The following is a 52,108-nucleotide window of genomic DNA, read 5'->3' on the forward strand; positions in this document are numbered from 1 at the left end:
TGGCTAGATTCAGGAAGAGACTGGCACATCGCAAGCGCTGATCAAATGACATTTATTCTGCGCGCGAACATATGAAGATAACAAGAGGAGATGAACAAGTGAAGAAATAAACGCAAAACGAAGAGGAATGCACATTTTTATTCCTTACTTTTTTCTTTTAATGCTAAAGCATTTCTAGGCTATGTCGGCGGGGTCGTGTCCCTAAAACGTGCAAGCAAAACGTGTCCGCTGTAGCTGTAGCTGTGACGTTCTCAGAAGAGGTAGCATCAATCGAGTGGTTGTGTTCAAAAGAGGATGATGTGAGGATGCTGCGCAAAACAAACTGTGTCGATAGGATGATTGATTGGTTACTTAATTAAAGCCCAAAATGTCTAAAAACGTCGAAATAGCGCGGACGACGATAAAGTGAGTGGACGGGAAAACAGCCGTGGACGGCAAAATAGTGAGAAAATAGGCGAAAGAGGGAAAATAAAGTTTGAAATGCATTGAAATGTATTTGATGAGTGATAATTAATCGAATAAAAAGTTTAATTGACATAGATTAACTAGTTAATTAGTTATCAGCGAACAACTTTGGGTGGTTGAATAGGCTAGAAGGGGATATAGTAAGTGGCCTGGAAAGCAACCATGGCGCCAAATTTGAGAAACCAAAATGGTTGATTGAGATAAAAGCAGGTATATTCAGAGTAAATAAATCTATTTTTAATTAAAGCATAAGATAATTACTCTCATCAAGTAGTTAAGTTGATTAAAAAACTATAACAAATGATAGAGAGGCAAATAGAGGCGATGAGTGCCGAGGAGGCGTCAATGCTTTCGCATTGTCCCAATGCGGGTCGCCGCATTTTTTTCTAATTTTTTTTTCCTCATTCCCGTCCCGGTTTTTGTTGTTTCTTCACCTCCGCGCTCGTTCTTCACTGCATAACACCAGAAACAGCACAGGCATGGCAGGAATGATGTCAGCATGGCAAAGCCACGCCTGCCTCAGGCTGCAACAATAGTGAATATCGGATCACGCCACTCAATGTCGCCTAGAGGACAGTAGAGTCGTGCTCGTGACATATTTTGCAGCTGCGCTGTTTCTTTTCCTAGGTCACGACTACTGCTTTTGTTCGTTGGTGTGGTAGATCGAAATTCGGCGCATCTTTTAATCCGTGCTGCAAGTTACTTTATTTTCAGTGCTTTAATTCTATTCTCAAATATTGTACGCGTCTACACTTCCTGTTTAAAATGTGGAAATTCGAATTTTTTTATTTATTTGCTTGCGAGCTAACTTCTCTAAAGAATAAATTCCCAAGGTTTAACTCTCGGCACCGCTTTTATTTAAACGAAAAAAGGAAGCTGCATTACCACGAAATTTTGTGACGACCTTTGCTTTAATATTTCCAGTCGTAGCAAAGCAGCTGAACAAAGTCGAGTTTTTCTGTGTTTTTTTTTTAATGAACTATGCCACGATCAGGAAATTAATTCGTTTTTCTTTTTTGTGACCTACAGGAGAAGTGAAGGAATAACAATACTTTATACACGGGGTCGCAACCCTGCATACAGATAATGCAAAAAGGCAATGGGAACGTTTGAGGCTTCAGTACGGTTGGTCAAAGACTGTGGCCACCTTGTTAATAACGTTCAATTACGCTAACGTAGTAAGCGCTCCGAGTGCACTTGTGAATCAAATATTCCGGCTTACAAAGCCACACGACAGGCTAACAAGCATGCGAATGCAAATCGAGAATTGGAAAGCGACCAAATATGCACTAAGACATGACTGTATCTCTAGCTAAGGAGATTAAAGTATTATTGAAAATAAAAGTGAAGACAACATTATCGATATAGAAATTGTTGTATGGGCCATGGAAGCATAGTTCGTTTTTACGTTCTGGGGCAGTGCTGTTGTTGCCTTTAAAGAACAAGCTTGTGAAGGGAAAGTGAACTCTAGACATCGGCAAGAGTTGACGTAGCACTTGTGTTTCGCCAGATCGGATGGCCTCATGCACCGCAGGAGTAGAGAGAGCTAGCATTAATCCACAGAATTTTCTTTTCGCCAGAAACTGAAAATAATGCGTGGTTCGTGATGCGATCAGACTCAATGTTCGCTCCCACTTTTGAGGAGCTGGTTCTTTGGATGTAACGTGGCTTTTCTTTCAAGTACATCTGAATCACTACTAATATTTATAATGAGGGTTTCCTCGGTAACTAAGGTTTCTATAACTGCTTCTGAACAAAGCGAAATAAGCGCATAAGTAACGTATTTGTCTAATAGTGTATTAAACGTTGTAATGGAGGTTACGTACTCATACTAATATAGAATCAACCAATCAATACAGCAAAGTATGCAGTCGGGTACAACTCAAGAACGCAGCGGTGAATGCTTCTCAGAGAAGTTCCTCCAGCTAATGGCGTCGACCGGTTCTCATGTCATCGCGGTTAATTCTCTAGATGAAATCGCAGCTGACCGGCAAGTGCCTTTGTGAAATGGGATTAACCGCGATGTCATAAAAATCTGTCGAGAAAATTGGCTTGGGGGCCTCCTTCGAGGGGTATTTGTCGCTGCATCCTTGAATTGTATCCAACTCTTTAGACACTGTGCTTACATAACGTAAGGGGGCGCACGCGGACGCCGGAGCGGACTGGGCGTGAAAAGTAGGGTTAGCGCCCATGGGAATACATGGAAACCAAAGTTTTCGATATATAGCATCTTTATTCATGTCAAATAATATACAGAAAGAATCAGTCCTACCAAAACCTCAGTGGGCTTCAGTGCCACGCCTGGCAGACAGCGAACAATTTCATGACAAAAATATATCAAAAGTAGCAAAGTGCAGACGCTGTAACAAACCAGGCAAAACACCGCGTTAAATGCGCGTGAGGGTGATTATCGGCGGGGGGTACGCAACGGGAGTTCAGATCAGAACATTTCTTCTATATCGTTTCGAAACTTCATTGTGGCGTTTAGTAAGAACTTAGTTTAGTTAGTTTAGTTTATGGGGTTTAACGTCCCAAAGCGACTAAGGCTATGAGAGACGCCGTAGTGGAGGGCTCCGGAAATTTCGACCACCTGGGGTTATTTAACGTGCACTGACATCGCACAGTACACGGGCCTCTAGAATTTCGCCTCCAAAGAAATTCAGCCGCCGCGGCCGGGATCGAACCCACTCCTAATTTTGGTGGCATGTTTTCTTTTCTATAATGGTGAGAAAGACTAAACTACGCATGAATCACCATGTCGTACTCGTCTACGACCGCTAAACAATTTATAATCGAATTTTTCTGTCATGCTGTTTCGGTCTCAACAGCCGAAAGATGGCTATGACATCGAAGAGTCGTTATACGTCACGTGAGGCATGGAAAAACCACGATATAACCGCTGCTTCATCGTTTTAATTCACTACAGTGCTGAAGCCAGCCTTCCTCAAGAGCCGGATTGACAACGAGTGTAGAAGCACCAATTATATTTCAGTTTTTCATGCCTCATGTGATCTGTAACCACACACTTTGACGTCACAGTCATCGTTCGGCCGTTGAAACCGAAAGAGCACAAGAAAGAAATTCGATTATAATTTATTTAGCGGTCGCAGCAGAATACCACTTTGTAATCGATGTATAATAATGCTTCACGCATCACTACAAACAAGAAAACATGCACCCAAAAGTTAGGTGTCCATACTCTTTAACCGCTGCATCATTGCTCAAAAAGTACCATCACCACCGAGCAACTTATGAATGTAGATAATGACCGATAACGCATATATCGGCATTAACCCATTAACGGCACCGCGTCATATACCCTTGAGGCGGAGCTGAAATGTACCCTTCACTTTTTGCATGAGCCCGAAACAGGCATACAAAGATGCCGACAAATGACTGCTAAATATACTTTAAACCACTAGTCCGTGCACATAACTCGAAACGCCATAATGTATCAAATACAAAAGAATAGATTCTTGCGCCCGCAGCTATATGCAGTTTGACCAGTTCTTGCTCATGCAGCTCTCTGTATCAGATGAGGCTCTATTTATTTATTTGTATCTTCGGACATGGCCGGCGGTGCTGCTTGCAAATGAAGTAAACAACTAGACAGTAACTGATTCCTACAGGGGAGTTGTCTTGAGTTTTCTAAGGGGCAAGAACGGCGTCTAGTTTGTTGCTCACTGGGAAGGAAAACCCCGCTAAACTGGTAACGAAAATACGATTGCAGACACAAAGGAACGATTAGACCGATGAAGCACGTTTCGTCGGTCTAGTTGTCCGTATGTGTCTTCCTCTTTCGAACGGATCTGGCGCGGTTTTCCTGAGCTATGAGTATTCTGATACTTTGTTTATATTAGCACAAGGACTACACAAAGGACGCTGTAGCCTTGTAGTCCTATTTACGCGTTGCCCAACGGAAATATGTGATGTATAAGGTGCATGCGGGGTGACTGATCGCCAGTACAATTTTTCATGGACGCAGAATGTTTCTTCGCTTCTTGGAAAGGGATGACTGCGCTAAAAGCAGAATAGGGTGCTTCGTTTACTTATGTCAAGCGCACCTGTGTTTGTCCATTATTGGACTCAGAACGAGACAACTTATCACTAAGGTGCGGTGAATACTTTTCCAGCTCATTTTTCCACGCAAGCAGGCTGATAGCGTATTGAGATGTCGTTTCAACTCAGCGTTGCTGCTATTGGAAGCCGCAGATTCATTTGTTTCCCTTTAAAGTGAACACTTTGCCGTTACTGTTTATAAATGAGAGTTCAAGCTTGACAATGCCTGCCGTATAGCACAGAAGCACGGTAGCTCTTCTTATTGGAGCTGACGCCATGGCGATTCTGCAAATAACCTTGTCGTGTCATAGGACACGAGGAGCCGACGTTGTATTGCGTAAAATATATATCTTTTTTTTTCGCAAGTAAACTTCTGGGGACACTTTCCTATTTTGTTTGCGCGCACGCGTCAGAATTGTATTGTGCAACAAAAGTCCGAAGTTAGTGATGCAGTACCTTAGCTCGAGCTCAACCTTCATTTTCCTGTCAAAGGTATGAGAAATGGAAAGTGTTTATTATTTGAATTCATAAGGAGTTTTAGTGAAATCGTGTTCTCTTTGTAGGGAGAAGAGTAAATTCAAAATGGCCGGTGGTTTAGCATTGCTAAGCACGAAATATTGTGCGAAAGCACAGTTTTTTGCACGTGGACACCACCACCACGTACCTAAAGCGCGATTGAAGTGTCCACTGACCCAGGCTGCCAGTTATGCGCGTCTCCAACTTTTTCATCGGCAATGCCAGTTTACCCAATGTGCACCGGTGGCCTATGCTCCTCTGCCATGTTTCTGCAGTAATGTTGTCAACGCCAACGCGTTTTGCTCCAGTGCCGTGTTTCTGCCACAGCATTGTCCATGCCAACGCATGCAGCGCACATCTCTCCGTCAATACCGCCACACAGCTAAAAGCGTGAATATGAGTTTGATACAGTACTAACAGTTGATAAGGAGACGATGGGCAATGCACAGCGAAGCTTATCTGTTCGCGCTGCCGCGGGTTCATATCTCAGTCGTAAATATTTATTTGATTTTTTTATTTGCAGCGGGCTCATATCCCAGTCGTGGATGTTCATTCGATTTATTTATTTATTTATTTCACTTGGCACAAACCCACAAACATGGCAAGATCTTGCTCGAGGTTTACCCCTCGGAATAGTACTTTCGCACTAATCCGTTACGGAGATTAAATCTCTATTAAGCCTGTAATCTTCAATTCGAGAACAGCAAAACCTGCAGATCATGTATTCAAGTTTTTTGTTCTTCGAAACAGCAAGAATCTCCGGTGCTGCTAATAAGTACAATATTTTGTCAAGTTTTGTAGCAGAAGGCGTTCATGACCAAGGCCTTTCACAACTTTGTATGCCGAAATTGTGTACCACTTCTGCTTGAGCTTTAAGGCGACGAAACTGACCCGTGAATTTACATTGTACCTGCCTTGTCAAGAGCAAAGAATACAGCCTTTTGGTCGAAAGGTGTGCGCGTTTGTATACGATAAACTTGCGCCAACAGCACGCTGGCATCGAAATATTGTGCTAAGACGTTTGCAGTGAGGCATAAATATGCCGGCAATATCCGACAAGTGAGTTCATCTGTTTTCTTTTACCTCGGAGCTGTGCTTCAATTACGTGAACGTTTTACGTGAATGATAATACGAGTGGCTTGAAGAGGTGATTAAGAAGGAATTCATGGAAGTCATTTCAATGAACTCAGTGAGGCCTAACTGCGATCACATTTCTGATTTCGCTGCTGGAAATTTGCTTATATTTAAACCACGAGGACATAATTTATTTTTAGTGTAAGGGTGAGGCGCTCTACATGCACCGTCCACACTGTGAGCGGTAAATTTTCTCGGATATAGCGCCTCGCACGCAATTCACGCTTCACTACTCGAAACTGCAACGCATACCGGACCACTGAGTGAAGGGAACTGCGGCTTGGATTTCGGAAAGAGGAGTTTCTCGTCTAAGCCATGTCTTGTAATAGGTGCAAGGGCTATTATAGCCATATTTCGGCTGAAGAGATTCTATATAATGATTTATAGATGAGATGGACACGATTTACAGCTGGATGACACTTTACATCTACTGATTAGGTTATCAGTACCAGTCGAACATATAATGTTACATCGATTGATGCGGATAGCCTTCCCTGTTTTTCGTCATTTGCATTGACACAGAATGTCACTTCCGAACGCTGAGTATAGGTGCCGCAAGTAAATCCGCAAGTTGTTCTAATACCATCAACGATGCTGCATTAGTAGGTGCAGGGACATGAAAGTGGATCGACGCCATTTGTTGGAGAGCCTCCTTTGAGGGGCGTATGCCGTTTCTTTCCTACCGTCTATTCTACTACCAGCTTGTTATGTCTTCGCCATCGCTTCGTCATGTGAATTTCAAGATCATGCAACAGGCCACGTGTACCATATGTATCAGCAGCGCGAACACAAATCAGGAAGGAGGAGAAGATAGTACAAAGCGCTGATTTCTTTTTTCAATATCTTTTTTTAATACTTAATATCGCTGTTTATCTATTCGTGTAATCCCGCCCATTATGGAACATCTTTAAAAAAGGTGGCCTTTCTCGGCTGGTCTAACTCTGCAAGCTGATCTTGATTGGCGGTTTCATGTTTCACACTTAATTAGCATAAAACATACAGCGTTGATCGGACAATACGTATTGCGCTAGAAGGCCCCAAAGTGAAAACTGGCGGATTCCCCGGAGGGGAGGCTCTAAAACCGAGCACATTTAAGAATGGTACAAATTCAGCAAATATTGGGGAAACACTATTACATTTATTACATTTTCACTCTAGAAATAGAAAACAGCCAAATGCAGCGGAGTAAGCTCTGCAATTCGATTACATTTGGAAAATTACAGCAGAAAGGCAATTTCCAAATGCAGTAAAGTAAGAGGTCTTTATTTTCATCGTTAGGCATCTATCAGTTTATTTGTAAAATGACATTTGACATGACACTTAAATGAACGTAAACAACATGAAGATGTGTTTCAAAAGGTAAACTGTTTCAGAGTGACCCGCCAGCAAATATAGTGCCAACGGTCAATAGTTTCGATGAGAAAGCAGGTCGCCGATAAGACACTCCCGTACGAACCTGAGGCTAATGCACCGCATGGTTCGGTGCTAACAACGCCGTCTCGCCACGTTCTAGACGCGGGGAGCAAGCACCGAGTTCTCGGCCTACTTGCTCTTATGAAAATGACTCCTGCACCCGCTTTTAATGTAGCTGCACTCAAGTGTCCGCGGTTTGGGAGGAAAGAGGAAGCAGAGCAAAGTGTACCGGCTTCTAGCGTGAAACGAGACGGACGTTTTGGCCTTGCAGGAGACTAAAGTTGATGGGGAGGAAGAGACTGGTAACATGGGGCTGCTTTTCACGCCTAGGTTCTACGGGATAGTGAGCCATGCAATAGGCACTTCGGCGGTTGGCTACTTTCTGTTAAAGTGGCGGGCTCGGTTGTGCAGATCTATTCGTCACGTTCGCCAGGACGGCTTGTTGTTGTTGCATACAGTGATGTTGGAGTTTGGTTTAGTTTGGTTTATGGGGTTTAACGTCTCAAAGCGACTAAGGCTATGAGGGAGGCCGTAGTGGAGGGCTCCGGAAATTTCGACCACCCGGGGATCTTTGACGTGCACTGACATCGCACAGTACACGGGCCTCTAGAATTTCTCCTCCAAAGAAATACAACCGCCGCGGCCGGGATCGAACCCGCGTCTTTCGGGTCAGCAGCCGAGCACCATAACCACTGAGCCACCGCGGCGGCAGTGATGTTGGAGTGGCGCATCATCTGCTTGTACGCACCAAATGAGGTTGGTGAGGGAGTATTTTTTTTTTTTGAGGACATAACAAATGTCTTAGCGGGGGACAACGTGTTTGTGATGCGCCAATTTGTGTCCAGCATATTCGCATTTTCAGAGATAACAACGCTGAAGTGTTTCCCACGTAATTGAGAAGTGGGGTTTAGAGGATGTTGCTGAATGTCCGCTAGGTTTCAGTGGTGTGCGGTACATGCACTTTCATGCAAGCCATGTACCCCTTTTAGTGATCCCAATATTTCTGAAACCAAAGTTGCTCTCTCTCTCTTATATAAACAGAACAGACGAGTCTTCGCCGAACCACGCAAATCGTTAAGCAAATCTCAACAAGGAGGTAATTCCAGACAGACACATTCTTTAACCCGTACTATCGCGGGAATAAGTAGCAGCTCCCCCTCGATCGCTGCCAATTCGCGTGCGGGTGCCACCTGACAAGAATATTGGAGGAGGAGGAGGGGGGGGGAGGGGGCTGATACTTTTTCCTGCGATAATACGTGTATTCAGAATGGCTCCTCGAAGAGTTCAGCACCGTCTCTACTCAATGAGGGGACCTAATAAAAACAAACACGGCAGAGAATGCAGAGTGGAGCGCGCGCGCAGGTCAAAGCAGGTCAAAGGGCGAGTTGATGCTCTTGTCGAGGGGGAGAGGGGAGGTTTTATTAATGCGAAAGCATTACATTGCTATGTCGCGTCATCAAAACTTAAAGATGAATGTGCAAAAGTTTGACTGTGTTAGATAGTGCGTGATGACATCTTGCTGTGGGAAAAAAATTGGTTCATGAGTTGTAATTAGTTACACGCTAAAATTGCACTTAAACGTGAAAATAGCCATCAGAACAGCAGCGAACGTCGATATAGTATGTGGACGTTTTGCCAGATGCTACGCTTCTTTTGAATTGTGTGCGCGCCACCACCAGAGCCGAGAGTCGGTGGATACTGAAGATCTGACATAGAATACAACTCTAAATGTACAAGGGAGTCAACTGTAGAGAAGTACAAAGATCTCTAATTGCTTAATTAAGGTGGATGTAAAGAAATGTGTACGATTTGTCGTGTCATGCAAAGGAAAATAAGAGTTTAATGCCACGTATTTCCGCCCATTGATCGCCTGTCAATCTGTTTCACATGCAGTCTGCACGTGCGGATAGTTCTGTCTAACCACAAAACAACTCGGCTCTGGAAGAGAGTCCAGATCATAACTGCATTACAGACACAACTGCTCTCATCGCGGTAAAAGTAGGACAAATCTACGACTATATCTAAGTACGATGTTTCATTTCTCTTTTACACAACAACACAAATCGGCGCCCCCTCGGATTGCCCCCTATCGCATTTGAACGAGCGCTGAAAGTCGGTAGCATTCATGGCCAGGTTGCACATCAGCCTGCCGCTGGTCTTGCCGCAGTGGTGGCTGCAGTAGCTGACGTAGAACGTCTGCGTGGCCGTCAGCGCTTCCAGCGACTTGAGCCGCAGCGGCATCTTGGACGGGTCCTGCGCCGAGCTTGTACGCATGGCGACCAGCGCCACGTCCAGAGCGAACAGATCGCCCAGCAGTCGGCGGTCCCTGGCAGTCTTGGCTTGGTCCAGCCTGAACGTAGGTAAGGAATTGGCACACTTTCTAAATAATATCTTTTTTTAACGTCTTTATTTCTGCATTTAGTAGGCCGATACCTTGCGGCATTTCGTGCCTCGTGCCATTCCTCGTTTCACTCTGGAATGATCTTCCTGATGCAATTGCATCGTTACCTAACCCTGCGTCATTCCGTGAACATGTGTTAAACTTATACTGCTAGCGCTAAGTACATATATTATTTTGTACAACGTACATGTGTTACCATGTTAGTCTTATTTTTCTGTGTATATGTATGTATGCACCTGCAAGTATTGCGCTGTGTAGGTACGATTTAGTTTTATGTTAGTTCTTGTGAATTATGTTCTGTTTTGATACTTATATACCCAGTGTTTGCCTCTTGTTGCTGAAATCCTTTTTGATACTGTAACCCCCCTCACACAATGCCCGTTCGGGCCTGTGAGGTTCAATAAATAAATAAATAAACTAAGGTGCTTCATGGAGGTTGGGGTGGGGGAGTGGTTAAGGGTGGGGGTGAGGATGGGGGTATATCTTTATGTGTAACAATCGCTCAACTGGAAAGCCGTGGCGGTGCCTGAGTACGCTGTGAATGTTTTACCTGACCCGAAAGAAGCGGGTTCGATCCCGGCCGCGGCGACCGCATTTCGATGAAGGCGAAATTCCGGAGGCCCGTGTACTGTGCGATTGTCAGTGCACGTTAAAGAACCCCAGGTGGTCGAAATTTCCGGAGCCCTCCACTACGACGTCTCTCATAGCCTTAGTCGCTTTGGGACGTTAAGCCCCATAAACCAAACCAGACCAGAGCCCTTTCACTGAGAGCTTTCGTGTTTCACCAAGAGCTTTCATCAGGGCCCTGACAGACGCGTCTGCATGTTGTTAAAATACTTTGAGATCACTGCAGTGACCAGCTTGGGAGCAATGCGACAGCAAAACGTCCACATACTATATCGACGTCCGTGGCTGTTCTGACGTCCACGTGCTATATCGACGTCCATGGATATTTTGAAGTTTAAGGGTAATTTTAGCGTGTAATTAATTACAACTCATGAACCAATTTTTTTCCCACAGCAAGATGTCATCACGCACTATGTAACAGTCAAACTTTTGCACATTAATCTTTAAGTTTTGATGACGCGACATAGCAATGTAATGCTTTCGCATTAATAAAAATTCAGGGGGCACTTTGACTGTCTAAAGTGGGTAGAGGCGGAAGCGTTTTCCGCACCACCTTCGCTGTTTCTGTGGCACTGGTGGCGTCACATGTAATTGAGTACTAATTAATAAGTGATGACAAATCACTAATTAATGGTTAATTACTGATTAATGCCTGAATGCTAATTAACTGCTAATTAATGACGATTAAGCTTCGCCTTTGGAGTGGAACGCGACAGCGCGTTGTAGCGCTGCCAGGGAGTCCACGGAACGCCACCACCCGTTCGGTGCGATGCCTTGCCCTTTGAACACAACGCTTTTTGAGGAAAGGAAATGGCGCAGTAATTCTCTGTCATCTCGGTGGACACCTGAACCGCACCGTAGAGGAAGGGAGGAAGTGGGAGTGAAAGAAGATAAAGAGGAGCCGTAATGAAGAAAATGAAAATTGTATTTGAGGAAAGGAAATTACGCAGTAACTGTGTCACAAAATTCAGGGGGGGGGGCACTTTTTTGACCTAAAGTGTGGTCACTGATGTGTGGTTAAGATGTTAAGCTTCGCCCCTAAGAGTGGAACGCGACAGCGTGCTGCAACGCTGCCAAGGAGTCCATAGAACGCCATCGCCCATTCGGTTCTACGCCTCGCTCGTCCGTAAATTGGTTTTTGAGGAAAGGAAATGTATCTGTCTCTCATTTGTCGGTGGACACCTAAACCTCGCCGGAAGGGAATGGAGGAGGATGAGAGTGAGTGAAGACACCGTATTCACTAGACGCGCCTTTGTTCATTCCAAACCATCGAGCTGGCATGGCGGAGTGGATAGCATGCTCGTCTCTCACGCCGAAGACCGGGGTTCGATTCCTGAGCTCGACCAATTTCTTAATCGGTTTTATTTATTTATATGGCCTGACTAGTAAAGCTAATTAGGCTAATAATTGGGTAATTAAGCAATTAACTACGCTCAGTCCCACTTACTTGGAGCTCACTATACGATCCCTTCAATTGGTTGCATGGTTACTAGCCAAAGTACAATTGGCCCCGTTTGAAATTCCCGCACTGTGACGTCACGACCGTTTCCACCAATTGAAAAGCGTGACATTTTCTGTCGACAACTGCTGCTTACAACGATGAGACATTAAAGGCTTCTGCCTTAAAACCTTCCCTGTCCCCCCCCCCCCTCGACAAGAGCATCAACTCGCCCTTTGACAGGCTTCCAACTCTTAACCAGCGTACAGCTCCTGGGCACGTCACCTACAGTATGCTTCGTAGCCTCTGCGACTCTTAAGCCTCTCGGACTGCTAATGCATATAACCCACGTTTGGGAGACAGGGAATCTGTCTGGAAACAATGTCAATCGTGTACCTAAGCGTAATCGTCCGCTTTAAATAGCTCACTTCCGCTCGTGGTTGCATTGTATGTGTAGCAATTTGCTACCTTTTTTTTTCGCTTGCATAATGTGTTATCCCCCCCCCCCCCCCCCTGTAATGCAACTTGTGGCGCTGTGGGCATTACTATGAATAAATAAAAAAAAATTCTATTCTCGTCAATACGCTTTAGTCGCAGCCTTTCTCACTTAAGCTTCCCCGCAACTAATTATACATTGTATTGTATTGCATTGCATTGTATTGTATTGTATTGTATTGTATTGTATTGTATTATATTGTATTGGGTTCTGTGGCGCATAAGCAACTCGGACCATCGTGCGCCAAACACATGGTATGATTTCTCTCAAAAATTGAGTGTCCTCAGCGACAGTCCTTGTCCGGAAAAGGACTCCGAGGAGCCCAACAAATCAATTAAATACCTCAGCCTTCTACTCAGGCCTGAGAAAATGAATGCGGTGCATCACGAAATGCGTCAAAGCACAGGGCAAAAATTGTTAAATTTATATTTTTTGCGATATTATATAATACCAACTAATATTCATCCATAATCATTATTTCATCTTAACCAGCTATCGGCTATAGTAAAGGTGCATAACATGTTTTCCAGAAGTTAACTTAATACTTCCGCCATACTGTCGTACACTCGCCTATGTGCTCGAACTCACTCTCTCTCTGTGCTTGATGTTGCAGTTATTTCCATTGTATCACTTGCTACGCTATCCTCACCCTCACACCAAGACTTTGTTGATTTGAATTATCAGTGGATGTAGCTGTAGAGTTAGAGACATTGGAAGATCGAAATGTGTAATTTAAATCGCGTTAAGTCTATTATGCTGCTTTCTCGTATGAACAACTAATTTGAAATGTTCAACAAGATACACGCCTTGCTGTTCCTGCGTTCGTCATCCTTCATATTTTTTTCCTGTAGATTTCTATGAATGGGGGTCTAAGTTCTTTAAAAAATTGGCGGGGGCTTAGCTTTGGTTAAGCCTGGCAGGTTGCGAAAGCAAAAGCGCAGCGCTTCCAACTGAAGGAACGCAGTGCGCCGCGTCTACACTGTTAGCAAAAAAACACCCAAAAGGGAGTAAATGTCTTGTCCTCTAACGCACACCCAAAAGGAGTTTTTTTACTCCATATTATGATGTTTTTTATTTACTCCCTTATATAAGGGAGTTATTTTGGAGTGAAAAGGGAGTAAATTTTTTACTACCCACAGAGATGGAGCCCAAAAATGGCGCAATGTTTATTTATCCTCGTTCAGGCTCATTCTTACAGCAGTGACAGCGGCGGAAACGGGCAGTAGCTCTGCGGGCCGCCGGCAACCCAAATTGGGAAACTTCGCTGCCCTAATGTGACCCCGCGTCAATCATTCTTTCCGCCGTCTGCTGGCCCAGCGGCGGCGTACGCGGCAGGAGTCATCTGCTTGTCTCCTTTTGCTGTACGAGCTCGTTTCGTTGGCCATGTTCGTAGATAAAGGGATGTAACATTATAATCACTAGTTCAAAACTGAAAAGGAGACGCTGGGTAGTTTTCACGGTCATGCCCCACGCTATATTTGACCCAAAACCAGAGCAGAAAAGATGAAAATACACCTGATGGTAGTTTGGAATGGCAGTGTTTCCTTTCGTATTCACTTGGATTTTAAACATAGCTGAGGAGAAATGTGGCCTCATGAGCTCAATCAAGAGATCAGCGTTGACGCTATGTTCTATCACAGTTCCATGTTCATGCAACACATAACCTGCTGCAACACATTGCGAGAACCACACTGAAAAAAGCCTGTGAGAATTAGGCCTAAGCGGGGGCTGTAACGGGGTGGCGACACAAACAAAGTAAAGTTAGGTATTGTTAGATTGTTAGAGCACTGGAGGCTTCACAGGAGCAATTCAATTATGTAACGTACTGTAGCGGAAAGCGGCGACAAGTCGATATCTTGTACCGCAGCAGGCGCCCGTAAAGGAGCAGAAGTCAGCAGAGATCCAGCGACGATGGCAAACCAAGCGGTCGTCACTCACCGCCATTATCCGACAACTGACCAGAAGCAGACGAGACGCTAGGCGGCGGGGCGGATTGCACAAGATGGTTTTTTACTCCATTTCGGCACTGGTGGAGTATTTGGCACAATTAACTCCCTTTCTAGACTGGAGTAAATGCTGGTAAATCCTCATTTTTACTCCCTTATTCCCCATGGGAGTGAAATGGAGGACAGTCCACCTTTTTACTCCCTACTCATGGAGTAAATGTTTTCAGAAATGGAGTAAAAAGGGTGGCCACCACCATTTTTACTCCATTTTAGGTATATTTTTGTTTATAGTGTACAGGTCACGCGTGGCTACTGGCCGCCGCTTCGCGACGACTCAAAGCGCCTTCGGAAATTTTTTTATATTTTGTTTTTGATGTTGTTGCGACTGAGAGAAATAAAATATAATCTACAGCTGGTATGACGTCACAGCGGCAGTAACGCCACAGGTGCGCGGCGCGGCGTAACTGCAGCCGGGCTATCTGAAGGAGCGAGTTGGTCGCCCATATTCACTCCGCTAAAGGTCAAACGCAACTGCGGCCGAGTTACGCGAAGGCTTGAAAGTGCGAGTAGTATTGCTTTCGCAATAAAAGAGCGCGTGTTATCGAAGAGGCAAGCCTGCAAGCCGGCTGGTCCTGCTTGCTCGTGAGCCACCACCAGGTGGCGTTGCGTCCCGTCCTGTCCAGCTCGCGGCCGCGCAGGTCCACGGTGCGCACCAGATGCCGAGCCAGCTGGAAGCCCAGCCCCGCGTAAGTCATGGCGGCCGACCCTCCGCGCAAGTACGACGGTGGAAACAGGGCGGACAGGCCGAGCCAAAGCTCGTTCAGGGCGTAGACATAGTGTACGCTGCCCGAACGCCACCGGTACCTGCATTGAGGGTATACGAGTGGACTCATTAGCTCGCAAGCGTCTTACAAAGAGCTTAAAGCGGATGCTTGGGCGGGTTGGTACGACATTTTCCTGAGAAACAGCGCGAACTTGGACGAGGACTGAAGGAAGACACATAGACGGGCGCTGACTTGAAACTGAAATTTTTATAGCAATAAAAACTTCAGTCGCAAGTCAGCGCCCGTCTATGTGTCTTCCTTCAGTCCTCGTCCAAGTTCGGGCTGTTATTTACAAACAACACTGTAGTTTTCAATCAACTCCTGACCACGAAAGCAGTAGTGGTGGCACCAAATTGCTGTAACGTTTTCAGTCGAGTTCTCCTTCATTATTAATTGACCCTTGAAGACCCCTGAGTAACGGGACATTACACAAAAAGGGGAGGGGGGGGATGGATTATATCTCAAGAACACAATAGGTCACAATCAGTGCCATATACATATACTGGCAGGATACAAAACGAAAATGTACGTCAACCCATCACAGTGGGCGCCCAAACATATATAGAACGGCAGTAAGGATAAAAAGCAAAAACAAGTATAATCAACATCAGGTTTTTAAGTATAACAGCAGTAATTGGCGGAACTTACATGGATCGCGTTCGAGTAAAATGCATTCGGGTAATGAATTCCATTCTTCGATGGCAACAGGCAGAAATGACTTGTCAAATGCGTTACAGGAGCCGTCCATCACACCTCTGGAGATAAGTTTCATTCTAGAACTCCAGGAAAAGCATCATTGGTTGCTACCTCTAAGAGGAGCTGACACCTCGGAGATGCGTGAAATTCGCACCCAGTTCGTTCTGAAATGCCCACACAGCTTAAGGGAAGTGTAAATGCGTCCTATAGTTACACCATGTTACTGATAAGCTGTCTACCTGTAGAGTTAGCGATACCATGTTACTGATAAGCTGTCTAGCTGTCAAGTTAGCGATACAACAGTGGTGGCAAACGCTGTTGGCTCTAGCACGTACCGCGCACAGGGGTGCCCAGCCACTACATAATTCTACTAGAGCTACTACTAATTTTACTCTACTCCAAGATTAACAAATTCAGTCATGACTCACCTGGATGTCATGAGGCTACCGTAGTACGGACTTTCCAGCGCAGCCCTGAGGGCCTTCCTTGACTGCATCCAGGCCTCGAAGAAACTCTTCGCGTCATCAGAAAAGTTGGCGTAGAGCAAGTCGAGAGAACTCGCGTGCAAATACGGCTCGGGCGGCCATATCCGTTTCGACACCAGCGAGGCGATCTTGCTGTGGGCTTCGGTCTTGGTCGACTCTGCTAATCGCCAAGACGAATTCACTAATTCGACGAGCGCCGCCGACGCCCAGCTCAGCGCAGCGACCACTTTGGTCCTCTCGGTGGCGTCGAATGTCTCTTGAAACATGGGCGCCGATTGTACGATGCCGAACGACTCCTGGACTGCGACGAAGCACTGGACGTGCGTGGAGATGTCTCCCGTAACGGGCGACAGTACGTCGAAGTCCGTGTTCACGATCCACGCGTACGCGTACGCGAAAGTCCAGCCAACGACGTCCAAGAGCCTGTTGTCCGGAAGCGAATCCACAATGTTGCCGACTCGAGCAAATTGCTGCTCCTTCAAAATAAGCATTTGTGTCGCGGCGGAAACGTTTATAGCTGCGTTCAAGTACTTATCTAAGAGCGTCGCCCATCGGGCCGGGGACACTGCGGGTCCAAAGACCGTAGAGATGTCACTGAGCGGGACTAGATTGTCGAAACCATCGCCAGCATCATATGCGTCATCGAAAAGCAGGGCTTTTCTGAAAAACGTTTCGTCCTTATGCAGTTCCTTCACTTCCGCGTCGTTTAGGGTTAGTTTGCCGTCACCCAGAAAGAGGGACAAGTTCCTAACGACATCATTGTAGGTGGCGTCGTCAGCGCCTGCCAGGTGTTCCATGCGCAACGCGGGTATGTCGCCGATGTCCCCGATGATGATGACAGGGGTGTCGTGGCGCATGGACACAGTGACGTCAAACCAGAGGGCCACTCTCCAGTTAACGGCGAGGTCTAGGAGGACGTCGAGTACCCCGGAACGACCGGTGCCTTTCCCGGAAGTCGAGGCGGGACGCGGCCACGGAAGTCCACGCTCACGCATGAACTTCACGAAGTCCTCCGCATCCGTGGTGGTGCCCCGATCCACGTTGCATCTGGCGACAGCTGCGAAGGCCTTAGCTGCCGCTGAAGAGTTGTGGTTGGAGGGCAGGAAAGCCTATACGGAAGAAAATGAGAAAAATGAGCAACGCCGTTGGAAGCGCGACCACGTTCAGCAAGAACCCTGAAGCCTGTATCGGGTCTCAGCTGTCCATTCAACCAGGAGGAAGTTGGCGGCGGAAATGACGTTTGGGAATAAGCTATTTCTAAAACGTCATTTCCGCCGCCAACTTCCTCGTGGTTGAATGGACAGCTGGAAATAAGCTCTTTCTAGCCGCCGCGGTGGCTCAGTGGTTAAGGTGCTCGGCTGCTGACCCGAAAACACGGGTTCGATCCCGGTCGCGGCGGCTGAATTTCTTTGGAGGAGAAATTCTAGAGGCCCGTGTACTGTGCGGTGTCAGTGCACGTTAAAGAACCCCAGGTGGTCGAAATTTCCGGAGCCCTTCACTACGGCGTCTCTCATAGCCTTAGTCGCTTTGGGACGTTAAACCCCATAAACCAAACCAAACCAAGCTCTTTCTAGCCCACTTATAGCCGCATTATTAACCCTTTCACTGTCACGGACGTACCGGTACGTTTTCGCGCTTCCCCCCCACAGTGTCACTGACGTACCGGTACGTTCTCTATCGTGCGTTCAAAATTTCGCGCTTGAGCGCAAAGCTGACGCTCTTGGACTAGCTGCGCCATCTGTTGAATCTTTCTACAAGTTCGTATTTTCGCCCCTTACTGTTTTGGTACGTGTATTGAAGAGTACGGAGCGATTGCCATCCCACCCCTCCCTCTTTGCTGAGTGGCGTGGTCGCTCCGCGTTCGCCGGATCATGACGCGCGCGTGTGGTTATGGGTCCAAAGGTTGTTCTGCCATCTGCCGCTGTTTTGCAGGTTTTTATTTTTCTTCTGTCGGCGTGTGAGCTACGGCGCTTCAAGTTCAAGGGCGCGCGCCGTTGCCACTCCGAGAGTCGAGACTGACACATGACTCGATCGCTGCTTTCGCTCTCTCGTCGCACCCTCGCTTGCGGCTGGAAGCAGCAAAAGCAAAGCCCCTCAACTTTGTTTTAGCCTTTTTCCATCTCCCTCTCTCATCTTTATTACACAGCGTCCCATTTCTCTCCGTTTTGCGGGCCACTGAAAGCACACCCCCGCTGCGCGCGGTTACTTTCGGATATGGCTGACCGCGCGGGACCTTCCTCTGCGCATTGGAGCGGTGGCTCTTCAGATTCTAAATACGAGCCGAGCTCGGATTCGGACTCTGACAGCGTCTCATCCGAGGAAGAGGCGAGTTCCGCATCGTCAGATTCTGACGTTGAACCGGTGGGACCATCATCCCGGAAGTGTGCGACACTGGGGGTGCGTCACGGGCAGAAACACCCGACAGCGAAAGTATGAACGCATTAAGTATGAACGCATGGGTAGTTTTGAAGAAGCATTGCTTAAGTCGTGTTGTTCAAGACAGCGATGGTCCATATGTTGCAACCAAAAATTCCTTTGTTGAGTTCAGAAATCCCAATTTAGGAACTTTCGTCCTGCTGAATTTTAGAAAATCAGGGCATTTTGAGCCTAGTTGCTTCATGGAATGTGTTTTTTACACTAAGCATGCCATTTCGTTGAGATGAATGATGGTGGAAGTGCAGGAATTGGTTCATAAATACTTATCGCGCGTGTTTGCGTTTTTTTCTTCGCGCTCACCACTTAATTGAAGCAGGGGTGACGTGTGAAATAGTTAAGGCCATTACAGCCTAAAGCTATAGCTGTAAGCTTTTGTAGAGTCAGTGGAAAATTTTGCGGACGCGTAATATCCAGAGAAAGTAGACTTTCGGTTAACTCTGACCAAACCAAGCAAGAACCCCACCATAGCACCGCTAGAGATTGCCATTAGCCGCACACCTCCACGCTGTTGAGGAAAGAAGCTGTGGTAGCCGCGAAGGCGACCACAAGGAAACTCTGAGCACTGGCATCGACTGCGCTGTTTCCTTCCTTTCTTTTCTGCGTATGGAGGTGGCTTTGGGCGTTACCCTGGTCGTGATTTTATCATCTTCGGCCGAAAATATTGCTACGGACGCTGGGAGGACAACGAAGTGGTTTTGTAAAGAAGACGACGCTGAGGTGCGCGCTTGTGTGCTGAGAGACTACTCCAAGCCGTCGGTCCCTTGCGTAGCAGGTTACCTCTGCTGTTTCTACTGCTGCTGCTAGCCGCCACGTATCATTTGGTGTGAGGTGCTCGGGTCCCTTCATCGCCATCCTGGTCCCGGAGCTTCGGTGTCCTGCGCCTGCCGTGGACGTCGGCCGTGAGTGCCTGGTCCGCGCCGCCCGGCCTTGCCCCAGCCCGCCCGACCTGAACCGACCTCGCCGCTCACCCCAGCCCCGTCCCCCGCCCGGACCACAAGACACGACGACCGAAGACCCGACCGACCCGAGACCCCACCGACCCAAGACCGAAGACCCACACGTGAAGACACCGCCCCCCTGCCCCTGCCGTCCGGTGCGTCCAAGGACCTCGACCGTCAGCTCCTGGCACCCTCCGGCCCGGATGCTTCGTGGACCGGGACTCATCTTTCGATCATTTCATCCACTGTGGCGGCCAGCACTGCACCATCTTCTACATATTGTTCAACCCTCCACTCAAGTCCATCGCCATTCCGCGCGTCTGTTCGTCACCGATCGGGACGATCGCTCGGAGGACCCGGGTAGTGTGACGAAGACGAAGCTGGCAGTGGCGCGGGACGGAGCGCTCGCGCTAGGCCAGCGGCCATTAAGTCATCTCTCGTTCATGGTTCACCACGCCTCATTCTTCGGCTGGCCGCCACGTTACAATATGTTGAGCAGATAAGATTTCCCTCATTTCGCTTCTGACTCTTTAAAATTACCTGGGAAATCATCAGGATTCCTTTTACTCTCAGGCTGGTTATTAGATTGTAAATTCTCTGAAAGAGACAAAAATCAGCGAATGGAACATTGCTGTTGAAAAAGACCTTTGTTGTCTGTGGGCGTGGATTTCTCCTATGACGGCCGTTTGAGACATCTAAGATTTTTCTTTATGTGCCAGAATCGCAAATATTTTCTGAGGAGAATTCACTTCCTTTAGCAACCCTATTGGTTCAGTCGGAACAAAAACTTGGAGAGGGCATTCAGCTCCGACTTAAAGGTGCACTGAAGAGGAATCTGAACTCGTCTTTTTGCCGCGGAAACTCGACCTACACGTTCTGAGCATTCTTAGAAACGTCGATTTATTGCCCTGTGTGGCTGATTTTCCTAATTAAATCGAATTAACGTCCGGCTCCCGCCTTTTTTTTTTAATTCTCCCTCGTACGGTGGGCGGAGTCGACCAACGCGTGGAGTGCCTTGCAGCCAGCTCCGTGGAGGCTTTGCTTTCGCTTTATTTTGTTTTTTAGGTTTCCGTGAATAAATAGTTTCATTCGCAGATACTATAGCCGCAAAATAAGCCCGCAGAAATAAAAATACGCGCGGACTATTTGCTTCTACGGACTACTACGTATTACTCCGCCGATGGCTGAGCGGCAAGCCGCCGCGGGACTGGCTGAAAGGCACTCCACGCGTTGGTCGACTCCGCCCACCGTACGAGGGAGAATTAAAAAAAAAAGGCGGGAGCCGGACGTTAATTCGATTTAATTAGGGAAATCGGCCACACAGAGCAATAAATCGAAGTGTCTAAGAATGCTCGAAACGTGTAGATCGAGTTCCCGCGCCAAAAAGACGAGTTCAGATTCCTCTTCAGTGCACCTTTGAGGGTATGACGCGATATCATTAATGGGCTAGTGTCCATACATGCGGAATTGTTAATTCTCTACTTTACCACTACTCATACCCCTCCTGCAGAGCAGTGGTGCGGCGGTTAAGCGATGCGCCACTGCCCTGCGATGGCAGGTGCTGCCATGGCGGTGGGGCTTGTGTGACTCAGGTGCGAAAAACCTCTCGCGACCAGTCATTAATTTAAACTGCCACCTGCTATGGTGGTCAATTTGCTCACAATACAGTGTGTAGGTTGAAGACGCAGCAAGGTCACGTGACCCAGGTAGGCCACCTAGCTTGCTTCTCTGGGGATTTTAGTGTCAAAGCAGCACTTCACGAAGTCGAACCGGCTCACCTAGTTTGTGTGAAGCCTGACCTTGATGGTGCCTTTCGGCGAACCATAGATAAAAAAATTCAGGGGGCACTTTGGCTCTCTAAAGTGCTTCAAGGCGAAAGCGTTTCCTGGCCACTGTTTGTTTTTATTTACTTTTTTATTTTTCATATTTTGTTTTGTATTTATTTATTGCTCCTTTTCTTAATTTTATTGTTTTTTATTTTTATTTCCACATCTTATTTTAATTTTGTTTTTATTTCTGTTTGTTTTCTTATTTTTCTTATTTTTTATTTTCCTTTTCTTGACTTTACTCCTTTTATTTTATTTACGAAGCCCATGAATTCACTAGATGCGCCTTTTGAGCCTTTTAAGCAGTGACGCCGAAAGGCGGACGAATCTGCCGACGCGTCTGTCGACACTCCTGCCGACGCGTCTGCTAACGACAGTATGAGGCATTAAAGGCTTTCGCCTTAATAAATAAAATAAATACCACCACAACTGGGCTTCGAACCCGCGGCGACGCGAACAGATCTTCGCTGGCCACTGCCCAATGGGCATTTAAACTCCCTTGGACGTCCATAGGATGATTAGGATGTCCGCAGGACATCCAAGAGAGGTTCAGTGCTCATTGGGTGCACGAGAGAGCACTATGCTATCGCCGCAGCTGTTGTTGTTGCGAGTGGAGGAAGGATGAAAGGGAAAGCGCACGGGCCTGCCCACTGGCTCGGGCTGAACCACAATCGCTGCCACGTGCAGACAGAGGAGAATCGCTGCAGCCGATAGCGCCTTGTGCTAAAACTGCAGCACACTTGCGCTGTGCATTGCACATTGTAGTGTTCATCAACTAATACTACTGTCGGACTAATATACATATTCTCGCGCGCTGTGCATTGCATATCGTCGTCTTCATCAACTAATACTACTGGTTGGTTGGTTTGGTTTATGGGGTTTAACGTCCCAAAGCGACTCGGGCCGTGAGGGACGCCGTAGTGGAGGGCTCCGGAAATTTCGACCACCTGGGGTTCTTCAACGTGCACTGACATCGCACAGTACACGGGTCTCTACTGTCGATTTAATTCGTCTCCAGACGTGCCGACGACGCAGCAAAGCAAAACCATGAGACAACCAAACTAAACGCACGCTCTCGCACCTCTACTCGACTTAACTACATTAAAACCCTACCAATTTCTCGCTCACAACGCCGACGACGACAACGGATTTTCTAAAGAACAGGAGCCTTAGCGCAGTCGCATTAATAACAGCTAGAATCGCAGTATTCGAGGTTGATTACTCATTGCAGCCAACGCGGCCTTCGCAATGACGGATTCCCGTAGAAATTAGGTTCGAAGGTAAAGGTACCTATTTTCCCGAACCTAATCGTTCTTTCAACCTTAAAAGTGCACTGAAGAGGAATCTGAACTCGTCTTTTTGCCGCGGGAACTCGATCTACACGTTCTGAGCATTCTTAGAAACTTCAGCCCTGTGTGGCTGATTTTATTAATTAAATCGAATTAACGTCCGGCTGCCGCCTTTTTTTTTTTAATTCTCCTTCGTATGGTGGGCGAAGTCGACCAACGCGTGGAGTGCCTTTCAGCCAGCTCCGTGGAGGCTTTGCTTTCGCTTTATTTTGTTTTTTAGGTTTCCGTGAATAAATAGTTTCATTCGCAGATAATATAGCCGCAAAATAAGCCCAAAGAAATAAAAATACGGGCGGGCTATTTGCTTCTACGGATTGCTACGTATTACTCCGCCGATGGCAGAGCGGCAAGCCGCCACGGGACTGGCTGAAAGGCACTCCACGCGTTGGTCGACTCCGCCCACCGTACGAGGGAGAATTAAAAAAAAAAAAGCGGGAGCCGGACGTTAATTCGATTTAATTAGGAAATTTGGCCATACAGGGCAATAAATCGAAGTTTCTATGAATGCTCGGAACGTGCAGATTGAGTTCCCGCGGCAAAAAGACGAGTTCAGATTCCTCTTCAGTGCACCTTTAAAGGCGGAGCTGGGAGCAAAATGCCGAGTGCGATTGTGAACAGCAACTGCAAAAAAAGCATTTTGAAAGTGTACACTATGTACAGAATGCTTTTTATGCATTTTATAAAGAAATCTGAGCCCACACGAGAAACCAAGCTTCTAAACAATTACGAAGCCAAGGTTGTTCGAGTGGTTCCTCAAACCTGCGAGGCTCATTTATATACTACGTGAGTCCTTCACTACGGCTTCTGTCATAGCCTGAGTCGCTCTGGGGCGTTAAACACCCATGAACCAAACCTTCAGTTCGATTCCTTCGTTATGAGGAAAACCGGGCGCAGTAACTGCCCTCTTTAGTCTCAATCACCTAACCCAACGGACCTTCCCTATAAGCGTGACTTGAGTCGTTCAAGGACAATCCGAGAACTCTTGCTTCGAAGATGATGTACACTCTAAACACGAATGCCCATATGTGGGAGTGAAAATGTAGTAACCCCTCCTCTAGCGCTCTTCCTTTTATGAAAGGGTGTTCGCTAGACGACATCTTACTCCTTTTTTTACTCCGTTCTATTTAAAGTTTAGTCCCATGGTCTATCAAGCTATCTCAACTTGTTCTATGGAACGGACGAAAAACATGATTGAGTACATTAAGAACGACCGCCGCTCAGGGGCGCAAATCACAAAAGAGGCAGTGTTCAAAATTGCTCGGTACGGTCACGTACTGCACGCTGGGCTTTGTCTGTCTGCCTGTATACCCGCGACTTTGACTGTGATGTGCCTTTTGTTTACACTTCATTTGAGTTTTGTTTGTTTTTTTTACTGCTCCGATTTTCCCTTTAAATTGTTTTTTCTTCTTTGGAGCATTTCGATCTTTTTCATTTATTTTGAATTGGCGTTAAGCCTAACAAAGCGTTGCTGGTCCGGGCTCTCTCTCTCTTTATATTATGTTGTTTTTTTTCACATTTTCTGGAAGGAACCATAAAAAAATTACTGTTGGTTTAACTCCGGCTAAACCTAGTAAGACGCAATAGCTTCACATATTAAGCTTTTTAAATCTCTCTATTCAACACACTTCATTCCCGTCGTTATAACTTCGCAGCTCGACGAGCCGCTACGGAGGGGTACGTGTCTGTCGTTTTCCATCGCGCTGCATATGACCTGGGGGCGCTACGCGCTCCTTGTATTCGCAAGTTATTACGTCATCAGTTACGTGGATAACGTCATGTCACGCATGCGATGACGTCACATATCACGCGACCACCCTCTTTTGACCTTGATTCTGGGTACCATGGGGTAGCGCGCCACAGTAACACCATAAGCTCTTTATGGTTTGACCTCTGGCTCGCTTCAAGGTCAAAACTGAAAGCATCGCGATCTTGGCTTTATATGGCCTAGTGAAGCTATCGCTTCGAAAGGGTAAAAAATTGCCGAAGACACTTTGGAAATTCTAAAGTGTGCTTGGCGAAAGCCTTGTGGTCAAACGCTTCCCCGAACCGCTTGGCGCGGAATCCCTGGGCCGCTTCGGAGCCACTTTGGAAATTCTAAAGCGTGCTTGGCGAAAGCCTTGTGGTCAACCCACTGCCGCTTCCTCGAACCGCTTGGCGCGGAATCACTGGGCCGCTTCACTCGACTGCAACGAGACGTCTGGCGAAGGAGCGTCGGTACAGCTGCCACCGCCGACGCGCGCGCGCTCGTTCTACCGCTACTGTGTGACGTCACGGTTGCTATGCACAGCTGCGCCCTCCACCGGCGCGCCGGTTGCTAAGGAGGGGAGGAGGTTGCGCCGATGAGCGGAGGAGAGGCCACAGTTGGCACTTTTCCAGAGCACGGACGGACGCTGCGAGCATGAGCTTAAAAAGGTCACGTACCTGCGCGTCCCCGAGCTGGCTGACGACCTCTCGGCTGTAGGCCAGCGTGTGTTCCGTCGCACGACCGGCCTCTCTGCGTCCACAGACATGGGCGTAGAAGTCGACGCAGGGGTCGGCGGATGCGTTGAGGGAGGCCAGGATGGAGCTGGCATGGCGCACGCAGTCCTCGCTGTCGCACACGTCGGGGGCGGCGGCAGGGATGTGGAAAGAGCTGTACACGCGGCGGACGACCAGCACGGACACCGCGAGCAGCGCCAGGGCGAGCGCCACGAGGCCGGCGGAGAACAGCAGTCGCGAAGAGGGCCGGTCCTTGGTTTGGTGTTGCTTTGCAGACCTTAGGGCCGACGTCGCCGGTTCATTCTGACGAAATAGTGAGATTGTGTCACTCGGCCGTTTATGGCGATGGCCGTGAATTGAAGGAGCGTAAAATAAACGTAATGCAGCCGCTTTTCATAAGAAAAGGATCATTTGGCCGCGTGAGTGGCGGTATAAAAACTTTATCGGGTGCTCTGAGGTGGGTTTTAGGGGAGAGTGGAGGATTTAACCGCTCCCCAGTGGCCCGCGCTCTCTCAACCAAGCAGTCGGAGAGGTTCGCCTCCCAGCCCTCTCTCGTCGGCTAATTTATTCTCTTTATTCCCAGATTTTTCTGGCAGACTTATGCCATATGATATGCACCTGCACACATCTCACAAAACTTTACAGTACCCCGAAAAAGTCGGGTCTGTGGGTTTAAGAATCGCGGGGCTTAGGAGTGACCCCGTTTGCAGCCTTCTGAGGTGTCGTTCCTCAGTTCTATCCAGGCCCTTGGCGGGATCTGGGAACGTCTGCCTGCTGAGGCGCAGATATGCTGTGATTGGCCGCATGGGAAAATAAAGGTAAACGTGGGGGATACACTAAAGTACCATCTTAGGGGTACAACGCGAAAGCGTTTATGGGTAAATGTCCATATATATGCGGAAATTGTCATCCTCTGCTTAACATTCACAGATCGTGGAGAGTTCTCACACCACTCCTGGTGCAGTGGTGAAGTGGTTAAGCGGTGCTCCAGTTCCTCGGCAGGCGGCTGTTTCAAACAGAGCCACCGGTGAGGCTTGTGAGACCAAGCAGCCCCTCGCGACCAATGATTAATTTAACCTCTACCTGCCACGGTGGGCAGTTTTATTGCGAAAGCAATACTACCTGCACTTTCACGCCTTTGCCGTGCCGCGGCGGTGACCACCATTGACCTTCATTTGACCTTGATTGCATTAGATTGGATTAGATGGGATTAGATTGGATTAGATTATATTAGGTTGGATTGGATTGGATTAGATTAGAGTGGAATGGAGTGGATTGGATTAGATTGAATTGGATTGAAATAAATTGGAATGGATTGGATTGCATTGGATTGGATTGTATAACCGATGCATCACCACAAGTCTAACCACAAGCACCACCACCAGCTACACTACCAGCTGTACCATGGCGTAGGTACGGATATTGCTTTCGCAATTACCGGGCTTAACCAAGCTAAGCCACAGCGAATTTTCTCACAGGCTGGTGGCGAGGTTACCACCTGGCGTGTTGGGCAGGTCGTGACGACGTCACACGGTCACGTGACTGAGTGCGTATCAGGTTATTATAGTGCCTAGAATATACTGGCTAGTGCGACGACCGCCCGCGCTGCGCTATGGGAGAGGGTGGCGCCGTTTGCAATGAATGCCCACCGACGGCGACAGAGGGCGCTGCTTGTCGGGAGGGTGCTGCCGCAGCAGACGACGCGGCCAGCGCTCCTTTCTTGCTTCGGAAGGCAGCAGGCAAGCGGTTGGTCAACACGTGCGTGATTTAACCCGCTTGTGCACGTCTTTTCTGTTCAGCGAGGTACAGCGTTTGTTGTTCTGCGTAGGCCCTCGCACATGCGAGCCATTCCGTACTCCTAGCAGTTTCGTTCGGATTGCATCGGTGTTCTGTGCGAGCGTTGTGTGCGATTGTGTATCCGTGCGTGTGTGTTCACGGTGTCGTTCAGCATGTCGTTCACCGTGTCGTTTACACTGTTGTCAATTCATGGAGTGAGTCCCGGATTGTTGTTTTCCTTTGCCTGTCTATAAACGCCACAGAAAGATGTCGAAGCCAAAGCAGCAGGGCAAGGAAAAGACTTGCTTTGTGCCGCTGTGCAAAAGCGGTTACCGCTCGAACAAAGAGCGCGTTTCTATGTTTACTGCACCATCTACAGCTTGCAGAATGGGAGAAAAACATCAGAAGGAAAGACAGAAGATTAACGCCAACTGCTGTGGTTTGCGACAAACATTTTGAGAGCACATATCTTGTGTTTTTAACTGAAGCAGATTTTCTCAACTAAATGTAAATCATGACCTATAGCTTCACATGATGTCCCTCAGTCACTTCCTCATTCGTGAGGAAAAGGCTGAGGCTTTTATTTGATTGGTCGGGATCCTCGGCATCCTTGCCCAGCCAAGGATGGCCGCTGAGGCTACCTGACCTTTTTAAAGCTTTTACCATTAGTCATTCCTAAATCTCGTTTTCCCCAATATTACAAGGTAGCTAATTTTTGGCTTACACCACTGAGAGCTTCCACATTTTTATTAAATCTCACAGAAAACAGTTCCTATACCTTGTGTTTGGCGCATGATGGCCTTAGCTGCATATGTGCCATTAAACCCAACACAACAAAACACATTTTGAGAGACTCAAAAGAAAACATTCGACAGAAGTCTGTCTGGTTGGGAAATTTAATGTTAGTCGTGGCACATACAGCAAACACGAGAGAATGTTAATCGTTCCCTGGGGACTCTCCCCTCATCCTACGTCCATGGGCTGCGGCCATTGACCCGCAGGTCCTCCACACAGGGGCTTAAAAAGCCAAGCTGCGCTCGCCCGTAGTCACACCGTGAAGAAGCTAGGGGCCGAGCCGGTCCCGAAACGTCGTGTTTTTCCTGTATTTTACTTGGTTGGCGTCACTTACCTCCTCCTAACACATTTTGAGAGCACCTGTAACGAGCGCACGTTCAGTGTCACCGTAAACGGAGTGAGCTCCACCGCGATAAACCGCGTTTGAAACCCGACGCCGTACCTACAATTTTTACGGATTATCCGAAACACCTTCCAGCGAAGAGAAAAAATAGGAATTTGTGCGAGCAAGAGCCTCCAGCAAATTTAAGCGCCACAGGCGGGCCCCGTCGGAAGCCTCCGAGTTGTGTTTAGCTGTTGAGAGTGCCGAATCGGTGGACGCGGAAGGATCTGGTGCCGACAACGGAGCTCCTGTGATTGAAAAGTGCTCCACACATTTTGGTCGTGAAGCAGCCAGCAAACGCCGGTGGATCGCAAAATGATGGTGCACAGAGACCGTCATTTACCAAAAGTTGCTTAAACTGCAAAAGTTGCTTCAACAGCGCCGCTGCCAGTAAATTCTCCCAGTCACCATGCAATTCTGCCATTTCCCTGCGTTTGTTGTTCCTTGTAAATAAAAACGAGTGTTGCGCAACTTTTTTGCCTGCGTTGTTCACAGAGAGAACGCATAAATGCAAGCCAATATAACTGCAGCATTTCAAGTTGTTTTTGTATCAAAAAAGAGACCATTATGCAATCGTAGCTAGAATACAAATCCCGTGTTTCCTTTGTGAGCACGGATGTTTGAAGCTCAGTTGCGCGCCGAACTTCGTTCAAGCTTTCGCAAGATACAACCGTCAAATACTTTGCCTCTTGTCAAATACTCAAAACAAACCCTGAAACTTGTAGTCAGATGCATCCGTGACGGCTGAAAGCTTTGGTCTGTTACACCTTAGGCTTAGACAAACTTTATTATATCAGATAATCAGGAAGGCGGCCTCGCCATCCCGTCCTTGTCAGACGGCCGAGATCCCTTGGGACCGGGCGGCTTCGAAGGCATACCTGATGGTCTCTTTTTGTTCTTGGAGGTCCTGGCTGCGTAGCAAAACCTCCCATGACTCCTTGCAATTCACTAAAGGTGTGGATTGAGCGCACGCCCACATCATATGGCTTAATGAAAGCAAAAAATTGAGCAGGCCCCTTGCAGCAGTTGCAGAGCGAGCGCGGTAGGAGCGCTCCCCGCACGCACCCACCCGCTCTGCAGCGCTCCTCGCGGCGGCCGCCGGCATTCATTGCTCCCGGTGCCACCCGAGAGGCCGCGGTCGACACACTAGCCAGTATATTCTAGGCACTATAAGGTTATTTTTCGCTCATGCCGCCCTGCCGCCGATGGTGCCGCCGAGGGTTTTCCGTTGAATAGGAAATTTGACACTGTCACGGTAAAAGATCCAAATATTTCGCGTATCCTTCCCTTATATTGAACAGTTGTTTCTGAGCTACAACCCGCTATTAACGACTAAATGGTCCTTGGGTAATGCTGTTTTGTATAGTTCAAATAGACCACATTGTCAAGAGGCTGGGTTGCACGTACGCGTACTCCCACTTTGACAGCAGACAAGACCGGCGTAAAACAAGTGTTTATTGGGCTAACTTACGCGGCAGCGACAGCAGCGAGCATATTCGGCGATCGTCGAAGGTCGGAACGCCGGGCGCTCGCGTCCGCGTTCACTTTAAAGACCGCAACGAACGTTCGACATAAGAAGCATCAAACATCCACAACTATATCGAACATCGTCGAAAGAGGCGCGCAAGGTTAAAATGATTCCGAAGAAGTCCGGCTCGCTCTCGCATGACAAAATAGCTGATAAGGCCACGCACTGCTGGCGGTAAACCAGAGGCAAAAAAACATGAAACATCTGCCGGCAGTATGCAACGAGTCTACGTTTGTCCGTTCCGGCCGAAATGGGGGGGGGGGGGGGGGGGGGGGGGGTACGGCGGTCGCAGCCGGCGAATAACAGACTTAATTGTAGGTCACTGAGAGGGGACTGTCCTGCAGAAGAGTTAATCTTACCAGTAGCGAAACTTTCGTGTACCGCCCATGGTTCACGTATCGAAAAAATTACCGACGATTACGTTACTTCCTAATGCGAAATTTGAGCGCAGCAAATAAGCTGTTTCACCTTTTCGATAGATTGAGGCAAAGAAATCGAGCAACACATGTATGCGCTATCACAGAATTTTTTTTTTATTTTTCACACGTATTCGCAATTTCGGCTCGGGCGGTGCACATATACAGATCCGCCGCCACCGATCTGGCTCTCTGATTGCCACCGCACAGGGGTTGCATTGGAGGAGGAGCGAAGAAAGGAATTAAGTTCGAGCCGGCGCTTTGACAACCGGAGACTCGCAGGAAGAGGGGGGAGGGGGGCGGCGTGTACACCCAGCGGCAAACGATGGGGGCAGAAGCGCGCGCAGCAAGCGGACAACACGATAAAGGGAGGAGGGAAGAGATAGCAGCGACTAACTGATGCCGCTGACGCCGATAGCGCTGGGGGGATGAAAGGGGGGCGGAGCTGGTTACGAGGCCGACGACGACGCGAAACCCAGGAACGGACGCCAAAGAGCTGCGCTCTAAAACAGCGACCTGAAGCGGCCAAGATTCGGGTGTTTACGGATAGCCGCGATGGCCGTGGTCAATAACGTAAACCATGTTAAAGTCGCAAACTCCTTGATTGTTGATATCCATCGGCCTGACAACAATATCAGTGAGACAGATGCATTAACGAAAATTCATTGATATAATAGTCCGAAAGGTCAATTAAGCGATGAAATAAGCACAAAAGAAGCGCCTTTCAGAAGATAATGACGACAGGTGAAAGCAGCCTTTACTGGCCGCTTCTAGATGGCGCCACCGTCTGTTAGCACTTAGGGTGCATCGATGCCAGCGCCGCCGTTGGGTGCCTCGATACGGCGGCGCTAGCATCGAGGCACGCTGTAAACACCCGGAAAGTGGCTACGGGGTCTAGTCACATTTTTACGCAGAGTTTTGTGATTGCAATGATCATGGAGGAAGGAAAACTCAGGACATGCTTTTGCTACCGAGCTGCACGCCAAAAAGTGTGCCGGAAGTCACGTGCTTTCGCAAGGACTACCGGAAGTCTTTGGCCGACGGCACAGCCAATAGTAACGCTGGGCTCAGCGGCGCCGTCTGCTGCAATGCAAGCGTGCTGAAACGGGGCCCAAGTAGGGGAGGATGGGGGAGCCGGCTTCAAGAAATGTGACGTAACCGCCTCTCCCGAGTTCTTTCAGTCCTCCATGGGAATGATCGAAGAGCTTTCGTCCTGCGTAACTGGACTGATGACGATGTTGACTAACTTACCAGGTTGTCCACCGGTTGCGCTGGGTTAGTTGAGGCGCTGCCAGTGAAGCTGTGCAGAGACCTCACGGACGGCGCGGTCGGTATCACGATGCCTTGTGAAATGCACTGGTCTATGGTGGAACGCCGCCTGAGTGGCTCGCGGGGATCGGGTTGGGGCTCTGGGCAGGTGTGTTTGCCCATCTCCTCCAGTGCGTCTCTCATGGCATCCAGGACATCACTCTGGAAGAAATGAACACACGGGGTTCTCGGCGAATTGACTTCCACTGCTGGGTCGGCCAAATCTCTTCATTCGTGGCTTGCCGGCAGAGGCTTCACCAATCAATCAATCAATCAATCAATCAATCAATCAATCAATCGATCGATCGATCGATCATTTAATAAGCGTTTTATTTTCTTTAAAATAAAGAAGAAGAGGCCGGTATACCGGGTTTTTCACCTAAGGGGCTCTGCAGTGTTTAAAAATCGGCTTTTTCAGCTAAAAGAGTGCTTTTTTCGGCACAGCTGTAACGCAAAACCTAACATGGTCATCTCATATCACGAACATCGCTAACGAAGCTAATCGTACCCTTGGTTTCATACGGCGCAATCTACGTTTTGCCACCCCATCCATTAAATCATTAGCATACATAACTTTTGTCCGTCCTAAACTAGAATATGCTTCGGCAATATGGGATCCTCACCAGTCTAACCTCTCTTTAACCTTAGAAAAAATACAAAATCGAGCTATCCGTTTCATTTATTCTGACTATTCGTACTACACTAGTGTGTCTGCCTTAAAAACTAAAGCTAACTTACCCAGCCTTGAAACGCGACGAAAAATTTCTCGATTGTGCCTCTTTCATATGTTTTATCATTCATCTTTAGGAGAATCAGTCATATCACCCGCTTATCGCCTCTCAAGCCATATTAACCACCATAAGGCTGTCTACGCCCCCACCGCAAGAACTACCGCTCATTCTCGATCTTTTTTCGTCACGTCATCCCGGGACTGGAATGATCTACCACAGGACGCCGTGCATCACATCAACGCCATCCATTTTAAGAACGCCATCAAGACCATTATTGTATAACTGTCATGCCCATCCCTCATGTAATGCCCCATACCAGGGGCCTTTGAGGTATCAAATAAAAAAAAAAGTGATGATGTTGCGCATGAGAATACAGCTAAGACGTGCTAACTAGTAGGCTGGTTAACTAGTATCAAATTGTGAACTGTTAGCTATTACTGTTAGTCTCCTTATTTACTGAGAGGCGCGTAATCCGCCGTAAGTGATATCTATATCAGATTTTAGAATTTCGAAAATGCCGTTACCCTCGAGGCTGTGGCCTAAAGAGCTTTTCTTTCAGGCACAGCAACCTCTACAGTGCACGTACCTCGTCGAAACAGCCACAATTTGTTGGGTCACAGCGACGAGGGTAACTGCGTTTTCGAAATTTTAAAAACTGATATGAATATTACTTACAGTGGGCTACACTGGGCTACACGCCTCTCATTAAATGAGAGTAACAGTACTAGTTAAAAGTTAACTATTCAATATTAGTTAAGCAGCCTTCTATTTGCTCATCTTAAGTATATTCTGATGCCGCTTTCAGCGAACGGGAATCCAGTATGTGATCGCGATGAAGAGGGATGTTGCGACTGTTCCCGTCCTCTTGGAAGCCATCGCATTGCACATGGGAGGCATATGACAAAAATTAAGGGGACGCTTAAGCTCCGCCTGATGGGTATGACCAGACAGCTTCAATGGTCACGTGCTACTTTGTTAATTTGTACCAATTTATAATTACACGAACTCATTAGCGTAAATCAGTCGGCAAACTAGACCATGTGATAGAGCCCAAGACACACACGGTCTCCCTTTCACCAAGTCGAACGAATGTGCATCGGTGACCTAGGGGTAGAATGACTCGAAATCCAAGGGTCATATGGGGTCGATTCCCAACTAATTATCCCACTTTTCTTTTTAACAATATTAATATACTTTACATCCTCAAATGTCATAATATTCCAGTCAAGCTACGACTTGTTAATCACAATTTAACTCAAGTTTTAATAATTTTCGTTCCACAGCTCAGCGTGTGACGTCATGAACTTTTCGACCCAATCGGGATTTCCTCGACATCCCAAAGCCAACAACTACGGTGGTTTCGCCGCCACACGGGAGCTCAACGCTGTCGCGTAAAGTGGGAGCCCCTCTTTCAAAGACACCTCACTTCGCTTTCAGCAATGCTACCCAAGTGCGCCGTGAGACTGAAATAACATCGCTGCCAAACAGTTGCTCCTTTGACACACTGTAAACAGAAATGAGTAAAAAAGGGGTAAGCTGTCCTTTTGCGTACACCCTTTTATAAAAGGGCGTGTGCTAGAAGACACTTTACTCTCTTTTTAACCTCATATAGGTGTATTGGTATTCAGATGTGAAGGATGAAAAAAGTGGCAGTGGTATAGCTCTGGTTAAACCTGGAGGATTTGCGAAAGGAGAGAGAGAGAGAGAGAGGGGCGATGGAGAGCGCGCGGCAGCGGCGGCGGCCCCGGCACGCTAGCTATGCGCCGCTACTGCGCATGCGCAACTGGCGAGCGCGACGGCGGCACTCCTGAGTCACCCGCGCAGCGACGGCGGCGGCGCGCCGGCTGTGCGGCGTGTGACGTCACCCGCTCCTCGCGCATGCGCAGTACGGCCTTTCGTCAGCTCCGCGAAATGGCTCGGCGACTCGCGTAGTGTTGCTTTCGCAACAGAAAAGAAGGGAAAGGTGCACGGGCCTGTCGACTGGCTCCAACCAAGCCACTGAAAAACCATAGTATTTCTGAATATTACCTAAATCTGGCGCCACCGTCTATGCGAGTGTCTTAAGCACAACTTCATCCACCGCGGGAATGCCGGGAAAACGAAGTTTCGTATTTGGCTTGGCTAGTGTTGGGCAGAAAACATGGACTGTACCTCGGAATTAGTAGTTGCGCCGCGGTGCAAATCTTTGTGCCTATTAAGTTACTTCAATGTTGCGTTTTTCATTTCTTCAATAGATTTAACGCAAGTGAAAGCTCGGTGGTAAGGTGGGATGAAAACTTTCATCTCAGTTCTTCAAGGTTTGCCTTTAGAAGAGTCGGCCTTTTACTGCTGTTCCTCGTTTTCTGCCCAAGAATAGCCAAGCCAAGTAAGAAACCTAGTCTTCCCGGCATTCCTGCGCATTTCCATGGTGGATGAAAGTGTAGCGCCTCCAGCTTTCCCTCTAGTTATATTAAGAAACTCTATGACTGTCACTGCAGCAGGTCGTAGACATTTGAAAGACATATAAAAGAAAGATAGAAAGAAAAAAAGCTCGTCAGTGCATCCGCGTCAGCCGAAGTGACGGCAGGCAAATCTAGGGACACTCACAGTGGCGTCAACGGCACCGGAAATGCTTCTTATGCGTGAACCGGGAGGTCGCCTGGTCCGAATAACCTTCCCCATCGACACGCTCCGGTCTATCGAGGCCCGGTGGAGCATGGGCTCGCGGACGTCTTCGCCAGAGTCACTGGGTGTGCCCACGGTCTCCTGAGCCGGGTTGTCCGCGGACCCCAAGTCGCCTTTCTGTGCGGAGCAATAATGAATTTGCTTCAGTGGAACAGCCAGATCCAGTGAAACCATTATTGGGCAAAATAAGGCTTCTCTCTTTATTTTCATTTATTTTTGAATACTGTCCACCCTCATTTGAGGGTGATTATACAGGGAGGGAAAATGAAGAAAAAAATGCACATATACACAAGAATGAACAAGTCTCTTCGAGCATGCAGTATAAGAGAGCATAAAAACGCAACGCAGGTCACACCACGTTACAGCCGGCCACCTGCTATACAAAAAGAAATATTTGACAGTCAGTTACACGCATGTCTTCAGGAATACCATGCCTAGACAGAATCCCCAAGTGCATTCAGGAATGCCCCTACACCTGCAGACTCGGCAACATGAGCGGACAGTTTATTCCAGTGCTCAATAGCATCCGGAAAGAATGAGCAGCGAAAGACGTTAGTTCGGGTCAAGTATGGCCGAACCGCTTTGTGGTGATTAAGGCGGAAAGACGGAAAGAAAAGACGCGAAGATTTCACTGTTCTATATGAAGGACCTTGTGAGGCGAGGGTTAAAGGACGCATGGTTTTCGCTCAGCTGGTTTCTTCATTTTAAGGCGAAAGCCTTTAATGGCTCATACTGTCGTCCGTTAACAAAACGTGTCACATGCGTTTAACTCGGGAACTAAAAAAGGAGAAAACCAATGGTTGCTTCAGATAAAGGAGGAAAAAATGAACCTAGAAGCCAGTTTCGATGATTGTAGATCAATAACTTAATTAATTATATATAAAAATGTCGAAATTGCGTCGAAATAACGCGGATGTCGATATAGCCACCGGAATGATGTGACGTCACATCCACCGGAAGTTGCCACGACATAGTGAAAATTGTCACAGAATGGCGGGAAAAAGCCGAATTTGTGTGGAATTAAATGAAAAAATTATTAATTAAACGTAATTTTAAGATCCCCGAAAGGTGTATAATTTGGGTATCGATATAGCCATGGGAACGCTGTGACGTCACATCCACCGGCAGTCGTCGCGGCATAGTGTCCTTGGCTTTCGCCTCCAACACTTTTGTTGCCAAAGTGTCCTCTCAATTTTATTTGAGTCGACTAAATGACGTTGACAGCTGAATCACGTCCCTGTTATGCCCCTTATACCTTTGCCAATATGTAAACTCGCGATTCCGCTCTATGAGAGCGAATAGCGGACCGAGTTTGACAGCTTATGTGCTTTGCTTTCTTTCAAGGCAAAACTCACCAGGTTGTCCACATATAGCGCAGGGGTGCTGGAACTGCTTCCGGTGTAGCTGTGCAGAGACTTTAAGGACGGCGATGTGGGGATCACAATGCCTTGCGAAATGCACCGGTCTATGGTGGAACGCCGACTCATGGGCTCGCGGGGGTCGGGACGGGGCTCTGTTGAGTAGCTGTCCTTGCCGGCCGCCTCCATAGCGTCCCCGAGAGCGACCAGGAGGTCTCTCTGCGAGAAACGAGAACGCGTTCACCCATCCTTAGATTCTTAATTGTTGCACTTGATATGTTTTGTTAGGCACCTTTTGCTCAATTCCTGGAAGGATACCTGGAAGGTTTCCTGGAAAGATACCAACACATACCAGGATGTAATAACGAAGGCTGTAGATATAGGCGTAGCAATGGGCTCATAAACGCGAGCGTCAGATCTAAGTGGCTTATTTTGTGCATGCATGAAAGGAAGGTGGCTGGTGAAACGTACCCTCCTAATCGCTTGCAATGAGTTATCGTGCAAAGTTCCTCGGGCTCATTTGTTAGGATTGGAGTAGGTGCCACTTAAAATTGATGATAGTGAATTTCTATGGAGGAAGGCCGTCTGAGGCCAAAGAGCGCCATGGCACAAGACGTTTTCGTTTGCTCAAGGTGGGGTCAAATACCCATTTTCCAAGCATTTCACCCTGAATAAGCCGAGCCACTTCAAGTTCTTAACGTACTAAACTGTGACAGCGCAACAAGTGCGTCGCCATTTCCTCGACTGCGGCATTGCTCGCTTATTCAAGGGCAACAACACCGGGACATAACTGGAGCGGAGGGGATGACGAAGGGACTGGGGTACGCCAGCCTGGTGAGTACTATAGCTTCTATCAGAGTCACGCTATAGTCCATAGAGTACTGTTGGCTAGTCGCCTACGACCGGTTCTCCAGGGATCTCTAGTGCAACCTTAGATGTTTCCTACATCGTCGCAAGGCGTCTTTCTGGGAAGACACCAGGTGCAGTGGAAGTTGATAAAGTTGAAAGTTGGTAAAGTATAAAGTTTCGGATTCGGGATTGTAAAAGATTCGCCCCTGGGAAAGGCGATAACTCTGAGAGTATTTTTGTTCGTAAAAAGTTGCGTTGACTGCAAAAAAGAAAATACATATAGACAGGTGGCTGGAAGCATGATACAAATCTGTGCAGGACGTTTTTGTAGGGAGCGTAGATGCACTATCGAGTTCAGCTTTCTATTCAGAAGAAAAAAAAGGAAAAAGAAAATGGTGGTAAGGCAACGCGGCTGGCGGGTTAGGCTCAATGAGGCCATGGGCTAGATGATACACTGCTTGTTCAGTCTTTTCCACTAACTCTATAGTCACAAAGACCACATCCACAGAGCTGTTGCACTTGAATATGACCGTCAAAAAATTACCGAAGACACTTTGGAAATTCTAAAGTGTGCTTGGCGAAAGCCTTGTGGTCAACCTACTGCCGCTTCCCCGAACCTCTTGGCACGGAATCACTGGGCCGCTTCGGAGCCATGCGTCTCACTCACTCGTCTGCAGCGAGACGTCTGGCGAAGGAGCGGCGGTGCAGCTGCCACATCCGACGCGCGCGCGTCCGTTCTACCGCTACTGTGTGACGTCACGGTTGCTATGCACAGCTGCGCCCCCTACCGGCGCGCCGGTTGCTAAGGAGGGGAGGAGGTTGCGCCGCTGCGCGGAGGAGAGGCCACAGTTGGCACGATTCCAGCGCACGGACGGACACCGCGAGTATGAGCCATTAAAGGCTTTCGCCTTAATAATTTCAAGTTTCTTTTTATCCAGAAACACTCACGCTGCTGTCACTGGACATCGCAGGGAAGTTGGCCAAGAGGTGGTCTGGTGGCAGGGTATGAAGCACTTCGCCCATGGACACACGTCGGTCTATCGATGCTCGCCCCAAGAAGGGCTCACGGGGATCCGTGTATGGTTCATCGACGCTGCCCTGGCCGCCTGCGGTCAACTCGTCGCGAGACGCCGCAGTGTCCTCCTAAGGCGAGAACAGATGTGCCGCTTTAGAATAATCGGTAAGACGCTTTTAATCGCAATTCCTTGGTTCTAAAAAATAATTGTACAAGCGCCTTTGTGACCAGGCGTCGATTTGCACATTCTTCGAGCGTCAGGGTGCTTCTCACCAAAATCTGAACCCACCACATTAAGTCCAGAGAGGCATTAACCACTCCATCACAATTATAGCCGACATTCGGGCTTTTTTTTTGCGAAGTGCATCAAATAGAAAAAAAAAACGCTAGGCCAATAAGTGTCCCTTGAGGACAGTCTGGCCTTTCGCTGCGTTTTTCAAAGATAACGAAACAGGCACTGCTCCTTTACTCTAGTACGTAATGGGCAGGTGCAGTGCATTCCCTGGAATCGAAGTTGTAAATTTTGTAAGTGCGGTTGATTAGAACTGTGCCGTTTATCCGTTACATAACGTGCATGAAGGGGAGCGCGATTGGGCACCCGATTCGAACAAATTTTTAGCCTACTTCAGTTTGTATGGTTTGGTTTATGGGTGTTCAACGTCCCAAAGTGATTCGGGCTATGAGAGAGGCCGTAGTGAAGGGCTCCGGAAATTTCGACCACCTGGGGTTTTTCAACGTGCACTGACATCGCACAGTACACGGGCCTCTAGAGGATGCCCATAGTCAAGGCTTGAGTGTGTATGATCAATGCTTGACTATGGGCATCCGCTTCCATGCAATATGCGTGACCGATGGCCAGTGCTTAGTCAGGGGGGTCTCAGGCGGCCCCAGACACCCACCTCCGGTATAGACAAGGGATCTGAGATTCCCCGTGCTAAAATGTAAGGACTGCGAGAATCCGAAGCAGGAAACCATTTTTTATTCTTGCCATTGGTGGCCGGAACATTCCTCTTCTATTGCTTGGAAAATTTCGCTTCGAGTTTTAGCAAGAATCATTTGACATGTTTTGTAAAACCCAGGCTACCGCGGTGGCTCAGTGGTTATGGCGCTCGGCTGCTGACCCGAAGGACGCGGATTCGATCCCGACCGCGGCGGTCGAATTTCGATGGAGGCGAAATTCTAGAGGCCCGTGTACTGTGCGATGTCAGTGCACGTTAGAGAACCCCAGGTGGCCGGAGCCCTTCACTACGGTGTCCCTCATAGCCTGAGTCGCTTTGGGACGTTAAAAGCCCGCAAATCATAAACCGTTTTGTAAAACCCGAGAGGGAAAAAATAAAAAGTCGGCAACACTACACAAAGGCTGTAACAAAAAGGGAAGCTTGTGCCCTCGCACCACGAGTCATTCCAGAGCTTGCCACTCGGCTCCAAGGCTGTTTAATAAGAACCGGCACAATAGCGGGGTGTGGGGTCTGTCATAAAATTGAGCAAACAATTGACTACCCTTGAAAATGATTTGTTCCCTTCGTATAAAAAACACGTGTAAAATAGTCCATCAGCTGCTTTCGCTCTCATCCCCTTTATTTTCCCCTACACCTGTCCTCAAATCTCCAGAGACTCCTCTTCAGTGCAGCCAGACTTTAAGCACAGTGCCCATGACTACCAATAACCTGCACGCTAAAATGGCTAAAAAGCAAGGAAGAAACTTTGCCGCAGTGACAAACTGGCAGAACATTTTATGATCAAAGCGCAGTAAGTTTTCTGCAGGAAAATTTTTCATTTTGTACGGAGGAGCTTCGCGAGGGATTTTATCCCGAAAAATGCCTTTGTCACCTCGGGTATGTCTAATCGAAGAACCGCTTTTTTTGACCTGATGCAGAGTAAAAACGTTGCCCGAAAAGCCTTCGTCACGTAGTGCAGCTTTGGCCTGGAGTGGACGTACTCTCGGAGGCTGGGCACGGTGCAGCTATCGGAGCAGGCGTTAAGTCTCGGTGTTTCTACTGCAGCGCTAGCTGTTAATGAGGCGGAGCCCAGTATCAGTATTTCAAGAAATGCTTCGGCGCGGCAGACAAGGACAAAACGTAGAATAACACCACAGAGCGCCATTTCTTGAAATATGTATGACCAACTGGCCTACAAAACAACCCTTCTCAACCAGTATCAGTAGCGTTGACGTAGACGTCGGAACAGCGAATGAATAAGGGGGGGAATAGTTGTTAAAGAAATAGCAGGTGCGACACAACACGAGGCAATCCGTATAGTGAGGACCGCGAGAGGGAAGCGTGCACTGCACTATATAGACACCACGGAGGTTCGCAATCACAATTAAGCTCGGTGGGAGAGGATGAGGCGCCGCGGGGCCACTTAAGAGGGCATAGCGTAACAGTTATCGCTGGTTTCTCGCAGAGGTATAGCACCCGCCTCGCGTGCAAGAGGACCGGGGTTCGAATCCCGGTGCTCCGTAATTCTCCACCAGATTAAAAAAAAATCCGATTTTCGGTGCAGTTGCATAACCAGACGTGAGTTGCGGCCTGATTTCGTTGTCCAGAACCAACGCCTCCCTCACCAGAACAGTTTTGCCCACCCTGGTGTAGTACTTGGCCACAACCTTCTATGAGCAAGCCAATTAATTCTCGGCCCTATGTCCCCAGCGGATGTGGAGCAACTGACAAGGCGGCGGTCAGACCTGTGACGCAGCGGAGGCTGCTAAGAATCTCTGGCTCCGGACAGGCCGACTTTGAAAACTAAGCTTTCCGACGTTCAGATGATGATGTACGCCCACCTTAACCTGTGGCTGGGACTCCTCGCGTGGCGGCTGCATTGACCGTTTCGTGTCGACGTCTTGCTGCCCCAGTGCTGCCTGTCCCTCCCGCGCAGAAGGGACGGGAGGATGACTGGAGGGCGTTTCTTCGTTCACGGAAGTGCCTTTCCTCGGGGTGTCAGTGGAGGTTGTGGTTACCGCGGTATGCGGCGGCACGTCTTTGGCCCCGCTTGGTTCCTGATCCGGGATGCCCTTCTTCATCTTTTGCTGCAAGGGAAGCTTAAGAAGGAGAAGGAGATTGAAGTATCATGTGATCGCATTGTGCGCGATTGGTATGCAGTGTCACGTGATGCTGTGACGTGTGTGAATGGCAACGCGGAGAGGGGGAGCGTTGCACTTGTTAAGAAGTCAGCGAGCAGATCGCTCGTGCGTGTCTCTTAATCTGTACGGCCCAGCATGCCGAATAAACATGTTGCTTAGTCGCTCTGCCTCTGCTTCGCTCGCCGCGGCTACAACAGAGATGTGACTGGCTTCCTCTTTTCCTGGAGGAGAGGAAAGATCATTCGTCAGACTCATGTCCTGCAACATGTATAAAGTTAGCGAATGAGCCGAGTGAATAGATCAGCGCGTTCTCACACTTAGCTGATGTGGGTGATAAAACAGTAGAAACGAAAAAAAAAGGCCTAACTGTAACGTTACGTCGGCGTCGTTATGTCCGCTACGTGAATCCTCGATGAGACCTATAGCGACAAAATTTCGCCGCTCTACACTCCTTCTACGCTCTAATCAGAAAGGAGTAAAATGGGAGTAAGCTGTCTTTTTACTCCCTTCGATAGAAGAAAGTGCGCTAGAGAACAGCTTATTCCCTTTTTACTCCCATACAGGCGTATTCGTGTTTAAAGCGTACGCACGCTATGAGCAGAAAGGATTAAAAATGGAGTAAGCTGTCCTCTAGGGCACTCCCTTGTTAAAAGAGAGGATGCTAGAGAACAGGTTGCTTCCTTTTTACTCCGATATAGGAGCATTCTTGCTTAGAGAGTAGCGAAATCACTGAAGTGCAGCCGAGCCTTCGCTACACGATCTTGCGAGGTGCAATTACCTTTGCTGCGTCTGGCACCGAAGACGGCGGCTGCGCCGGGCAGTGAAGCGGTCGACCTCGTAGGAAGAATTCAAGTAGATCCGGTGCGGTTGTGGCTTCAACGCCGTCTGGACTGCCCTGTGTCTGCCTGTCGTTGCTTCGTAGCTTTACTTGACTACGCCGGGACGAACGAGGAGCTCGTGCTTGATCTTCTTCATCGTGCACGTGCCGCCGTGTCTTATGGTTTTTGCACCAACTGGCAGCGGCGTGCATTTCTTTTCGTAATTTGCTCCTTTTGCTGTGAGTGATGTGAGTAGTTGTGAAATAATACACTCTACTCACAAAGGAGTAAAAAAAAGAGTAAAATTGTCCTCTAGTGCACACCCTTTAAAAAAGGAAGTGCGCTAGAGGACGCTACTCCCTTTTCACTCCCGTATAGGCGTATTTGTGTTTAGAGTGCAATTACTCCGTATTTGTCGAAAGCCGTGGTATGGTTGGACGAATTCATGAAGATGAAAGACGCGTAAGCCACTACACACGCGCTGTCTCGAAACTGTTTTATTCAAAAATGCGAAGAAGAAAATATAAAAATTAGGAGAAACGCAGCCTCCGCAGAGCAAGGACCACCGTTACTAGATTACCAGGTCATCTAGTAACGTTGGCAAGGACGCTATTGCCAACGTTACTAGATTACCTGGAAAAAGTAATCTAGAAACTGTGGCTATTGCCTTGAGTTATGATCCGACTGGTGGCGCCGCAACACCACTCCAGGCCCACTCAAAGTTCATTCGCTCGTTAGGCTATGGGTTTATAGGTTTATTGGGGTTTAACGTCCCAAATCGACTCAGGCTATGAGGGACGCCGTAGTGAAGGGCTCCGGAAATTTCCCCCACCTGCAGTTCTTTAACACGTGCACTGACATCGCACAGTACACGGGCCTCTAGAATTTCGCCTCCATCAAAATTCAGCCGCCGCGGCCGGGATCGAACCGGCGGCTTTCGGGCCAGCAGTGGAGCACCATAGAGACTGAGCCACCGCGGCGGCCAGTACGCTATGTGATAAGCCACTGTGGTTAGTGCGTAGGGAGGCTCACGTACTGAGCTGGAAGACTCGGGTTCAGTCCTGGCCGCAGCGGCCGCGTTCCGAGGTGGTCGAAATTATTCCGGAGCGCTCCAATACGTCACCTATTTTGTAGCGAAAGCTACATTGGCACGAACTTGCGATTTCGCTGTGGCGGTGCTCCGAGGAGGCACAGAGACCGACCTTGAGCCGTTGCCTAGCAACCGCCGCAGCTGGCGGACGCCGCGCGCTCGCCGCGCCATCTGGCATGACGTCACACCGCGCCAACAGCGCTCCTCGTCGCGGAGCGCATGACGTCACACCGCTTGCCTCGTCGTTACGCTCGCCTCCGCTCGCTTCGCTAGCTGTGTCGCATGCCTGCTTTCGCTACGTATATCCTGGCATAGCTGAGCTAAGCCACTGGCAAATTTTTCACTTTCTACTTTCACTCCCTTTACGTTCCTTTCCTTGCAGACATATTGCACGCACACGACACTGTCTTTTGGATTTCGCCTTACTTTAGACGGAGGCGAAGCGCAAAAAATGCCCTTGTGTTCTGCGACGTCAATGCACGTTAAACACCGCGGTGGGAGAAATTTTTTGCAGTCCGCTACGCCATCTTTCTTTCTTCGTTCACTTCCACCTTTCTCCCTTCCCTCACGGCGCCGTTGAGGTGTCCAAGAGGCTTTCAGTGCGCTAGAACTTATAGTGGGTATATTCCCCGTAAGTGTAGCAGGGGGCGGAATAAAGTTAGGTGGGCGGATGAGGTTAAGGAATTTGCGGGAATACGGTGGCCGCAACTGGCAAACTACAGGGTTAATTGGACAGACATGGGAGAGGCCTTTGTCCTGCAGTGGGCATAGTCTGGCTGATGATGTTTTTCTGTTGTGCGTGCGTGCGTGCGTGTGCTTGTGTTTATGGTTTATGGGGGTTGAACGTCCCAAAGCAACTCAGGCTATGAGGGACGCCTTAGTGAAGGGCTCCGGAATTTTTAACACCTGGGGCCCTTTAACATGCAGTGACATCGCAAAGTACACGGGCCTCTAGAATCTCGCTTTCATTGAAATTCGACCCCCGCGGCCGAGATCGAACGCCCGTCTTTCGGGTCATCAGCCGAGCACAATAACCACTGAGCCATCGCGGTAGCTGTGAGTGTGTATATACTTATAAAGTAGACTGAAAACAAACTAGCCCAACTTCATGCACTCCATTCTGCGTTCCCACATGTAGCGGAACACGGAGGGGATGGGGGGCGGGGGGGGGGGGGGGGGGTGAGGCCTATTTGCTGCGATGAAGAGCGTGTGTTCTGAGGAAGCAACAAAATACAAACTAAGATCTCTATCGTTAATTGACGGACATGGTCGTATACGTGAACAGTGCTTCATCTGTCTCTTGCTTCTTGTAATGACTATAGAAGATGCAGTCGTGGCACTTGCGTCACGTCGTGCGTTGACGAACGCGTGCTGTCGCAGTTGCAGTGCCGATGGTGCGATCTCCAAGCAAGTTTGTTTCGAGGTCCTTCAGGGATTTAATGGAGACAAAAACAGTCGAACAAAGAGGGCGTAAAATTAAAACTTTACAACACTGCATGGACAAATATTAATTGAATCGAATACCTTCGAGCTAGAACAGCTCGAAACGCATGAAAATATTGCATGAACGTAACGTATTCAACTGCAATTTTTCGCTGAAGCGGCGCGATGGCGCTTGCGTATATAAGGTCGGCTCAGTCGACCTCCGTGTCGACCTCCGCGTCGACCTCCGCGTCTGTCGCCGGCTCGCTACCGTTGACATCCTTCTTGGGCAGCGGCAGAGACAGTGGCGCCAACTCTACAGCGTCGTCGGTACTACTGTCAACCAGCTGCGAATCCTGCGATCACAAGATGGACAGGAAGTGTGCTCAGGAGAGACTCATTAGAAACATATCAAAGTGATTAGTTGGGCTAGCTGCAACCTATTCATAGTTAACGAGCGCCAGAACACCATGAAGAGTACAAACAAATACGTACTCATCCCCATAAAGGCTTCACGCATTCTACGCAGAAAACTACAGGAGTCATCATGCATACGCACACAGTGGCATATAGGCGGACCTATAGCATATATGCTATGGGCCTTGCCAAGACCACACGGAAGTAGAAAAGAACTGACGAATGAGTGGTGGGAGGAAATGATGAGCTTAGACCCTAAAGCTCAGCAGGAGGAGATCGAAGGAGCAAGAGCGGCTTATTTCCATATTCTGTATTTGTACATAGCGTGGATTGCGCTTCCCTACCCTCTTACTATTGCTCCCTCCACCTTCTTTCCGTCTCCCTGTCTTCTCCCTGTCCTTTTATTCGCACTAGCCGCAACTCAGGTGCTCTAGGCTTCGACGGCAGAGGCCGCCGCTAGCAACATCTTTTCCTCCCTTTGTTACTTGTATCAGTACATATATCCACCAACAACAAGAGCAGCTGTAAGATCCAACGTACTCCCGGACTAGCGGGACAGAGACCACCAATTTTAGGTCTAATTAAAAATGTTTTCATCACCTGCCATGGTTGCGTTCGTTCCATGACAAACGTCTGTCAACTTAACCTTCAGTCAGCCCCATCTTCCCACCCGTCACGGTCGCCCAATCCCAGCACCCTTCTTACCGAGGTCCGCTCGATTCGGCTGCACCCGCAACAACCAGTTCCAAGGAGTTCAGTTAAAGCTCCAATTTTCGCGTTCGTTTTGCCCACTGCTCTTTTGTGTTTGTTGTGAAAAAAAGCATCCGCCTTTTGTAGCGCGAGTTCTTGGCTGGCTCGCGCTCTCCGGTGTGGTAGTGCAGCTGAAGGGCAGGAAAATGGCGGCGCGTGTGCGTTGGTCATACGACCGCAGCCTTAACAAAATGGTACCAGCTACGGAATACATGTATTCTTAGGGCAGGTATATAGTGACCGCTGATCCGGATCATGAGACGGAAATGCCTAGAAGAATAAGAATTGGGTGGAGCGCATATGGCAGGTTCTCTCCGGTCATGAATGGCAGTTTGCCAATGTCCCTCAAGAGAAAGGTATATGGCAGCTGTATCTTACCGGTACTCACCTACGGGGCAGAAACGCGGAGGCTAACGAAAAGGGTCGAGCTTAAATTAAGGACAACGCAGCGAGCTATGGAAAGAAAAATAATAGATGGCGAAGAGACCGGAACCGGGTTAAGTGTGTGAGGGAACAAACGCGCGTTAATGACATCCTAGTCAAAATCGAGAGGAAGAAATGGGCTTGGGCAGGGCATGTAATGCGAAGGCAAGATAACCGCTGGTCTTCAAGGGTAACGGAGTGGATTCCGAGAGAAGACAAGCGTAGCAGGGGGCGCCAGAAAGTTAGGTGGGGCGATGAGATTAAGAAGTTTGAGGCTATACGGTGGCTGCAGCTGGCAAAGGACAGGGTTAATTGGAGAGATCTGTGCTCTAGACGACCTTACTATGCGGCTATGACGCCACTGCATTGTTAACATAGGGCGCGCACTTCCGTACGAGTAGTCTCTAAACGCGCCTCTCAGAGACTGATAGAATTGCACTGAATCAATGCCAACACTTCAGATGAAATGTAGAGTATCGCTTACCATTTCGTCATACCTGCAAAAACAATGCCCATCGTTAGACATTCAGAATGTGGCCTCTCCTTCCCATCATCTAAACATGAATTAGCCTATGTTGAAGTTAAAAGGCAGTTAATGGGGCTGTGAAACACTGCTTGGGGGGATACCGGCTATACTTCAGGTGGGTTCTTTATGTCACACAGATGCTGACTTAAAAAGAATTACAGGAATCGATGCACAGGAACGGGAGTTATTCAGTGGAGAAATTTCAAAATACAAGCAAACAAAACGCTGCCCTCAACTCGATTATGGCGGGGCTTCCCACTCCTATTTCGCTCTCCCAATGACGGCACCTGGCGCAACCAATCAAAACAGCCAGCCAGAGCACGTCGCGGAAGTTTGCACTCCATGGTTGCCTGCTCTCTGGAACTCGTTCTTGCTGAGACTGGCAGCGTCGTTTCCATGCCAGAGCGCCCCTGGTGGTGTATTTTTATTTTACTTGCTTTGCATGGCTTTTATCTAAGACGAGCAAGTTGTTTTTGTTGATCTAATATAAAACGCAGACAGGTGACAAAATGTGTCTCTATTTATTCACACAATTTGCAGTATATTTACTGTTTGTCCGATCATCAAGCTCGCGCCAGGTGATGTCATATCCGCTGCTAAAAACCCGCCACTGTGTACCATCAGAGCCATGAAGTTGTTTTTGGGAGGACATTGAAATATTAAAAAACGGAATATACGCGGTATTACCGACGCTAATAGCCCCACTATAACTCACTGTATGCAATCAACAGGCAAAACAGTTAACTAAGATTGTGTTTCTGGGCCCCTTTAAGCTGTCTTCTAGAGGGCAGCTTAGAGGACTTGGGCATATGCTGCCGAAGTCCGGGAGTACCTTTCGATCATTAAATATACGAAATGCTTATCTTGGCAACGTAGCCATATTCCCACCGCCAAGCGTACTAAATGGATGCAGTTAGCAATGGGAGGAGGTTTTTAAACGTGGAACCGGAGGTCCTGAGGTTAGCGAATAGACGCGACATTGAAAACATCAGTTAAAATCTTCGTAATTGCTGGAACTTCGCATGCTTTGATGAGAGGATTCGTTTCCGCTGCCACTCGTAAGTATTCCGTATTTTTAGCGACAGAAATCTCCCACCGGATGCCTGAAATGCCGCCTTGCCGCCGTCAGAGGATGCGCCCCCCCCCCCCCCCCCCCCCCCAAAAAAAAGGCGAAATTTCCAGCGCCTAAGCTGCCCTACCCTAAGTGACGCACTATAAAGTATGTATCTATATACAGCAAGAGCTGTCGCTGGCACGTTTCCTGGTTCTTCGGCGTGGCCTTTGGCGTAACGCGGCGTCAAGCTGATTCGTCGGGATGGAGCGACATCACGCATGACGTCATTGTAACGCCCCACGCTGAGTGTTTCTAGCGCAGTGACGTCGCGAGACAGCGTCGGGATATCACGCGTATTATACAAGAGAAGGTGATATTGAAAGAACGTTATTATATCCACTACTATGGCAAAACAGGTTTCATTGAATCTCGCGTCACATAGTGGGAACCATCCTGAGACTTTTTGAATACAGGAATAGAGATAAAGGGAAAGCGATATGTGTTTTTTTTTCTAAACGCATCCCCATTGGTACCTGGATTTAACTGCGACGTGTGTATGTTGGAATATGTGGTGAGAGTAGAAGGTATACTTACGTGTCTGTGGGCAAAAGGAGCAATAAAAAATTTCATTACATGTTCAAGTACGCAGTTGGTGCGCGAAAGAACAAAGTGCAAGTCGCCCGAAAAGTGACACAAACATGTGACGTTATAATAGACCTTTCCGCAAATTCCGCCGCGCCACCAAGCGGCCGCGCAAAGCACTCTGGGAAAACGGAGCGCCGCGGTGGCCGCGGCGCCGCTCTCGCGTCTTTTCGTTCCGTCTCTCCGACTGCGCCTGATCACCGGAAAGCCTTCCTCTGCCATCTCGTCGCCATCGCTGTTTCTTATACCTGTGCTACACGGGAACGTTCGAATGACATCTGAGTCGAATGACATTCGAAAACTGGAATGACATTCGGACTCGACGGACGCGCGCGGTGCTACACGAAACCTTCCAAGCGCATTCGAAAGCCTCAGCTCGTTTTCAGTGTACAACGATGACGACGGCGGTGGTCACACTGCTCCGACAACGACACTATCACGGTCAACAGCAGCATGTGATTATAGTGAAATATCTAGTTTACTATAATATGATTGCAGTGGGACACGTTTTTCAGGCCAACGACACCGACGAATCCGATCGGCGGACGGTCAGCCTTGTCGGCGGCTGAGCGAAAGCACGGTGATGAGGCGGCGGTGCAAATATGTTCGCGCTTCTAAATGAGCGAAACGAACGGCCATATTTGACATGTGCACACCTGAACAGTCACCAGCGATAAGCGCTTGACAAATTAATTTCAGTCGACGACGACTCCCTTCCCTTCCGCGACGACTAGGCCTAGCGGGTCCGGGATATGATCTGTGATTGCGGCGGTTGTGATGAGCGAATCACTAGCTTTCAAGGGCGTCCGCAGAATTTTTTGCAGGGGGGGGGGGCCCCGTTGGTGCCCCGGGGGGGGGGGGGGGGGGGGGGGTATGTTCGTAGCAAAAAGGCGCTATTTGCGGAGTAAATTTATTTATTTATATATAAATAAAAATTAAACAAAATGCACACATGAGAGAAAAATTACAAGCAGCAAATTAAAGCGCGGCTAGGAGAGGTACATTGGAGTTTATCAACGAAGAAACAACTAAAATTAATAAAAAATGCAAAAAGATGCTATATCACTTCGTGGAGAAGAGTGCTCAGTCTTCCTGCATACGGGTTCTCGACTCACCCGGATTGATGACCAGCACACAGCACAATATGTTCGCAAACACGCAACTACAGTCACTCAGTCAGTCTTCCTTGAACAGCAACTGTAGGCGCCTCGGATTTTTCTGGGCGAATTGCGTAATTACACGTGTGATAAATTCACTTCTGTGCTTCATTACACGCTCTCGGTGCACACTCATCATACACATTGATTGGAAAAACTGTTGAACGCGTACGTTGAAAACAAAAGATGACTATATATACAACGAAAACTTATTTACAAGATAAATGCACGCTCGCAGCTTCATACACCTCGCTCCATCTTGCTTGCGCATCCGCACAGTCGAGCAACCCCACACACACTGCTCGCCGCTCGTCGTTTTCTCGTCCGCTGTCTTGGTTGTTCTCAGCTTCGCTGACAACCGGCCACTAAAAACACCCAAGCACAAACACAGAGGCGCGCACACGTGCGAGGGCTTACTTGCCGCAGTATCCCCGAATGCGCACTTTGGGGGTGAAAGGAACGCCGCGCAACTTCCGAGGGGAAGGGACACTCGCCACTCCGGTCGGAAAATTTGTTTTTGTGTTTTTATGGGGTTCAGAGCCCCAAAACGACTCAGGCTATGAGGGATGGAGTAGTACAGAGTTCCGGGTAATGTCGACCACCTGGGTCTCTTTACCATGCACTGACACGCACAGCACATGGGCGCTGTTGTGATTTGAGGCCCAGCCAGAGGTGACAGGCGAGCCAGGCAGGCGCCATCGGGCTGCGTTGACCAAAGGCGCTTGTTTTCACAGAAGACGCAAAGAACGCTGGTGTGGGGGCGCCTCGGGAGACTGCGTCGCCGTGAACAAAAGCAGCTAATCCCCTTTGCCGGAGATTCTGAAAGCGGCGCTTCTACCGAACTGCGCTACACGTGGATCGGAGGAGACAGCGAGCGGCGGCGGCGCCAACTCATCGCCCGCTTGCCCCTGAGCAGCCCGACAAAGCGGGGGTGGACACGGCTGATTTGTCCTTCCCTCCTTAAGAATTCATCGGTGACCGGCGTAACGACATAGGCGAAAACAAGATGCCCCGTGCACTGTCTGCCTCCGTGTCGCTATCTCTCTAGAGATCAAAGAAACAGACACCCATCTCAAGGCGGCTCGAAACACATGCTCGCCGGTGCCGCTGTATGTCTGGAACAGGTCGCCCTTCAGTAGAGCTAACGATGGCGTGGTTTGAAAACGGCGGAACGACGCACGCCCGGACGCGGCATTTCGCAGATGTGACCATGCGGGGCTGCTTTTACCCTTTTGACTGAGCGCACCACCGCCCCTGGTGTGCGGCCATCACTCAAGGTTCGAGTGAGTGATTTTCCAGGGGGGTGCAACCGCCCCCCCTTGCCCCCCCCCTCCGGACGCCCATGCTAGCTTTAGCGAATGAAAATGGTCACCGAGTGTAGTTTTGGCAATAGTGACCTGAAATTAATTATTGCTTACATCGCTGGGCACGCATATGATGAACGTGAAACGCCGGTGTGACCCAGACTGCCGAGCCGTGCTTTACGGCCAGCAGCAGTCGTCGCCGTCGCTAGCTTGTGGATGACAAGTTAGGCCGTTTCAGTTAAAGCGAACGGTCGCCAAACATACTTCTGGATAAAGTAGTTTAAAATAAAGTACTGTTCACGTCGGAGGAAGCCGGGACAAAAAACGAGAAGCGCCGGTCCTGCGCAATGTCAACAGCCCGCGGTTGTTAAGCGTTTTTCAGGCGTGCGATCGCACCATCGCTTCCCACACATTATCGCACTGCGTAAACAAGCACGGCTACAGCCGGTAAAAAGAAAACAGGTTGATTAATAGAACTAAAGCGCCGATTGCGTTTTATGTCATAAAAACGAGTACTAACTGTTCGTACGCAGCGATGTAAACAACAGTATGAGTGCAGTTGTCCTCATCGGCGCACTCCTGGGGAAATTTCATGCTGACGCGGTAAATGTTCACTGCTGTAATATATAATCTTCAAGCACTCCCTTAGACAGAACACGAGCTATTTGCTAAACATGACACAGTTGGTTGACACAGTAAGCGTGACACAGTCGGATGTTGCGTTCCGCGGCCACGGATCACCAGCCGAGCACCAGCAGACGCAGACCGGCGTTCTCCCAATGCATGTATACACAGAGCCCTCGCCGCTCATGTGCCCATGGTGGTGGTGAATAACTTTATTCATAAAAGCCCCCCCCCCCCCCCCAAAAAAAAAACAAAAAAAACAAACGAAAATTATGCAGCAGCATTACGGGCGGCCTTCAGGCTGCCGGTTGTGGCGTCCTGGCCGTACCTAGTCGCGACGCCCTCTGCCCCGGTCACCAGCCGAAGTTGGAGATTCGCATGTGCCCATTGCTCTGCGTAATCACAGCAGGCGTCCGTTCCGCATACACTCGGTGTGGAAAGATCGTGGAGAGA

General features: G+C 48.5%; 1 protein-coding gene across 1 annotated transcript; it reads right to left on the bottom strand.

The window, feature by feature from the left end:
* Positions 1-9,227: 9,227 nt before the first annotated feature.
* LOC149348994 (endothelin-converting enzyme 2-like) lies at positions 9,228-41,167 on the bottom strand. The gene is made up of 9 exons (XM_089541880.1): positions 41,129-41,167; positions 38,283-38,477; positions 36,483-36,704; positions 35,050-35,244; positions 31,676-31,894; positions 25,471-25,830; positions 16,444-17,609; positions 15,111-15,359; positions 9,228-9,937 (listed from the first exon to the last, which is right to left on the bottom strand). The coding sequence occupies exons 1-9, from the start codon at positions 41,165-41,167 to the stop codon at positions 9,634-9,636; spliced, it is 2,949 nt and encodes a 982-aa protein (XP_089398006.1). The 3' UTR covers positions 9,228-9,633.
* Positions 41,168-52,108: the final 10,941 nt, after the last annotated feature.

This window comes from Amblyomma mixtum, chromosome 4, assembly GCF_055824585.1.
Source record: "Amblyomma mixtum isolate Tamu chromosome 4, ASM5582458v1, whole genome shotgun sequence".
In the NCBI taxonomy this organism is placed as follows: Eukaryota; Metazoa; Arthropoda; class Arachnida; order Ixodida; family Ixodidae; genus Amblyomma; species Amblyomma mixtum.

Bases quoted from the DNA above. Each gene is read 5' to 3' on its own strand.
- LOC149348994 (XM_089541880.1), bottom strand. From the start codon at position 41,167: ATGCAGCCGCCACGCGAGGAGTCCCAGCCACAGGTTAAG. The intron at 38,478-41,128 runs GTGGGCGTACAT...TTCTCGCCTTAG, and splicing joins AGTCCCAGCCACAGGTTAAG to GAGGACACTGCGGCGTCTCG. The intron at 15,360-16,443 runs GTGAGTCATGAC...CCCTCAATGCAG, and splicing joins GGTAGCCTCATGACATCCAG to GTACCGGTGGCGTTCGGGCA.